Raw genomic sequence first — 72,089 nt, forward strand, 5'->3', positions numbered from 1 at the left:
CTGATAATATTGTATCTGAGATGAATATATTTGCTGATGATACAATGTTTTATAACATGCATGAGGGAAGAACAGATGTACACAAATCTAAGAAAATGGCAGAATCGTTAGAAAATGATGTCCAGACCATAGTAGAATGGAGCTGCAAATCGATCGTAACATTTAATGCTAGTAAGAATAAGCTGCTCTCCTTTAACAATTACAAGGCGCCTCTCCAACCACCGATATCTATGACAAATAACACGCTACCTGAGAATTCTTCCTTCAAATTCCTCTACCCAACATTTGTGGGCAATATGAACAAATGCATTGAGACATTGCGAAAGCTGATGCAAACAAGGTGGGTTCCCTCTATTGAGCTAGAAGACTACTCACACCTGAGAGTATCCTGTACCTTTACAAAGCCATCAATCGTTCATGCATGGAGTATTGTTGCCACATCTGAACAGCTGCATTTAGCACTAGCCTCTCCCTCTTGGATAGGATCTAAAAAAAAAGTTTTCAATCTAAGCTCCAACCCCTGTCCCATTGATGCAATATTGCATCGCTGTGCCTGTTTTACAAATATTCTAATTAGTGTTGTACCGATTAATCGGAATCGGAATCGGAAATCGAAAAGATCGGTAGTTTTTAGGGGTATCGGAATCGGAAAAATTTGTGCCTAATTTCCGATTCCAAAACCGATTCTTTTAATATTTTATTATGTTAATTTTTCATTGCTGATCCCGTTGATAAATATTTATTCCTTTTAAACTATTAGTAAAACTAACCTCTATAGATCATGATAACATTAAAAGAAGATCTAAATTTAAACAAAATAAAACTTGAAACTTTGCGAAAATTCACTAGATAACCTTTAGAAGAATGCAGTTCATTTGCAAGGTATTGAAAAAATTGTTTAAATTTAAAGAAATATTTTGTCAAGAAAAATAATATCAAACATTATTGTTAATTAAATCAAAAGTAGAATATAATAGCGTTGGATTTTGTCCGGTTAGGTTTTTGTCAGCTCCCTTACTCGGCATTGGCAAATATGACAAGGAACGGCGAAATCAAAGTCTGGATAAAATAAATAAAGAGAAAACATTTAGAAATTTTTCAAATTGAAAAAGAAATTATATCTACATTTAAAAGTACCCCCACCCGCATTGAAATTCTACTTTTGAGCGATATTTGTGAACCCACTAAAAACAAAATTATTTTAGAATTTAGGATGGAGAGTTCGTAGCCCATATGAATTAATCTCTAATTAAATATGTATAAATTTTAAAGGAATCGGAATCGGGAATCGGATCGGTATCAGAAATTTTGAAAGGAATTGCTAATTGTATTGGAATTGGGAAAAAGTTTGGAATCGTCCGATCACTAATTTTAATGCAATATGCTCTGATAAACTCGTTGCACTTGTGCTGTTTGAATTTATATATTTCCAACAAACCTGCTTAGCAACAAAATCTCACCCCTTCACTGTTGAGGTTTCCAAAAGTCAGAAAGCTTTCTACTCTAATAGTTTCTTCTCTTGAACAGCTAGGCTTTCAAATTCCCTTCCTGCTACCTTCTTTCCTGGCTGTACTGATATGCAGAAGTTTAAATGTAACATAAACCAACATCTTGTTAATCTTTCCTAGGCATGGTCCCAAATAGTAGCCCCTTATGTGGCAATATGGTGCCGGAAAACTCGTCCCGGGGAAATTCATCTCCGGAAAACCCGTACCCAGAAAACTCGTACCCGGAAAACTCGTACCCAAAAAACTCCCCTCTTTTTACTAGGGAGGAAAACTGATCCCTTATTGAATAAATATCGATTGAAAACACATTTTATTACCGTTCTTGAAGGAGATATTGTTTTTAAAAGAGACTATGCACCCCCATAATATTTTAAAAAAATATTTTTAACTCTTGCTTAAAAAAATAAACGTGATTACGGAGTAAAGATTCGAAAAACGAAACCAAATATTTATTAAAAAAATACTCTAGTTTTAACACTTTTTGTGTCATTACGAAACAAAAATAAACAAAGAAAACACGTATTATCAAAGAAAGCAATGATTTTATTTAGAAGAATTAATTCAGTTTAAATAATTATTGTGTTATTACAAAAAAAAAAAAAAAAAGAAAACACGGTCTTATGTAATTTTGGTACCGCGCTGAAATAATAACGTTATTATTTTGAAAGCCATTCTTAACATCGGGAGGGGAGGGTATCGTTTAAAAGTCATTTCGGGGGCACTTGTGCAGTACTTAAAAATAAACAAATTTATTTTCTTTTGGAGGTGGGGGAGGCTCGTTTTAAAACTATATCTACCTCATTATTTTGTTTAATTTTCGGACATTTTTTGTTAAGAATTATTTACTAAGTAATGTCGAGTCTGACATTACTTGTTATTTCTTTTTAATTAAATAAACTCTTTACAATAAGTTTAAACACCAAAACTTACAAAACTAGGTAGAAAATGAACACTTCGAAAAATCAATTTTTTTTTTTTTAAACAATAAACATGTAAAAATATTTTTAAAAATATTATGGGATGTGCATTATTACCTAAAAATATACAAATTTATTTTCTTTTGGAGGGGGGGGGGGCTCGTTTTAAAACTATATCTACCTTAATATTTTCTTTAATTTTCTATTTTTGAGTAATTATCCTCCTAAGATGTGACCCTCTTATATCGGACATTTTTTGTTCATACTCGACATTACTTTTTTTTTTTTTTTTTTTTTTTAAAACTAAATAAACTCTTTTAAATAAGTTGAAAGACCAAAAACTTTCAAAGCTAGGTAGAAAACTAAAATTAATTTAATTTTTTTAAACAACAGTAAACAAGTAAAAATATTTTTTAAGAATATTATGGGATGTGTATTCTCTTTTAAAGACAATATCTTCTTCAAGAACGGTCATAAAATGTGTTTTCAATCGATATTTATTCAATACGGGACCAGTTTTCCTACCTAGCAAAAGGGGACAAGTTTTCTGGGGTCAAGTTTTCCGAGTACGAGTTTTCTGGAGACGAGTTTTCCGGGGACGAGTTTTCCTAAATTTGTGGCAATGTACCTTGTTAGGAGTAAATGTGAGTCAATAAAAAGAAAAAAAGAGACGGATCGAGCAGACAGAGCAATCATTGACACATGGCATGATGTTGTCAGATTACAATGTCACTGAATTGTTTGTGGAACACGATTTAGGAAAAGATTTGTAGGAGATCACAAAGAGTCTTATTCTGGGTGGCAGCAAAAGCAAATCAAAAAGTTTGTATCACAGAGAAAATGGATTCGAGGAGTTCTCATGGAGGTGACAAGAAAAGGCAAATGGCAGCTAAGATCATAGCAAAATGAAGTAGTTATAAAGTAATGAGAAACAATGATGTGATGACAACCATAGTAAAATTATTGTGCTTGAATAAAAAACAAATGTCCAAAAGAAAAAACAGAGAGACTTGCATCCATTGGTATGTGGTGAGAAAGCTTTTGCTTCCAGAGGCGAAGAGCATCAGGACACAAGCTTGCCCGCGCGCCCTCCGGGGCCCGGGTGACATGATCAAAGTGTAGTATCTGTTCCGGCAGATGCTGCACTTAAGATAATTTGTACCAGTCAATGGAGGGGAAACCCTCTATACTGGGACAATTATTATTTTTGGTAACCAGAGTGCCCCCTTTTTGTCTACTTTTAGGGGAGCTGGTTTTTACCTCACATTAAAAACGGCCTTGTGCCTAATTTGCTCAGTGGGGGAGCAAATAAATACCATCAGGACACAAGCAACTCAAGCACATGGCCAAGAATTTTATTGTAATGAACACAACTTCAGTTAAAATGCTGTAGAAGTCGTTTCTTATTTAAAAACATTTTTATAAACCACAGAATTCTTGCCATGCCATAATTTTGAACATTGATGAAACGCAATTTCAGTCTAATAATGAAGAAGGTCTGATCTGTACTTTTGTTCTTTGAATTACGTTGAATTCTGGATAAGAACCAATTTTTGTAATAAGCATAAAATATCAAGTAAAAATTTTATTTTTAATTGATCATTGAAAGCCAACTAATGATACAAATAAAAAATTGATTTCTTTTATATTTAATTAGTTTAGTGTTTAATCATTTATGCTGTGTTGAAATAAGCTTAAATTATTCTTAAAATGCTATTTATGACCGTTTGGTATATGGCCTGGTTGTTTATAAAAAAGGATTAGAGGTGGTTTAACAAAGGGTTTGAATCTTCGTAAAATGTTTGTAGGTATGTATGAATTGACAAGGAATGAATGTTTGTAAAATGTTTGTAGGTATGTATGAATTGACAAGAAATGAATGTTCGTAAACTGTTTGTAGGTATGTATGAATTGACAAGGAATGAATGTTTGTAAAATGTAACTTATCTTTTGGACGATGGAGAGGGTTAGGGTAGGCCGGTAATCCTTCTGTCGGTGATGCGTGTCCTGGCTTGTAACTGGAAGGCGAGTGACTTTTTTCATCAGCGCTAGCAGCCCGGTGTCTTCGTCTTCTTTCTCCCCATCTCTTCTTTGGTTTGTGTGAATTAGGCATCGTTTAGAATTGAAGGCGTTTGGCCCATAACATGAGAGCGTAGTCGGCTTCAGTTCACTGGTGCCTTATTTCTTTTTCTTCTTCATCTCTTTAGGTCGGGTGGGAGAATCCGTCCGTGCATTCACTGACGCAGCAGGGCAAAATCTTCCGTTGCCTCGTTCCGGTTCCCTCAAATCCCTCGTTTTTATAGTGGCAAACTGGCTCCCAGCGACTGTGATATTTGAGGTGTTAATTTTAGGCACGGAGCTCTGCCATTGGTCGATAATTATTTTGTGGTTATCTTATTTTTTTCTTCCCAAGCGGAAGCAATGCGTGGAGCCATGTGCAAAAGACGATTTTTCATTTTGTCTCTCATGGTGGATGCGTTAACATCCGGTTCGCTGCTAATTCTCATCATGTTCCCACACACATCGCCACCCGAAATAGCGGAGCTATTCCGAGAGTGTCTGTGAGGATTTTGGTCGATAGGGTTTGAAATCAAGTCAGGGGGAAGATTTGAGAGGACATGATAGAATCTTGTGGTCTCGTTGGATATGTTCCTCAGTTCGAATTGAGCCTCGCATATGGCGAACCATCCGTCCACAGCAGCAGGCATAAATCCTAGTATCTTTACAGAGACCACTGACACAGTATCTTCCATTGTGAAATTTGTGGGTTACACGTTTAGTGGTTGACAAAAATGTTTAATATCTTAGCAGATTGCCGTTCGTCCTGTTAATGTCATTAAACTTCTTTTTTTTTTGTGTGAAGGTTGGTGTTTGTATAATTGTTTGCCAATTCTTTTTTTAGTCACGTAAATTATTTGAGCAAAAAAAAAAAAAAAAATGGGTACTCTTAACTTCAGCAATAATATGTCTGTCCTTTTATTATTATTATTTATTTATTTTTGAAATGTGCGATTTCATCGTGGTCGGCGGGTTCACCATTTATAGTGGTCTAGTGTATAGAAGGAAATGCGTTTTCCTCTCGCATTCGGGTGTCACCATTTATGGCCTGAGTGTTTATATACGGGATTTAACAAAGGGTTTGAATCTTCGTAAAATGTTTGTAGGTATGTATGAATTGACAAGGAATGAATGTTTGTAAAATGTTTGTAGGTATGTATGAATTGACAAGGACTGAATGTTCGTAAACTGTTTGTAGGTATGTATGAATTGACAAGAAATGAATGTTCGTAAAATGTAACTTATCTTTTGGACGATGGAGAGGGTTAGGGTAGGCCGGTAATCCTTCTGTCGGTGATGCGTGTCCTGGCTTGTAACTGGAAGGCGAGTGACTTTTTTCATCAGCGCTAGCAGCCCGGCATCTTCGTCTTCTTTCTCCCCCTCTCTTCTTTGGTTTGTGTGAATTAGGCATTGTTTAGAATTGAAGGCATTTGGCCCATAACATGAGAGCGTAGTCGGCTTCAGTTCACTGGTGCCTTATTTCTTTTTCTTCTTCATCTCTTTAGGTCGGGTGGGAGAATCCGTCCGTGCATTCACTGACACAGCAGGGCGAAATCTCCCGTTGCCTCGTTCCGGTTCCCTCAAATCCCTCGTTTTTATAGTGGCAAACTGGCTCCCAGTGACTGTGATATTTGAGGTGTTAATTTTAGGCGCGGAGCTCTGCCATTATTCGATAATTATTTTGTGGTTATCTTATTTTTTTCTTCCCAGGCGGAAGCGATGCGTGGAGCCATGTGCAAAAGACGATTTTTCATTTTGTCTCTCATGGTGAATGCGTTAACATCCGGTTCGCTGCTAATTCTCATCAAGTTCCCACAGGTACAAGAGAAAATCCATTAATGGTGGCCCACGGCCACGAATTCAGAATAACGACATCTAAGTTAGATAATTCAATACTGCTAAAAGAGTCCGTGGAACCTCTATAGATAGTCGAAAATAGCTGACTGTGTTTTAAACCTGACAATTGAAAATTTATTGATGGCACCACGCTCTATAGCAGACATAAGGGGAAAATGAATAAAGATGTATCTGAGGTAATGGTGGAAACCTTAGAGAATTACTTCTAGTCTGTGGTGGAATTAGAAGGTAAATGGATGGTAACATTCAATGCTGCTAAGACTAAGCTTCTTTCCTTTAATAATTACAAAAATCTTTTCAACCACCGATTGCCATGACTAATGATACGCTACTTGAAAGCTCTTCGTTCAAACTCTTTAGCTCAACATTCAGACAATATGAATTGAGGACATTGCCAAGGTTGGCGTGAAGAAGGTGGGACTAAAAGCAATAATAAATGCTACTTTTCTACATATCTGGATGGGTTTTGTTTATGCTTTAAAGTATTTTCAAGCACTTTTATCTATTTTTTAAATCTTTAATTGCGTGTGTGTGGGTGTAAAAAATCTTCAGATTTCCCAGACAAAAAAAAAAAAAAAAAAAAAAAAAACGGTGCTAATGTACTTACTGATCCTCGTTATTTTTAAAATCGTATTTTCAACTTTAATTAAAGTTTTATGATATGTTTTTTTTTTTTATTCAATTGTAAGGTTAAAGTACAGAATAGGTACAAAACACCCTCCCCACCCCATGTTAAGAATACCTTTTTAAATAATAACGTTATTTCAGCACGGATCAATAAGTGCACTGCATGAGTACCAAAAAAACAAAAAAAGAAACAAAAACACACCAAGAGAAAAAACGCTAGCCGCTAAATCGCAAACGAAATCTCTAGATCTAGCGGAAAACCCACTAAATTGGCGACATTGTCTTTAACCGGTGTAAAACTTTTAAAGTTCCTTTTCTTTTGTGTGTGTTTTTTCATTAAGCTGCTTGCTTGTCCAGATGGTATTTAAATCGAACTTGATTAAGACTTAAAATTCGTACACAAAATAAACTGAAAGTGTTCCAACCTAAGCAGAAATAAAACGCAAACATTAAATAATAATAATAATTATATAAAAAAAAGAAGAAGAAAGCTTCAGTTTTCTATTTTGATTTCGTTTCGTTTTCTTCTAGTCCGCATTTTCAGTGTACCAATTTCTCTTTCCAATCCAGCATGGCGACCCCAGGAAAGAAGCGAGATGTTGAACAAATGGAAACACACTCTGATGACGATAGTGAATATGACGATGAAGATTCATCGAGTGGATGCGAAGATGAAGAGGATATTCTTACATCTGGGGTGAGTTCTTATTCGCTACCGCTAATTTTTAAAGTAAAAATGATGGCATTTTACGGAATGTGTCGTGGACTCACGTCGGCTTGTTGCTTCATTTTGTTTTAGGGGCATAGACTTTAAACCGGCAATATATTAAAATTTCAAGTAAAATAGAGTCGACAAATCGATTTTTAAAACATGTTTTAAGCAAAATCAATATTACGTACATAATTGTCCTGTCAAAAATCCCCAAAATTACGAAAATTCACCGAGTAGTTTAAAGTTAAAATTAACTTTTACGGAAAATTGGGTAAAATTGCATTTTTTTTATGCTATAAAGTAGACGATGAGAGTTCACACAAAGAGGATATAACTCGGAATGCGAAATTAATGGGTCCCGTCACTTAAAAAACACAATAGCAGTTGTTTTACTCGATGAATTTTCATATTTTTTGGATATATTACTATTTTCGACATGACAATTAAGTACGTAATATTGTTTTTGCTTAAAACGGCATATTTGAAAAAAAAAAAAAAAATCGATCTGTCGACTATATTATCAAATACCAAGTTCGTTTTATTCATTTATTTATATGCGTACTTACTTCGGTTCTTTATTATTTTTTAAATTAGCGTCAATTTCGAGAAATAGTTTTATTTGATTTAAGAGCCTAGATAAACCGTAGGATTACGGGGTAGTATCTGTTCTGATGCTATACTTAGTCAATTGGGGGCGGGGCGGGACCTTAAGGCAATTTTTATTTTTGCCTACTTCTAGAGTACCCCTTTTTGGAGAGCTGGTTTTCCCCCATATTGTATCACATTTTCCTTACGTGGAGGAAGCAAATAAATACCAATACTCCCCCCCCTTTCGTCTATAAATTTTAATTCTATAAAACTTTAATGTTAACAAAATTACCTTCTATACGCCAGTTTAAAAATTTCAAAATCACGCTCGAGTGTCGAAGACGTAAAACATGTTTTTTTTTTCTTCTAATTTAACTATAATCTCGTGTGTCGGTGTTATGCAGCATTGCAGCAGAGTGCACGTTATAATTTAAAAAGGTATTTTTTTTTTTTTTTTTAGATTAGGCTCACCCCACCTCCATAATTTTCTTTTAAATGACGACTTTTAAAGGTTTTGACTATGCTGAATACGGAAATCGCATTGAAATTTTGCAGAAATAAGTAGTTATCGAGATATAAAAAGTTGTGGTAAATGTTTCGTTTAGGTCCACCTCCGCAATTTTCTTTAAAATGACATTTTTTTTTGTGGGGGGGGGGGGGGGCATTGTCAATATCATAAAAGTGGATCATTCTCGAGGATGGGGGGGGGGGGAGTACTTGTTTTTTTTTCCTTCGTGTAAAATTCTGATTGCTTAGGGCGCGCACGCATGCGCGTAAAAAAATGGCCGCCAAAATTACCGTGCATAATGCATTTTTTTCTATCTTGATAACTACTTATCTCTGCAACATTTCAATGCGATTTTCGTATTCAGCATAGTCGAAAACCTTTAAATGTCGTCATTTTAAAGAAAATTGTGGAGGTGGACCTAAACGAAACATTCACCACGTGGGTACTGTGTACACATAGATTCGAAAAAGTTGTCAAACAAATATATAACAAATAAATGTTATCAAAGGCAAGATAAGTTACTTTTCTGCCAAACTGGATATATTTTTTGTTTTTATTCAATGTAACATATTTATTCAGCTCGAAAAACATACAGTGTTTACCGATGTATTCGAAAATTCAAGATGGCGTCTCACACCCTCTTTAACACCGTAAGTATGGAAAAAGTGTTATAAATAAAAAACCGGATAAAATACTGTTAAAAACTCGCTCAATATATGTTACCGTGACATAGGTTGACATATATTCGGCGGGTTTTTAATAGTATTTTGTATATATTTTTTAATTTATAACACCTTTTTCCTTACTTACGGTGTTAAAGAGGGTGTGAGACGCCATCTTGAATTTTCGAATACATCGGTAAACACTGTTTTTCGAGCTGAATAAATATGTTACATTGAATAAAAACACGAAAAATATATCCAGTTTGGTAGAAAAGTAACTTATCTTGCCTTTGATAGCATTTATTTGTTATATATTTGTTTTTTGACAACTTTTTATGTGTACAGTAATACAAACCCAATAACGTTATTATTTAAAAAGCTATTCTTAACATGGGGAGAGGAGGGTATTTTGTACCTATTCTGTACTTTAACCTTACAATTGAAAAAAAAAAAAAAAAGGTACTGGTCGCGGTAAGAGTTCCCTGCCGAACACCCTCCAAAAACAACGATGTCTCCCGTTTCTCGCGCAGCCGCAAAGGACATGTTTTAGTTGCCATAGTAACAACACTTTTTATCGACATTGTTTTACTGTTTAAAGACGGTACTACACATTTATTAATAATATCTCACTTTTAATCACTTTTATCGACTTTTTAAAACTTTTTTTTTTACTCTTTTTAAATGACAACGTTAATGTTTATGAATATTGAAATAAAACATTATGTTTATGAATATTGAAATAAAACATTACTACACATTTATTAATAATATCTTTTTTTTTTTTTTTTTTTTTTTTTTTTTTTTTTTTTTTACTGTTTTACTGTTTGTGTCACTTTTATCGACTTTTTCTTTTATGAAACTTATCGGCGGTTCTTGAAATTTACTTACCACAAAACTTGTCGGCGGTTCTTGAAATTTACTTACCACAAAATGATGATAGAATAATAAATTTACTTACGTTTAATCAATGTTATTTTCTTTTTTAAATAGCATTTTCTTTTTAAATGACGACGTTTTTACTGTTTATGAATATTAAAAGAAAAATAATTACTAAACATTTATTAATAAGAAAATGGGTGCTAGTGAGTGCACTTATGATCCGCGCTATATTTTAAATCGTATTTCTAAGCTTAAAGTTTAATGTTTTTTTATTCAATTGTAAGGTTAAAGTAGAGAATAGGTACAAAACACCCTCCCCGTGTTAAGAATGGCTTTTTAAATAATAACATTAAACTTTAAGCTTAGAAATACGATTTAAAATATAGCGCGGATCATAAGTGCACTAGCACCCATTTTCTTATTAATAAATGTTTAGTAATTATTTTTCTTTGGTATTATTATACAAACACCGTGACAGCGAATTAGTAAAATCTTTTACGTAGTATTCTGTTACGTTTCGGTGTGCTGAACACGAATCTGAAAACTGGGTTAGGGTTAGGGTACATTTTTTTCTACTAATTCGCTGTCACGGTATTTGTATAAATTTACCTTTTCTTTTAATATTCATAAACAGTAAAAACGTCGTCATTTAAAAAGAAAATGCTATTTAAAAAAGAAAATAACATTGATTAAACGTAAGTAAATTTATTCTATCATCATTTTGTGGTAAGTAAATTTCAAGAACCGTCGACAAGTTTTGTGGTAAGTAAATTTCAAGAACCGCCGATAAGTTTCATAAAAGAAAAAGTCGATAAAAGTGACACAAACAGTAAAACAGTAAAAAAAAAAAAAAGATATTAATAAATGTGTAGTAATGTTTTATTTCAATATTCATAAACATAATGTTTTATTTCAATATTCATAAACATAATGTTTTATTTTAATATTCATAAACATAATGTTTTATTTTAATATTCATAAACATAATGTTTTATTTCAATATTCATAAACATAATGTTTTATTTCAATATTCATAAACATAATGTTTTATTTCAATATTCATAAACATAATGTTTTATTTCAATATTCATAAACATAATGTTTTATTTCAATATTCATAAACATAATGTTTTATTTCAATATTCATAAACATAATGTTTTATTTCAATATTCATAAACATAATGTTTTATTTCAATATTCATAAACATAATGTTTTATTTCAATATTCATAAACATTAACGTTGTCATTTAAAAAGAGTAAAAAAAAAAGTTTTAAAAAGTCGATAAAAGTGATTAAAAGTGAGATATTATTAATAAATGTGTAGTGCTGTCTTTAAACAGTAAAACAATGTCGATAAAAAGTGTTGTTACTATGGCAACTAAAGCATGTCCTTTGCGGCTGCGCGAGAAACGGGAGACATCGTTGTTTTTGGAGGGTGTTCGGCAGGGAACTCTTACCGCGACCAGTACCAAAAAAAAAACCCATAAAACTTTAATTAAACTTGGAAATACGATTTAAAAAATAGCGCGGATCAGTAAGTGCATTAGCACCAAAAATACATTTACACTTTTAGGGGAACTTGGGCCTTGCGTAAACTTTTTTTTTTTTTTTATAATGACAGTTACCTGAAAACGCATGCGCAAAAGGTTTTCATTGGTTCATTTATCCATTGAATTTCTATCCCTTTCGTCTACTTATTTTATTATGTCTGTAATTTATTTCTTTGAAATTATATTAAATCAATTTTATTTTATTTCATTTGATATTAAATTTTTGTTTTATTTTATTTCGTGTTTTATATTTTCTTTTCTTTTATTTATAATTTTATTTTATTTTAAGTTTTCTCATTAGTATGTGTAAAAATTTGGTTCGTTGAGTATTTATGAAAAATTAATAAATATCTTCCTCTCCACCATCGTGGATTATTGTTTTGTTGACAACACCCTCCTCCTCTGAAATCTTATTTATTAAAAATAGGCTTTGTTCAAGTTCTGCATGCTTGTATTTACTTCCGTTTTTGTACTGACTGTTCTGCTGCTTAACTATGAATGTCCTAAAAAAGTCCCCTCTGATTAAGGTTTACCCATTAAAACATTTTCTGTTATTCTGAAAAACAAACTATCAAGACTTGTGGAAATTCCGTGGAATGCGAAATATATTTCATTAACAAATACGTTTTCATGAAGCTGATATTTTTCGGGATATTGCAAAAAATTAGTTTATTGAACAGAAAACCCAATAACAGACAGCAAGTATGAGTTTATTTACATTTCCACGAAAATAGTGTCCATTGTAGTTTAAATATAGAACTGACCCAAATGAGATAAATTAATAAATACTAATAAAAACTCAGAAAGTAATGTTGTGCTACATAGTTCAATGAAATCCTATTGTAAAAGACAATCTTTAATTTACTCATTCCGTCCAGCATCTCTTGGTAGACAATGTTTTTTTTTTTTTTTTTTTTTTTTTTTTTTGCACTATATTTTTTCGAATGGTCCTTTTTATATAACCTTTTACTGACTTTTTTGTCATATAGAACTGCTGCAGCTGCATGTCGAAATTACTACAATTTCCTTTCTCACACTATTACAAATATTCTTATATATTCGAAAACAAGGCTATATCAAAGGGAGATCACTCTCATATTCTCATCTAAGGTTGCCAATTTTTGCTATTTTTGAAGCAGTTTGGCTTCCAAAAATTGTATTTGGCCTTTTTCAAAGTATATCGTAATGACTAATGAAGGAACAAGCAGAATATTATATATATATATATGTTAAAAGTAATTTTTTTAAAGACAATGTGCCGAATTTGGGTATGAGACAAAATTTTGCTAAATATATTACCTAGTGGTAATTATATAGACTGGTTAGTTAAACAAATGGATTACACTAAGCAAGATACTATTTTGCACTGAAGTCAGCATGAAAAAGGGTCATTTAAAAGAGCTTTTTGCTTAAATAAAAAAGACACATTATCCAAGACACTACGCTAGAACAAAAAAAAACAAGATGGCAATTAGTGACCACGTTAGGCCTTCGAAATCACTTCAAAATAAAAAATTAAACAGAAATACAGCTAATAAAGTATACATTGAAGTTGAACATAGAATTTTCATCTGATTGTTGACAGAATTTTTTTTTTTTTTTTTTTTTACATCTTTTTCAATTTTTTGACTTTACTGCAAAATCTCCAAAAAGTTTATCCAGAATGATGCTGAAGAGGTCTTACTCAGTGATGGGGATATGATGAAGTAGCAATACACATGAAAAAATTTAAATGGCTTAAAATATTTCAATATTGGTATATATAGAAAAAGATTGATAAGCTAAGAAAGACTCTTTTTAAATTTTTAAAATCCAATGAAAATCAAGGAAGTTATGACTATTTTTATGCCTTGCATGTTTGGATATTTTTCCCTCTTTAAGACCATATGCGTTTTGTCACATTTTTTGCACTACTTTTTCAGTAAAAATGCTATATCTTTGTTAAAACACAAGACTAAGCAATGAAATTTGCCATATAAGTATTTTTGTGCAAGGAATCTGAATATGCTGCTGAAAATCTCCAGAAATGAAAGGTTTCCAAATAATCTGCAGTAAATTCACATAAATATGCTGCGATTGCTTAAAATTCCATGTATTCATTAAAAGAAAAGAAGTTAGAGAACTCAAAGTTTAGTTGTAATGCATGTGCCAAAAACTGAAATCGAAATCTAGGATTGGTTAAAAATGAATATATTGCAATATTTCTTTGGTATTATTGTAGATTAATACTTTCTGCTACCCCTCCCCATCTGACCACCTCTCCAAAATATGTGATTCTACCTTTATAGACAATTGCATGCGAACAACTTGAAAAACTTTAATAAAAGATAAACAAAAATTATTTTAGAATTTAATGTAAAATCATTTCCCATTTTGAATCATTCGAGCGCTTTAGGGCAGTTACCCCCCTCCCTTTTCCTATGATAGATAAATCCTGGGTGTTCTTTTTTTGTTTGTTTGTTTTCTAAAAGGCGATTATGCATGGTTTTAAGAGGGTCTTTGTGCAATTATGAGAAGGTAGGGAGGTTGCCACTCTGACTTTGGGTTAATGATAGGGCTAAGGAAAATTGTGTGAACATCCTGAAGACTTGATAGAAACAAAACAAAAACAATTTTAGAATTTAGAGTGGGAGGTTGGTTTCACATAAATGTAAAATAATTCACCATTTCAAGACGATCCTAGCATTTTAGGACAGTTGACCAATTTATTTATTTTTTTTTTTTGGGGGGGGGGAGATTAATCGTGCACTTTTTCTTCAAACGTTTTTATGCTTTTTTTTTTACGTTTATATAAGCTCGCAGGGGAAGTTTGTTTAGTGGGGAGCTCTGCCACTTGTACTTAGCGTTATTAAGGCTAAAGGTTTTAGGAGGAGGCTTGCCACTCATACCTAGGATTAGACATAGAATTAAGCATTTTTTTTTTTAAGAGGGTGTTTGATACCCATTGTGAAACTTTACAAGAATTATGACAAAGTGGTGATGCCTATGTAAAAAAAAAAAAAAAAAAAAAAAAAAAATACAATTATCAAACTCTGTTTATCTTTTACACATTTCTTTCTAAACAACTATATATATATATATATATAATGTTATTTGTTTTTGTTTTTGCAATATGTTTTGAATGAATTCAATTATTTACGAAAGTGCATTTTATCCTAAATGCGAGTTAAGAATAATTTTCCCTTTAACCAATTTTGGTACCCCCACATGGGGAGCGACATATATATTATTTTTAAAATATAATTATCCACTGACATGTGTTTCGTCATCTACGACTCATCAGAGTGGCTGAATCTAGCGAGATTTAAAATCGGGACCCCATAGTAATGAGTCTAAACTCTTTATCCACTCGCTCATCTCGCAGGACTGCTTGGATATATCGCGATTTATTTAGATGTTATTTGTTTATTATATATGTGTGTGTGTGTGTGTGTATGTATTTTTTAATTTTAACTACCGGGCATTTCAACAAAATGAAAAAGGGATAAAAAACAGATATACAAATAAATGTTACCAAAAGCAAGGTAAGTTACTCTTCTACCTAACTGGATAATTTTCTTTTGTGTTTTAACTTATTCGACGGTGGTTTTTATGGAAATAAATAGCCGGTGTAAAAAACACCACATTAGAATTAAAGAAAATGCGAAAACCCTACAAATCCCTGTACAACGCTATTAGTTTTGAGCACTATCTTCTGGTCTTGTATTGCCTAATAATGTATGTTCCTGGAACTATCAGATATAATTCTTAGAATAAAGAATTTATTTTGAATGTTCTTATATTTTCAAAAACCATATAACAATGCTTTGCAAACAGATTTTTTATTTTCTTTTTTTTTTTTAAACAGACAGTGGAAGTTGATTTTGAAGCGATGCCTCCGAGTGACAATGATTTTGATGGCATACGATCTTTGCTTTATCAGGTAACAAAGAAAATCTTCCATTTTTCTTTTTTTACTTTTTCACATGCACAACGATTCTCCACTAAATTTCTGACTGGAAATGATTTTTATAAATAAATGATCATAGCATAATTACCGATGTCTCTCAAGTTTTGGATATGCACTTAAACCATATCTGGTGATGAGGCCTCAATTCGGAAACTTTGGGGAGTCACATTTTGGTTGCCAACATATTTGAGGAAGTGACATCATAGACAGAAAGTGATGCATGACTAGTAAGCCAGATACATTCTTTTAAGTATTCAACTTCGACTAGAACAGATGTGTTTTGAAGGTTTGCTCCTTCTCCCTGGTATAGTGTAAGTGGGAGAGAAGACTGATGAATTATGTAACACTTAATGTATAAAAAGCCAAAAGAATTATTAAATCCAAAATGTGAGTTGTTATTGTTTACTGGTAGTTAACATGTACACAACCAATTATACTCACAACATAGTAAATAAACACATAACTAAACTTATATAATTAAACACATAACTAAACTTATATAATTAAACACATAACTAAACTTATATAATTAAACACATAACTAAACTTATATAATTAAACACATAACTAAACTTATATAATTAAACACATAACTAAACTTATATAATTAAACACATAACTAAACAAATAAACATATTAACTAAACACATAATCTATGCAGGATAACCTCCAAAAATGTCACCAGGAAATCATTAATAAAATTCACAATCCTATTAACCATTCCATGTGCCCATCTCTAAGATGATTAGAAAATAACTACTTATAATGTCTACTATTTTTCAAGGTTTATACATTATTGCTCAATAACAAATAGAGATATTTATATTAATAATTACATATACAGACATGTACAGGCTCTGTGTATATATATATATATAATGCTCCCTATCTTGGGTTGAGTATATTGGGAAGTGATATACAAACTGCCATTAGTGTATTAAATGACGCTCTTTGTGTAAACAAATGGACAATGTCAAAACATTGTTAATTCATTACCCACACAGCATCAGCCGTACAGTGTAATGGTGAGAAGCCTTGACTGTCATTTGGGTGGTCGGATTTCGATCCTGGCTTGAGGCAGTTGCCTGTCTAACTGCACTGATGAGCTGTGAAACAGCGAAACAGTACTGTATGTGGATGACTATATATATATATATTTATTTAAAGTTGTAATGCAAATATTAATATTTACAAATTTAATACTATCCTTAAAAAAAAAAAAAAAAAAGCTCAGTATTAGAGATAAAGCATTAACACATGTAAAGATTTGGAATTAAAGGTTGGAAATGCCCCATTAAAACCTTTTAATTTAAAATCTTTACATAACTTAATGAAAATACCTTTTACTTGAAGTATCAAATTTTTTTGTACCGCTATACTATAATAGTGAAAATCAGAAAACAAAAAAATCAATTGAAAGACAAAATAATGTTATCTACTGACCTTTTGTGTCAATTTCAACTAAAAGCAATGATATCTACTAAATTATCATGTCAGAAGTGCTTAAATATTACAATATTATTTAAAAAGAAACACAAGTTATCGATCTTTATTGTAAAAATCCACTGCCATATTTCTTTGGGAAGATGTAACATAACAAGGGAAGTAATTCAGTTATGCTAAAACCAAGGCAAAATGCACAATTTATAAAAAACATGACAATAGTTACACACTATTTACCTCCCTTTGGAATTCTTCTTTTTTTTTTTTTTTTTTTTTTTTTTTAGCCAAACATTTTATTTTCACTAATTTTCATCAAAAAATGTTTTCTTTAATTATTTTTTCTACCTTATTATTTTTCATATTTTTTGGACATACTCATGACTGTAACATGATAATTAAATAGCGATTATTGTTTACCTTAAAATTCAGTATAAAAAATTTTGAATTTCGCTATTATAGTGTATTTGAACCTATCTTTTTTCAAGAGGAAATACATGTTTTTCTTGACTCTATAATTAGTCTTTTATGGGGGAAAAAAATATATCAATAAAATTTTGATATTTTTGTTTTTAGTCTTTTTTTTTTCCTGCTTCATATTTATTTTTTTTCGTTTTAGTGAAGAGTTAAAGTTGGACAATTTTTATGAACTCTTGACACTTAAAAGCAATGAATTTGTTTCAACTTTGACCCTGCAACTTTTCTCATTTTATTATCCTTTAATTATAATTGCTACTAATTTATTTTATTTTTTATTTCAGTTATTCCTGAAAGCCAATATAAATCTTAGTCAATTGACGGAAACCATAATTTCACAGAACTATGTTGGCTGTGTCATTAAGGTAAAATAAAACATTTCTTGTAAAAAAAGTTGTAGTTTACTTGAAGTATACTATGTAACATGTTGACATTTTAAGTGATGCCAAAGTAATTTTAGTTGAAGACAATGTTTGATATGAGGCAAAAGTAAATAGATAAAATGACAATAGTGAAGAAATCAATAATTTTCAATCATTTATTTTTATATATATATATATAAAAGCGAAAATGTATGTATGTATTTATGTACGCTTTTCCTCGATGTTCACAAAAGGCTTCTTTCAGAGAAGCGCTCGCTCGGTTCACAACTTCTTAAAACTTTTTATATCATCTATAAATTGTAATATCTCACAGTTAACCACGGAGCTCGCCTGTCTATTTAATTTTATTGACTTTCAACCGTTAATTATTCGACATTTCCCACATCGGCACGCGTTACATTCGGTTTTCGGTATAAAAAAAAGCGAAACTCAACTCTAATCACTGGCCGAAAGCCAGTGGTCTCTAGAGAGCTAAGTAACGTTTGGTTAATGTCGACTTCGTCATATCAGACGGTAGCTTTCGAGACGAGACGCTCCCCCTAATAAACAGGGAGCGGGTTTTTAAAAACAAACAAACCGATTTGTTGACCTCATTAAAAACTGTCCTGCACAAAATGCTAACTGCTGAATAGCTATCGCCGTCACGTCAATCAAAAACGCGCACCTGTTTTTTTTTTCACACTTTACTATTTTCCAACTGCACGTTGTCAAGGCTTCGTTTTTTTTTCATGGGCACCTGTTTTTTTTTCACATTTCGGGGTTTTGTTCACACACATCTACAAACACCCGGGCAATGCCAGGTACCCCTCGCTAGTATATATATAAATAAAAGTGAGAATGTGTATGTTTTTTAACTATTGCAATATATTTTTGTATTTTAATTTTTGCTTCCTAAGCGGTGAAGAGAGAAATTTCCTCCTTTTTTTTTTTAATGAGACATTTTTATTTTATTATTTTTATTTATTAAATATTTAAATATATTTTAAATATTTGTATGTGCATAAAATTTTATCCATGGATATGTGTTTCTGGGTTTAACCTGTTATGAGCGTGGATCAACCATCAACAAGGATGGAACTCACAACACTATCAGCTGTCTAGAGTCTTACCAATGAGCTACGAAGCCTTGTTAGATTTTATGCATAGTTTTTTATGTTTAAGATACAGTCGACAGATCGATCTTTTTAAAAATATATTGCTCCAAGCAAAAACAATATTACGTACTTAATTTTCATCTCGAAAATAGTAATATATCCAAAAATTACGAAAAATCATCAAGTAGAAATTTATTTCAAGTTAAAAGTAATTTTTACAGAAAATTGAGTAAGATCATATTTTTCTTAGATGTTATAAAGTAGGCTAGAAACAGGGGACATAACTCCGAAAACTATTTTAGATTACTTGCATCATGGCTGCTATATTTGTTGTCTATAGTGATAGACTTTTACTAAAAACACAGTAGCAGTTGTTCTACTCAATGAATTTTCGTAATTTTTAAATATACAGTAGAATCCCGGGATACTGTAGCCCTAGAATGTTTTTCAGGTTATGATGTGGAATACAATGTTTTTCCGGACCCTGCCTTATGGTGTAATTGATAATGTTATTTGATTATACACATGTGTATTACATTCTGTACTGTATTTTTTGACTAATTTTTAATGCTGTATCCCGGGGTTCGATTGTATTCCTATTTTCGACATAATTAAGTACATAATATTGTTTTGGCTTAAAACAGTATATTTAAAAAATTAATTTGTTGACTACAGCTTAACAAGCACTGTTTTTTTTATTCACTTTAAATATATGATCTATTATTTTTTTTGGTGAAATACGAGCAATTCTTTTTTTTTTTAATCATGAAACAGGGGGTGATGCAAAAAATGAAAATAGAAAGGGAGGTAATTTCTCTTACTTATGAAGTGAAAATTTAAATACAAAAAATAACATAGTTAAAAAAAAAAAAGCTTCTTATATTTCGTTTAAAAATAACAGCCAATCTTCTATTTAAATCGCTAAAAAAGTGTGCATAAAATATAACAAATCTTTGTAGCTCATTAGTAATATGCTAGACTGCTGATAGTGTTGTTGTTAGTTTGATTCCTTGTTGACAGTTAATCCATGCTGGTTTAACCCAGAAACACATGTCCATAGATAAATTTTATGCATGTAAATATATATAAAATATATTTAAATAAAATATTTAAATATTTAATAAATAACAATAATAAAATTAAAATTGAAAGGTTTACAAAGAAAACTGACTATACTCATGAAAGTATCTCTGTAATAAAAATAAGTTGGCATCCTTTCTCAACCCTACAATTCCCTAAGCTTTCTCTATGACACAAAATGTCATTTAGTGGTAAGACCCTAATTTGGGAGCTTTGGAAAATGTGTAGTTGTTCCTTACTTGCCGTTACTCCCAATTGTGTTCTGATCTGTGATGGTAGTACTTATCAGGATCCTATGGATAATGCCTATTTAACAAATTAATAAACCATTTGAATAAAAACACATTCACAAGCTCTCCTTTATGGTCAGGGTCCAAGTCTCAAGCCTAACACGATCAACCAAACTTCAACCCCTGTCATATCATCGCAATGTTGCATCCCTGTGTCTGTTTTCCAAGTACTTAAATGGAATGTGCTCAAATGAACTTGTAGCTTTTGTGTTCCCTCAATGTAAATGTCCGACAGACCTAACAACCTATAGAATGCTACCCCTTGGTTGTAGATATCCCTAGATGTTGAAAAGACTTCCATTCTAATAGTTTTTTTTTTTTTAAATTTGAACTGCTAGGTTTTGGAATTCCCTTTCTGTTTCCTGCTTCCTTCATTTGCCTTGTTAATGGTGAAGAGCAAAAAAAAAAAAAAAAAAGATACAATGATAAATGTGAGGAAATTAAGAACTTGAAACATAAAATTTTTTACCAAAATAACCTGATTCAACCTGAAAAAAATTGATATATTGTAAGCCAACTATAAAGTTAACTAATAAACTTGATTTTAAATGTTGCTGAATGCAACATGTTGCATATTTTTTTTATATCATGCACATGAAACGTATTGAAAATGGTGTATTACCCCTCCCCCCCTGAAACTCTAACATGGCACACTGAGTTTACAGGTCGTTCCCTCTCCCCTCTCGTCAAGTTCAGCTGTTCCTGTTAGAAGTGGTGACAACATGGTAGTATCAGAGGTAACCACCTAACAGGGTTCAGATGAAAATCCAAGAGGAGTCAGCATCAAGATCCGTCATTTCTGCATATAGCAAGAAAAGACATGTTGGGTGTAAAACCACCAAAAAGCTTTGTATTAATGAGTCGCCCCTTATCAAGGCTAAAAGGCCACTCAAGGATAAGGGTTAATAAGATTGTCAGTTGAACAGAGAGACAACATCTTGGAGTTGTAACAATGGTTGAATCTGAGCAGAATACTGTTTGAAAAAACATGAATAAATACAAAAATTATAAATTTCAAACAAGTAAAATATTTGTTTATTTTCTTAAAATTGCGTTGTAATTTGGCTTTCAAGTGCACTTGATGCATATTTTATACAAAAAATATTTTGATTTTTGAATATTTACCTGGGATCTGTATTTAATTTGTTTCTATTAGCAATGTGAAGTTCCTGAAGAAGATGAGAGTGATGACGACATAGAAGAAGATCCTGTGTTTGGTGTCATGTCTGTTATTAACATAATGGAAAAAAAGGTGAGCCATCCCCCCACATTTTTTTCTATTGTATTTTTTTGTAATTTATACAAATCTATTTTATAATTCTGCGTCTGTCCCTTAGCATACCCTTAACACCGTCATTATCAGCATCCTTATTCAAAGTCATGAAACTCGTCCAAACTTGATGCAGTATTAATGCTTTTTTTTTATACGTCTAACAAGAAGCAGATGACAACTGATTTTGTTTTACCCAATTTATTTCACTTACAAACTTTTATCTAAGAAAGTTATTGATCAGATTTTGTAGAGCAAAAATATTTAAAAACAACAAAACGCAAAACTAAAGTAATGTGAAAATGTTTATGGATTATGGTTGGTATTTATCTCCCTCTCACGACAGGAAGATGTGACACAAGGGTTGGGAAAGTGGGATTGAAGAGCCAACACCCTAGAAAAAGAACACTCTGGCCTGCAAAAAATGCCTGGGCAGTCTTTTCTACATTCCCTAATAGAGATACCTAAGGCAATTAACAATAAACTAACCTCTTTCCAAAGAGAAAAGGTAATGCCTGGAAAGGATAACCTCCTAGAACTGCACAAGACCAGCAACAGTCAACATTTCAATAATCGCTCAGATTCTATTGACTTTGGGGCTGAGTGGGGGAAAAGTTCCTTGATATGGATGTCAGATAAAAATGTGGGTTATCATTACGGTTACTGACAAATTATTGGTATTTCGACAAATGGGGGGATTGGACCTAGTAATTCACTCTCGTTCATTTGTTTGCACTTTTCTCAATGACCACTCCTTGAATTTTTTTTACAATTTTGCACAAACATTAGTCATGGTAAAAGTAAATTTTTACCAGAACGGATTTTCTGGGATAACGCTGGTTGTCCTCCTAAGGGGCATTATAAGGGTTAAATTGCCCAGATCATCCGTTTCTTTGTTCACACTTATTTTTATGATTTTGTACAAACATTAGTCATGGTGAAAGTAAATTTTTGCCAGAACTGATTTTCCGGGATAACGCTGGTTGCGCCCCTAAGGGGCATTATAGGGGTTAAATTGCCCCCCAGATCATTCATCTGTTCATTTGCTTGCATGTTTTTCAATAAGCATGCCTTGAATTTGTTTTGAAATTTTGCACAAACATTAGTCATGGTGGAAGTAAATTTTTCATTTGTGGAGGGGGCCTCCACATGCTGAGCTTGTTTTAAAGGAAATACTGTTAGAAAATTAGTTAAAACCAATTTATTTTGATTTACCTGCTTATTTGTGATGTGTGTTAAAAAACTTTTTAATGAGATATAAGCGTTTTGAATTGGCATAAATATTGGTTCTGTGCAAAGTAGTCATTTTCTTTGACCTTTTGTTTACATTATGAATCTTCCTGTGACTGAAGAAAATGGCTACTTTGCTCAGAACCCAGATTATAAATGTATTTCAACATAAGTACGCTGTAAATAAGTAGAGTAAAGCAAAATAAATTGACAAATTTCGCAACAGTATTTTCTTTAAAATAATTTATGTTGGTAATTATGATGATGGTCAAACATGTTGCATATTTTTTTTTTTTATATCATGCACATGAAACGTATTGAAAATGGTGTATTACCCCCCCCCCCCCTCTGCCCTGAAACTCTAACATGGCACACTGAGTTTACAGGTCGTTCCCCCTCCCCTCTCGTCAAGTTCAGCTGTTACTGTTAGAAGTGGTGACAACATGGTAGTATCAGAGGTAACCACCTAACAGGGTTCAGATGAAAATCCAAGAGGAGTCAGCATCAAGATCTGTCATTTCTGCATATAGCAAGAAAAGACATGTCGGGTGTAAAACCGCAAAAAAGCTCTGTATTAGTGAGTCGCCCCTTATCAAGGCTAAAAGGCCACTCAAGGATAAGGGTTAATAAGATTGTCAGTTGAACAGAGAGAAACATCTTGGAGTTGTAACAATGGTTGAATCTGCGCAGAATATTATTTGAAAAAAAGACGTTTCAACAAAAATTTAACGTTGGATTTGAAAACAACCATGTTGTAATCAGCTTGAAAGTAGCACTGTGGTATCGTGTTCTATTTTCTGGAAAGAAACTTTTCTAATAGAAAATTTCATCTAGTATTAGGTATGCAGAGGGAAAAAGTAAAATGTAGATGAATTTTTGTTAATGTTTTGCAGGGGAAAACCATAGATTGGAGCTCAGTCGAGCACTACCATGAAAATAACCATAGAGTAGAGAAAGACTGGCAACTATTTTCCTGTGAGAAAGACTGTAGGGGAGAGAAGACGACATCCCTCACTAGATTTCGAAGTCAGATTTTATGTTCTGTCAAGGCAAGAAAATATGCTCCTCCTCAGATGTGGCAACAAAAATATTTTATTTTATTTTTTTTTTTTAACTCGCCTTCACCCCAAACAAGGCATATTACCACTTGAATGTAAAGGGCTACTATTAATAATTGGAATAATGCCTAAGAAAGATTAAGATGTTGATTTATATTGCATTTAATCTTCTGCATATCATTTTGGGAAGCAGGTGGTCGGAAAGCTGTTCTAAGGAAGAAGCTATTAGAATAGAAAACTTTCTAACATTTAGGGACCTCAACAGTGAAGGGGTGTGATTTTGTTGCTAAGCGAGTTTGTCAGGTATATGTACGTCGAGAGGGCACAAGGGCAATGAGTTCATCAGAGCACATTCCATTAAAATACTTGTAAAACAGGCACAAGGATGCAACATTGCGGTGATGGGACAGGGGTTGGAGCCTAGTTAGGATGTATTTGACTTTTATACTGGTAAAGGATGGCATTAGCAAAGAGATACTTTTTGAAACGGTAGAATGATCCAAGTATTTTTCCAGTAACCTTAGCAATAGATTTGATGCAAGTCTTCCAGTTCAGGTCTGAAGTGAAGGTCAGTCCTCTTGAGGGAGGATCTGATCATTGGTGGTGAAAGGAGAGAAGTTTTTTTTAAGATGTATTAAAAGTAACCAGCCATCATTTTTTTTTTTTTTTTTTTTCCCATTTCACAATGTGCTTCAGGTCAGAAGAGATAAAATCAAAAATATTGATTATTAATGCTCTTAGAAGTGTTGCTATAGGTGCAAGAATGTGAAACCTTTGCTTTTTCTTTGAATTCAGAATAAACGCTTTTATTTTTATTTAACTGAGTTTGCACAGATTTGGAAAGGCCTTGAATTTTGAGTTTTGTCTTGAAAAGGCCTTATTTTTATCATCTTGAAGAGGCACTGAAAAAATGGAAAATGTCTTGAAAATCATATTCTTGATGTCCAATAAAAATTTGTGTTGGAATATTTAAAATAAATTCGAAATAAATACTACTAAAATAATTTTTAAATTCTAATTAAAATATTATGGAAATATTTTAAAAATAAAATCCAAATAAATATATTCTGAAATTGCATTATATTATTTCCAGTGTTGTCAGTATAATAGTTATGTCCCTTTATCACGAAACTACCCAATGTTCCTATTTACTTGCCTTCCTATGAGGGCAGAATTAGACACAAGGTCGATTTTTAATGTGGGGAAAACCAACTACTCAAAAAGGGGCACGCTGGATAGAAACAAAAATAAAAATTGTTTCAGTCATGAGGGATTTCTCCTTCACTGATCGAGGACAGAAAAGGTGAATTGTAGTATCAGAACAGATGCTACACTTTGTTCCTAGCCAAAAGGCCAAGTGTAAGATCCATATACTTTATGGATGTAGCTGAAATGAAATTTAAAATCGAAATAAATACTGTTAAAATATTTTTTACATATTAATTAAAATATTAATTTTGTGGTTTATTATATAATTTTTTATATATCAAATTTTGTTTTCTAAATTTGAAACATTGAAAATCTGTATGGACCCTGTTTGACTAAAAATTAATTTTTACCAAATCGCTAGATCTTCATATCCTATATTTTATTTTTTTGAGGCTGTATAATTTAGAGGGGCGGGGGGGGGGTAAAAAGTAGGCATAATCCCTTTCCTATTTCCCCCTCCTGTTGGGAAATGTACCTCGATTTCATTTTATTTTTTTTTATATTGGCTGCTCACATATTTGATAGGTAGTTGTGTCATCTGATCTGCATAAATGTCAATAAGTGATCTGATTTAGGGAATAATTGATCAGGAATAGAGTTGAGCCAAGAATGGATACTTGAAACACACTGTCATTGATATGGGTCTCAGATCTTCCCATTAACAACTAAACCTATCAGAGCAAGGATCTGATGCTAAGACATTGTGAGATATATATTATTCCTTAATTGGAATTCATTTTTGAGATGAGCATTATATATATTAATTTATTTTTATTTCGGACTATTATTCTCATTTTTATTAGTTGTTAATATTAGTTGTTACCACCTTACGAAGGCCAGAGGAATAGTTGGCCGAAACGTTGTGAATAAACAAACCAATAAAAGATGAAAAACAGCAACTAATAAAGATGAGAATAATAGTCCGAAATAAAAATAAATTAATACATTGCGAGATATTCAATAGCTAGCAAGCTTGTGAAGCAAACAATTGTGCAAAACCCAATCAAAGGTTTACTTTTGTATGCCATCTATAAGAAAATTCTGCATATCTTTTCACAAATCTAAATTGAAAAATAGATGCGAAAGATGTATGAACCCATTTTCCCTTTTTAAAAATAATGAATTTCTCTTCACCATTGTGTACTATTAAGTGCTCGATACTTTGCATAATGCACATCGTTTTATTTTTCAGTTCATGTTGGGTTGTTTTGATATCTTCTTTATTTTGCTAATCTTTCCCTCTGTTTCTTTTTTTCCTTTGACCGATCCAGAATCTAGAATGTGTGAAAGAAATCAAGGATTTAATCCTTACAAATTGTGAGAAATATGCTGCTGATAAACTGCCTGAATTCCAGCAACTTTTAGACTGCAATTCTTCAAAACAAATTGGCTTACTTATTCACGAACGTTTCATAAACATCCCTTCAACCATTGCTGTGCCAATGTATGAATCTCTCAAGTAAGAAACATTTTTTATTTTTATTTTTGAAAAAAAAAAAAAACAACAATCTTCGGTTTCTGTTTTTTTTTTTTTTTTTTCTCAAGTTTTAATACAGTTTTCCGTAAATCTAAAAGGGATTTATCAAATGGAACCGTGAAATTTTCAAGTTTAAACCTGACTGCATAGCAATTTCAATTAAAAAAAATTGTAGTTTTTATCTGTACAAATTGTTCATGTTTGTTTTTATTTCCTGCTTTGCCACAAAGGCAAAGTTCCATGCAAACTCTGTTTTAATGAAGAATGGAGGATGAAATCCTGAGCATGTAACGTTTTAATCTAGTTGGTTTTATAGCATCACTTTTATATATGGATGTTGGCAACCTTCATGTGGTTTCTCCTGCGAATACATGAATCCGTAAAGAATCATAGAAACCAATACCAATAATGGAATCAATATTTTTACTCTGCTGATTTATATGAATCTACTTTCATATGAAGAATGTCCGACTCCACAAGAAGGGACACAGGATTTAGTACAAAAATAAAAATTCCGCGAGTCTAGAAAAACTTCTTCCATGATGGAGAGCAGCTCGAGAGACATTTAGCCATCTATAAAATAAACGTTTGATATGATATCAAGTCGTCTATAAGATAAATGGTGGATGTGACTTGAGCATCCACACTAAATAGAGATTAAAAAAAAAAAAAATCTTTCAGTTATATGCATCTAAATTCTCCTTTTCACTCTGCTACAACTGATTTAAGAATGTTTGACATTTAACAATGAAAACCTTTTGGATTGTGTTAGAAATAAGTTATTCCAATTAGTCATAGACAAAAAGGTTTAGATATGCTGAATTCCAATCCTATTGGATCTGTTGTGTTCAATTGTGCACTAATAACGTTGAGAAATGTGTGAACCTGTAATTTGCTCTCTGCTATGGGCTAAATAGCAACTTGTGTTCATTTAAGTGTATATGATATGTCTGTTACAATAAGTATTATGTTTTGACATTAAATAACAAGGAAAAGGTTGATACGCTGTAAAGCAGGCACACCAATCTAAAGTGTAAAATAGTTGTAAAGAATAAATAAATGTTCTGTGTTATTTTTGTACTCATTTGTTTTTGTATTTGTTTTATTCTTCAAGAGTTTGAAGATTCTGCTGTTGAATTATGGTAAAACATCCTTGTTCACAAAGTTTGACATTGTTTTGTTCAATGTCTCTTCACATGGCAGAAACTTTGTCTATCGGGTAATTCCATCTCGAATCATCCAGAAAAAAACATCTTTGACACCCTTACCTCTCAGATTTTTTTCCAAATTTTCACCATATGTTGGTATCATAAAAAAACTAGGGAATCCTGAAAATTTGAGCTTTTAACTCCGGAATTATCGCAATTTTGATATTTTACTTATATTGCATCAAGCAGCAAATTCGCGAAATTATGAAATTACGTTTTAGGGGCATAAATCAATTTCTAGACTAGGTAGAACCTTGAAAATTTGCATGGACAAGGTTTTCCACATGACGAATCCAAAAATCACATTTAAAACCTATGAAAATGAACTGTTTCTGAGTTATTGAACTTTTAAGCCGAGATTTACATATTGGTCTAAGGTGACCCAAAAAAACATGTGACACTATTGGGAATTGAATTTTTTTTGTTCCTAGACATTCTTGATTGTCTGAACTTGAATTCCTCCAAAAAAGGTGTTTGGTTCTTTCCTCATTAGCTCACAATCGAACCTCAAAGATGGGCAGTTTTACGGGCCTCACTTTCAGACAGCAGTGTACAAGGAGTCACTTGACTTCACCATAAACAGGAAATCCTGAATTTTATTTTGACTTCCTGTTCATTTAAGAAGTGGTATTGCTGCTTTCTAGTGTTTCTTTAAGTTGGCTGAAACTATTTTGTTTTTTTGTTTGATGCAAGTAGCAGGTAAAGCCAAGTATCCCGATTGCTCACAATCGAACCTCAAAAATTGGCCAATCACAGTGGACAATCCCAAATAATAAACTGCATGTGGTGAGGATACAATGTGTTTGTAGCATTTATGAACCCCTAAAAATTCTCATGGCCTCCTGTGGTTAACCCATTTTTTAGGTTTAATTGTGAACTAGTGAAGAAAGAACAAAAGTCCATTTTTCTGGTAATCAATACGGTGGGTACGGATACTAAGAAATGGTACCTATGCTGGGTGGGTACATGGTTTGGATTTTTTGGAACGATAGTACATTAAAGTAAAAAACCATCAACCCAACACAACATCTTATGAGTGTAAGACAACATACGCTTGTCACAGTGGACAATCCCAAATAATAAACTGCATGTGGTGAGGATACAATGTGTTTGTAGCATTTATGAACCCCTAAAAATTCTCATGGCCTCCTGTGGTTAACCCATTTTTTAGGTTTAATTGTGAACTAGTGAAGAAAGAACAAAAGTCCATTTTTCTGGTAATCAATACGGTGGGTACGGATACTAAGAAATGGTACCTATGCTGGGTGGGTACATGGTTTGGATTTTTTGGAACGATAGTACATTAAAGTAAAAAACCATCAACCCAACACAACATCTTATGAGTGTAAGACAACATACGCTGTCACGGTTTTATCGTAATCCTCGTTAGAAATAGTAAAACTCCTTCCACTTAAGTTTGTTTTTGGTACGTAGATGCTACAAATGATGTTTTTGAAAGGAACAGGACACAGGTCAGCACTGCGAGGCCAATTGAAAGTTTTACGTTGACCATGGGGGTGCATGAACTGAACATCAACATCACCTTCATTGAGGTTTACTTTCTGCACCAATCCGACCCACCAGAATGAGTTGTACACACACGTTATGTACGTCGAAGGAGCAACATTCCCAATGTCAACATGAATGGGGATTTTAAAGTCGTGAATGTCAACAAATGAACTGTCCTCACCACAGAGTTTGTGTCCGATCTTGCATCTTGATTGTGGAACAAAATGATGACTACTTTTCGTCCCGGGTACTGTTTTCCTATCCTCAAACATCTTCTCCATTCTATCTCTCACTTCAACCACGTCTTCCTTGTCGATTCCAAAGAACACAATGGATTTCATTTCGGCTTGGCACACTTCCAGTATTGCTTTGTAAGTTAGAATCTGGTTGTTCAAGGGTCTCTGCAAGCTTCGCTTTGCTGCATGCCATTTAACGGCATCACCAATTCCATTACTGTTTGCAAAAAATATCCACTCAGCGTCGATAGCATAATCATCTTTGTAGAAGCACAGATTAAGAAAGTTTTTAAAGTTCTTATATTGGCCACCGCAACCATCTGAAACATAGATTTTGTTGATACCAGTGAGATGTTGTTTAATGAAATCTGTCACCATGCTCTGTATTTTGTGAACAAAGCAAATGTTGTGTGTATTGTTGTCAGAGATAAAACATAGCGAGTGATGCTGTAAAACTCCCACTTCGTCTTTGTAGTATATTACAAGGGAGTGAAGTGTGCAGTATTCTTTGTTCCAATGAAAACTTTGTATCTCATCCTGAATGAGAAACCGATAGTTTTCAGCGAAATCCCCCAATATCATGACCTCAGTTTTTCCCAAATTTTCTTTTTTTGCCTTTACATAATGTGCTTGGGCTTTGGTGAGGTATGAGTGTCGCGTCATTTCATTAATCTTCTCTACAAGAAGCTCCTTGTAATCCCCATATGTTGTTGTAAGTGTCAACAGGGCAGCGATCAGTTGTCTGCCATTGGCAGTAGTGGAATTCGGATTCCATATCCATGTGTGATGTCCAGGAATTGTTCCAGAGCTGCACTCCCAGGACATGATTCGGTTATCTGTGTCACAAACCAGTTTCTCAATCAAATCTTTGTACGTGCATTTCCAGTCAATTGCATCAACAAGCAACACTGCATTTTGATGGGTGCTGCACACACAAACTGAATGGGTCCCTGATGAACTAGCGAGGACACACCACTTTGGCCTAAGAGAGCAGAACTTGGAGAAGCCAATTTTCACATTTGGATATTTTTCTTTGAATGCAACAAACATGACAGGTTACAAAGAACCAGACACTTTTGTTCGTGCACATTTTGTTTGATACTTACATAATCCTTCTTATCTGGCAACTGTATTCGTCATCTTCATAAAAACTATGTACCGGGTCAAGAGTTTTCTGAGGAAAGGATTTTCGTTTCTTTGGATCTGGTGTTGCTATAATGCCACAAACCTTTTTCAGATCCCGGACTGTCCGAATCAGGTACTCACTTACTCCAAATTGTTGAGCAGCAAAGTCACGTGACCACTTGTCCGGTACCAGTCAATATTTGGATCTTCTGAGGGTACGTAGCCGTTTTCAGTTTTTCTCGCATCAAATCATGCAGTCGATCCAACTCTGCAGCCTTCCACTGGACATCATTTTTCTCAAAATCAGAATCAGATGTATCGAGCATATCCCCTACAACATTGCAGGCTTCTGCCAGGGCGGATTTGTATGTGTTCATCACTTTCTTGAATTTCTGTTTGGCGCTGCTCACATGACTATGTTGGGCAACACTATGAAGGTTCACTGGAGAGACTCCAACCATTTCTAGACTAGTGTTGAGCTGTTTTCTTGGTTTTTCGTACATTTCAAATGGTTTATCAGCTGGAACGTCTTCATCAAAATCGTTTTGAAACTGAACTACAACATCACCTGAGGAGCTTGTGTCAGAGGAACTTTCATTGATGAGATATTGGTAGGATTTGTCACATTGTCGGCAAAGCATAAACCCTGGCATAACTGTGTAGTCTTTGGCTTCTAAATATTGCGGCTTCTCAAGTGTAATTAAACCTAAAAAATGGGTTAACCACAGGTGGTCGTGAGAATTTTTAGGGGTTCATAAATGTTACAAACACATTGTATCCTCACCACATGCAGTTTATTATTTGGGATTGTCCACTGTGATTGGGGTCCTGGATATGACCTTAAAATGTATCCAGTGGTGAGGCCCCAGTTTGCGGGCTTTGGGGAGTGTGGAGCCACCCTTTAATTGCCATTGCTCCCAGGTCCACTCTGACCCGGAGTGGTAGTACCTGTTAGGGTCCCAACTAGTGTTGGGATGATTCCTAATTTTTATACGATTCCGATTCCGATTCCAGGAAAATATTGATTAACGATTCCGATACCAAGTACGATTCCGATTCCGATTCCTAGGGAATTATTGTTTTGAAATATACCAGGTAGTTTTATACTTATGGTCGGTAGTTCCCAAATATGTTCCCTAACTTTGGAAGAGATATTTTATGTCTACACCGTCGTGTTTTGGTTTAAATAAAATTATTATATAGTAAATAAACTAAACGGAAAAATTAGCAAAATTTATTTTAGAGAAAATTTATTTTACTTAATTGGAATACAGAAAAAAAAAACTCAAAGAAAATAGAATTTATCCTTCAGAGAAAAAACAAATAAAATAGAATTTATATAACAGAACAAAAACAAGAAAATTAGAGAATAAATACACACGATTCATTATTTTGGTCCTCATAATTAACAGATTTAATGAATTAAATAAAAAAAAATATAGCGGAAGAAAGAAAATATATACTAATCTATATAATACTAAAAGTCTATGGATCTTGTATGTTTGCAATCAGATTTCCGGTTTTCAACATCCGGTTGCGCATGCGTAAATAGCAACGTCTTCAATCCGTTATTCCAATTCCGGAATTTTTATATCGCTTTTAATACAAACAATTTCATTTAATTTGATCAAATAGTTATTTATATATACAAATAATACATAGATTCATAGATAATTATAATATATATTATAAAATCTATTTATCTATGAATCTATTAATAATATGAAATATTACCCTATACAATTTATGGAAAGAAAACACCTCTCACTTTCCCTCTAATAGATTTCAACACTCCTACTCCCTCTGTTTTCGTTACGTACGCGAGAAATAGTTACGTGTATGTGTAAGAGCAAGAAAAAGAGAGCGATGTAAAACTGGATAGAGTTATCCCCCTTAACTAATGCAGACCTTTTTACTAGAGGGCGTTATTACAAAAAAATTTCTTTTTCTTCTTCCCATGTTTTTTAAAGTCGTCTGCTTACATTTCCAAGCTGAATCGGTAAATGCACACATTTCTATTACATTAAATAGTGTTTTCCTTTACACAATGGGTACTGAATGTTTGCTTAAATTAAATGAAAAAAGTTACATTTTATTTTCATTTTCTATTTAAAAAGCCATTAACATGTGGAGAGTGTTTTTTTTATTATTCTGTACTTTCAACTAACAATTTCATTTAAAAGATGATATATCAAAATTTGAATTTAACTATAATAAGGATTATGATACCTGTTCAGTGCATATTTACCTATAAGTATGACCAACCACTTATAATTCAGTAACTGTAATTTAAAAAAAAATAACAATTATAATAAACAGAACGACTCATAGAAATCTATCTATATTCTTTTTTCATTTTAATATACTTTCATAGAAATGCTTCTGTTATGTAAAAAAAAACTATTTTCTTTATGCCACAAGTGTCACGCTCATACATGAATTCCATAGCTAATATAACGTACTGACCCAACGGGTCACGGGTGGTCTAGTTAAATATAAAAAAGATAAATATTTAATTTAATGATTTATAAATGAACGTGCATAATGAAAAAAAAACAATATACCACGTGACATGGCGCCGTAGATACAAAATAACCTTTCCAAAGTTAACGACCATATATGAGAAATACCATTAATCGAAAGTTTTTGTTTTGTACCAAAAGGTAGGTATAGCGAAAAGTTACAATTAAAGGAATTTCAAAAACGATTTTTTGTTTGGCTATTGATAGTTGTATTTGTGACGGCAGTTCTTCAGACCTCCATAATTCACAAGGAGTAGTTAACACCTATTATTTTTTCTTACTTTTTCATTGCTTTTACACGTTGTTTCTAACGTGAAGAATAAGTTTAGCCAAACTAATTTTGAAATAGGGTATATCAAAGGAATACATATAAAAATGATACCACTATAAAAAACAAATGAAATACTAGATAAAATTGAGCAAACATAATTACCAAAATTACAGAAAAAGATATAAAAAAAAAAAAAATGGTGAAGTTTGTTGAGTGAAATGAATTATTGAAAGAAAATTAATTGAACTAATAGAAATGTTAAATAAAAAAATGTCACATTTCAATATTTTTTTAATAATTAAATTCTCAGGGTTGTCGAAATTAAAAATTAAGTGATTTTTTTTTTTATTAGACTTCTTTCGAAGCTCGTTACCTTGAAAAATACATTTAAAACCCTGTTTTTTTTTTAAATAAATTGAAAAATAAATGTAATTAAAAAAATTTAATTGATAATTGAAACTTTAAAAACATATTAAACATTGAAAAATTACTTATCTCACAAATTAACATCCAATAAAGTAGATCCAGTCTTCATACAGGAATTCTGTTATAATAAATATATCTTTCCCAAACTTAAAAATTAAATTTTTTTTTTTTTTTTTTTTTTTTTGATAGAGAGAGTGCTTTAAAATCACCGGGGAGTGCCGCCTAAAATTTTAAAGAAGTAAATTTTAGGAGTTTAGTGCCTTTCAAAGATGGTTATCATAATTTATTATCATCATTTAATTTCCTTTCCCCCCCCCCCCACACCTTTCCACGTGGTTCAGTAGTTAACCAGTGCTCCTGTTGCTGTCAGTCAGCTAACTTTACCTAAGTTTTAATTTCTAGTTAAAAGAATTTTTCATGAATAGAATCAGCATTTTTAAAAATTATTTTTTTAGTTGTATATATTGTATTTACTCTTTGAAGTTAAAGAGGGTTAAAAAAATTGGTGACACCTAGATGGTGACGTAGGCAAAAAAAAAAAAAAAAAAAAACACTGCGATTTCGACCCTCACTAATAAAACTGCTCTGAGTGACTAGTTGGTAATTTTTTGTTCCTTTTCTTTTTTATTTTGCTCCTCCAATTTATTTGGATGCTTCATAGTTAAATGTTTTAACATGTTGGTTGTGGTCATGTTAGATGGTTTTATTCCTCGCGATATTTTAATTTGACAGACTTTGCAAATGGCTTTCAACTCTTCATCTTCATCAACTTCAAAAAGTTTCCATGCAAGACTTTTTGGACTTTGGGCCATATTAGAAAGTTCAGTTTATCTGTAAACAAATACTTTACTATTAAATTTTGTTTTAAAGCTAGTCACTTATTTGGATAATTAATTGAAAATAATCCGCTAAAAAAGACAAAAAAAAAAAATATAACGGGATGGGGCGGTAAATTGTACCAACCGGTAGTTAACAAAAAAAACTTATAGAATTTAATTTTTGAAACCAATGTATAAAAGTTTACATAATGAAATGCAAATATGCATTTTCTTTTGAATTTTTTTTTGGTTGACTGTGTTCAATTCACACATGGTTGATGCGGTTCAATATTGCTAAACTATAAATCTTAAGTAAAATTCTATTTATAAATACTTTTTAAAATGAAATTATTTAATTAATCGTAAATATTATTTAGACATAAAAATTAATTGATTACAAAACCTTTTAAAAATATATATATTAATTTCTTTTTCGTTCGGCAAAAAACTGCGCAAAACACTTAATTTTCAATTTAAAATTCTAGAAAAACGATTATATTATTCTGCTTTTAATATAATCAAATTCAGGGTTTTATCTTTCTGGAGAAAAAAAAAAAAAAATAATGGATTTTATTTCAATGAAATTAAAAAAAAAAAAAAAAAAAACTTGACTGAATTGAATTAATTACCCTTAAATTAACGAAGGGGTTATTTAATAACTTTAGGTTTGGAAGAGATAGGTATGGGGTCGATTTTTTTGAAACTTCAAAAGAAGCCGACTACTGTCAAAACTTCGAAATAATACGTGATCAATTTCATTTTAGAGATATTTCTTTCAAAAGCCTTCTTTTAAAAAAAGAAAAAAAGTATATTGTTCTATTAAACCTTTTACTGTTTAAATAATTTGACTTTGCTCGTTTTATTTTAAGAAAATATAAGTTGAAAAAGCATTTTCATTCAGTATTAGAAGATTTGTCAGTAAAAAAAAAGTCGCCAAAAAGATAAGCGTATTTTTATTTTTACTCGCAATGTAGAGCCCTGCATACTTCTTTTCAAGTTAATTCTTTTGTAGTTTTGATTACAATAGATCTGAATGAATGAACCTTGTAAGGGAGGGGGCACTAAGCATTGCCTTGTTGATAATGAATTTCTTTGGTTTCTTTTTATAACATGCTACATTTCTCTCTTGCGGTTAGGAATATCAGGAAAGTTTTTTCTTTTTTTCAACATCAGACTAAAAGAATCGTAATGAAGGAATCGGAAAATTAAGGTATTTTTTAACAATGCGATTCCGATTCCGATACCTCCCAAAATACACGATTCTTACGATTAACGATTCCGATTAATCGTCCCACCACTAGTCCCAACTATGGGTTAAATAGAAACGGACTTGAAAACAACAAATATATTCTATTAAAAAATTTTCTACAAAATCTTTGGATTCGGTATTAAATAACCTGAAAAGGGCTGATTTGCTGTAAAACAAAAAAAACAACCAACCACTGTGATTCCTCAATTTTTGAGGTTCGATTGTGAGCTATCCGGTTACTTGGCTTTACCTGCTACTTGCATCCTTGCATCAAACAAAAAACAAACAAAATAGTTTCAGCCAACTTAAAGAAACACTAGAAAGCGGCAATACCACTTCTTAAATGAACAGGAAGTCAAAATAAAATTCAGGATTTCCTGTTTATGGTGAAGTCAAGTGACTCCTTGTACACTGCTGTCTGAAAGTGAGGCCTGTAAAACTGCCCATCTTTGAGGTTCGATTGTGAGCTAATGAGGAAAGAACCAAACACCTTTTTTGGAAGAATTTAAGTTCAGACTATCAAGAATGTCTTGGACAAAAAAAAAAAAAAAATTCCCAATAGTGCCACATGTGTTTTGGGGTCACCTTAGACCAATACCCAAATCTTGGCTTAAAAGTTCAATAACTCAAAAAAAGTTATTTTCCGAGGTTTTAAACATGATTTTTGGATTCCTCATGTGGAAAACCTTGTCCATGCAAAATTTCAAGGTTCTACCTAGTCTAGAAATTGATTTATGCTCCAAAACGTAATTTCATAATTTTGTGAATTTGTGCCTCAACGCAATATAGATAAAATACCAAAATTACAATATTTCCGGAACCGCTTAAAGTTAAAAGCTCAAATTTTCAGGATTCCCTAGTTTTTTATGATACCCACATATGGTGAAAATTTGGAAAAAATCTGAGAGGTAAGGGTGTCATAGTTTGGATGATTTGAGATGGAATTACCCTATCATGAGTTATAAATAAGATTTACTTCTTTATGGGTTCAGATTGGATTAGTGGAATTTAAGAATACCTATTTTTCTTTAATAAATTAAATAATAATAAAAATGGTTTAAAACTGAAAATTCCCATATTAAAAAAAATATTCCAGTAAAATGTTGAAAACAATTTACATTGGCATTTGGTTTTGTTAAAAATCTGAGTTACAAGTCCATCACTCTCTCCTCCGATAAGAAAAATGAAAAATCTTTATGATGTAGAAAATATTGTACAACAAAAATCACCTAAATTTATCAAGTAGTTTTATTTTTAAAAAGAAAATCATTTTAAGTGAATTTGAATTTTTTTTAATGCCCTTCTCTTCATGTTAAGAATGACTTTTTAAAATCTTTCAAAACTTTGAATCATTTGGAAATATCCCTCTTGTCCTACAAAATGGCATTGAGAGATCATCAATTGTTGTTAGCCATAGAATTTGATTTTCTTTTCTTTTTTTTTATTTAAATTGATTAATTTATGTGATTTTTGGTGTATGATATTTTCTTTCTGCCACAGGTATGTATATCATAAAATTTTTTCTAATTTTGGTATTTTTGTTTGTTTTCTATTTTGCACCAAATTTGATTTTCAACTGTTGAAAATTTTTTAATTTTTATTTTTTTATTTTCAGAAAAGATCTTGAAAGTGACAAAGCAAAAAATATGAAATACACATTTGATCAATACATATTCATTTGTAAAACATGTCGACCACAACCAGAAGAAGAATCTAAAGATTCTGTCATTGATATCAAAGATGTGGTTTTTTTAAATGCAGAAGAGGAATTTTTGATGCAGGTCAGTTGAAATTATTATTTTTTAATTCAATAAAAATTATATTGTGAAACCAACCATTGAACAATAATTGATCAACACTTCTAATAACTATTTTACCATTTTGTCGCACCCAGTGTCATGAGCTTTTTGCAATTTTACACTCCCTCTCATGAATCTTGTGATACACAAATTGACCGAGGTAACCGACCAAATGAACAGTCTTTAGTCAATTTAACCTATTTCTAAAACTTGAACAGCACGAGAATTACTAAGCAAATTGAGCAAACTATATTTAATTCACGAAAAATATAACTTGTCATTGTGAGTTGAAAGCTTTTTTTAAAGTTTTGCTAATGGATCTTTTACTGAGTTATTTCCCTTGACACATATCAGCCACTTTTAAAACTCTTGGCTAATGACAGTTACAAAATGGAATCTCATCTTAATATTTAATCAAGCTGGAATGCTAAATATGAGGATAAGTACAGGATCAAAAAATAAAAAGTAATGGGGGAAAAATATGAAAGAGAGAAAGAAAAATAAACACAAGAAGAAAAATGTTTTTTCTCCCTGTATTTAATTGTTTTTCCTTTTTTCTTTCATATGAGATATGTATATTAGTGTTGGGACTGTTAATCAGAATCGGGAGCCAGAAAAATTAGAACTTTTTTTGAGGTATCGGAATTAAAAAATTTTAGCCTCATTTCTGATTCCAAAATTGATTCTTGTAATATTTTTAAAACTTAATTTTCCATTGCTAGTACTTATGATAAATATTTTTTAAACTTAATTTTCCATGATAAATATTTTGAAAACTATCACTAAAACTAAAATCTATCGATGACCATTAGCATCAAAATACAATGTAAAAAAAAATTGAAACTTTGCTTAAATTAGTTAGATTAGTTAGGTTAGTTAAATTAGTTAGGTTAGTTAAATTAGTTAGGTTAGTTAAATTAGTTAGGTTAGTTAAATTAGTTAGGTTAGTTAAATTAGTTAGGTTAGTTAAATTAGTTAGGTTAGTTAAATTAGTTAGGTTAGTTAAATTAGTTAGGTTAGTTAAATTAGTTAGGTTAGTTAAATTAGGTTAGTTAAATTAGTTAGTTAAGCTTTAAAAGAATGCACTTGATTTACAAACTACTGAAAAATTTTTGTCAAAAAAAAAAAAAATCTGTAAAATATGATTAATAATGAAATTTCAAGTAAATCTAAAAAATGTTCTTCGTTTATTTCTCACTTTAAATTATAAAATAATCGTTTTTTTTTTTCTTTTCGTTAAGTTTTTCAAGGTGTTCACACATACTAACCAAAAAAAAAGTAGAATCTTTTTTCTGGGTGTTTTAGTTGAAGGTATTAATCTACAAATTTGCTGTTACTATTATTAGTCGTAACACTGTACCTTGTTTTTTCTTTTTACAATAAAACAAACCAATCTATTACATATATCTTCTATTATATATTATATCTATTATAACTGATGAAATCTTTACAATTAAGGTAAAAACATGAACATTCTTTGATAGAGGAAACATACAGAATAGTTAACTATGCATGCCTTCTCTGTTTTTATGCTAAGAATGGTTTTCTAAATAGTAACTATATTGTTTAAAAACTCATTGTTAAAATGGGGAGGGGGCTTTGTAAACTATTCTGTTCCTACCTCATCTTATTTTGTATATCAATCGTCAATTATTGTATTTTGTTAATTAACGACAAACTAATGCAAATTGTTATATGAATAAATCTTTAGTTGTTTCACTATTTTCAATCGGTTACAAGGAAAAGATTGGAGAAAAATATTTAGAAAGATCTATTTGTGTAATATATGTTAACCCTAAGTGTATTTTTTTATGTTTGTAAAAATATATGCACACGTTACAAAGGTTTTACAGCTATTTAGAAAATTAAAAGAAAGCAATGTATATTTATTTTGAAATTAAAAAAAATTGGAATTGGGAATTCAGAAGAGAATCCGTAATTATATTGGAGTCAGGAAAAATTTTGGAATTTCCCCATCACTAATATAATGTTGCAAATCGTTTCTAAGATAGTACATTTCTAGACAAAACTTAAAATATTTTACATTTTACTCCAATTTTATTCTTGCTAAAATTATATATTCTTGAGTAGATCTTAAAATTCTAGTTTTTTTCTATTCTGATTTTGTATTTATGATTTAGTAATTTCAAGAATTACTTCCCTTTAGTTGTGAGTATAGATGAGTTATTCAATTGACACCATGATCCATTTTAATATAATTGTGCTGACAAAAACAATGACAGTATGTTGGTCTTGATTGCTTACCTATTATTTTTTAAAATTAAAGCCTCTAAGGTAATGATATGTCGTCCTCAGGATTGGTGATCTTTGTATGCTCACTTACATAACAATCACTTATCTTTTTTTTTATGTTCTCCCATACAACAAAAATGAAAGTTACTACTGAAGCTTGGCGACAAAATTCTACTTTTGTATGAAACTTAAAATGTAACTTGCATGCGAAACAGTATTTAAAAATTGATTTCCAAACTAACCTATATATGGCCAGGACGTTATTTAAACTACATAACTTGAAATGCAACAAGATTTTTATCAGCCAAATGCACTTCCTAACACCAACTCTGTGAGGTGATGAGGACCAGTGCTTTTATTGGGTCACCATAACTAAATGATTGCTTACCATGATTAAAGAGTGCTTCACACCAAAATGTTCAATCTCTAGTCCCAAAAATGTGGTGGAATTTTGTTTTCAAGCATGTGATGAAGCTCTGCTAAGTATACACATAACTCAACCATCTTAATGCATGCCATCTTAGCTTATTCTGTTGTTTTATCAAATTTGTCAAGTTCTTGCTAATCCATTGTGATCATTTATGCATTACTACTTAGAGGGAAAGGTATGAACCCCAAAATTACCATCATAGGTAGAAAAAGTAACTTGTATTAGTTGCATCAATAAATAACCAAAAAAAAGTGTTAATATTTTATGACAAACAAATCGCATTTGGTTTTCATAAATAGGTGCTTTGTAAGTTATTCAATTTGATGTCTATAAATTCTGAAATGTTTTTCTTTATTGAAATTTGTCTGTTCTAATCCAGAATTCCCCTCATATTAAAAACAAAAATAAACAAAAATCTGTATAGTATATGTACCTGTGACAAAATGAAAATATCATATTCCTAAAATCATGTGAATTCATCAAGTATTTTTACTTGTATAAAGAAAATCATTTTGAGGTGATTAATGGGAATTTGTAGGCATTACAACATGAATCTCGCAAGTTTGACTTAAGTTATATCCCTTTGTTTTAGATTATTTTCAAAATTGGCAGACACAAGTGTCACTTATGAAATTTGATTTTCTTATTTAAAAATAAAACTACTTAAACAATTTATGTGATTTTTGGAATATGATATTTTTGTTTTGTTACAGGCATGTATATTATAGAGACTTTTGCTTTATGAGGGAAATTTTGGTCAAGAACCTAAATATCTGTTCCTCCAAATATTGGTTTAAATTTTTTTTTTTTTTTTTTTTTTTTTTTGTGAATAAGAGAAAGTTTTGCTAAGAAATAAAATTTTTAATAAAAAGAAACTTTCACATTTTTTTCTTTCTCTTTTTCAGTTTGCCAAAAACCATTTCACAATTTCTGTTGCAAACCAGCGAGATTCCATTGGGGATGGAGAATGGGAAGATGAATTGGAATGCTTGCGAACAATCATTGTAATTGACGGCAATAAAATTGATAGTGCTGTGGCAGCGATGAAGGCAGCCATTGAGAAAGCTTGACCCCCACCTCATGTCCCTCATTTTATCATTAATAAATGAAAGAAATCTCTTGTTTTTCTGTGGAATTTTGTATTATTGTTCACTTTATAAACTTTTTTTATTTGTCATCACTTTTAGAAATGTGGCCGACTCATTTGGTGATATCGTTCCAATTTGCAAGGTTTAGAAAATGAGGAGTCGACCCTTACTTGCCATTTCTTCCAAGTTTGTGACCTGTAATGGTAGTGTTTTAAAAATGTTACTGCTAAGTTAATGAGTGGAGTTTAAAAACAAACAGTAAATCCGAGATTTGAGTGGTTAGGGTTAGGTGCCGGGGACATATTTTTAAAATGCTATGTGTCCAAATAAATTTGATTGTTGCAAAAAAGGAGAACCACACGCTACAAGAATATGGCTTTTTCTTTTTTGTTTAATTTTACTTCAGTCTAAGTTCTCTAAAAATCAAGGAGCCACCTTTCTGACGCTAATACTTGGTTTCTATATAAGATGCATAAATATTTGAATATTTTATTAAATATCTCTTTAACATCTCAAATGTTGAGTTAGTAAAGAAGTTAAGAACATTAATCTTCCTCTTCCTAATCGACCAGTTAACAATTTTATAGTATGTCTTTTAATTGGTCTCTGGGTCTTAATGGATTTCAAGTCAAGGATTCATCTAGTCTGGTGGAGTATCCAGGTTTTGTGCTGTTACTTGAGGCAACATCACTTGGAGAAGGTGCACCATTCTTCGTAAAAGCCAGCGTGGGTTAGTCATATTGAGGAATCTTATTTGGCTTTGAAAACTGTTAGTTTCAATATTTAGCCAGGGTTTACTTGTAGGGAGAGTATTCCATGTGAGGTTATCCTCACAAACTCTTATGCATAGATTGATCTTAGACACTCGTGCACAGTGTCTAGGAGGCATTCAAATTTCCTCTGTATGTTCGCATATGAACGTCTAGTTTCTATTCGACTAAAAGAAGAGCCACACAAATATAGCTTTTGTTTATTTTTCATTCCATTTGGTAAATTTCAGAAATTAAGGAACCTCTTCCTGCGGCTAATATATGATTTATTTATAAGGTACATAAATACCTGAATGCTTATTTGAAGTTATTCTCTACGTCTGAAAGCATGAGTAACTAAAATAATGGAGAACAATAATGTTCCACTTTTAAATCAATTATTTTATACGCCATTTCCTTGTGCTTTTTTTCTTGCTTTTGCGATTCAACTAGTCTGGTGGAATATCCAACTTAGTGTTGTTAATTGTAGTAACATCACTAAGAGAAGGTGCACCATTGCAAGGACTTCAAATATTATCATATTTTGAATATTTGGTTTAGGTTTATAGAGCAAAGTATCTTCATACCAGGCTGTCCTGACAAACTCCTTTGTAGAGAAACCAAATAACCTGGAGGATAATGTCTAGTATGCATTCAAACTTTCTCACTTTTTCTCTCTCTTTGATTTTGTTTAGCTGGGGATGAGACGTCCTACTGGATACCAGACATACAGATGCTATTTCATTGTCTCCAACTGAAAGATCTTTTTAAAATTCTAATCATTTCTTTAAGCGCAATTGTTTGGATCTCTTGCACTTGATTCACGGGGTTTATTTGCCAGGTAGTTTTTAAAATTTTTTCCGCGAATCCTTTAGCTCCTTATAATTACTGAACAGATGGAGATCTTAATATTCCAGCTTCTATTCATGATGTCCATAAGACCCTGGTATTTAGTTATCTTAAACCAGCGTTAAAACGATATTGACAACAACTAAGGTTGTTACTCTCTCTCCTTTGTCAGTGTCAAGTTTCACAGCTCTGTTTTCTGATTATGTAGCTTTGGGAATTGCGCAGTCGTAATGGATCAGTGTGCGATTGTACATGTACATTTGATGTTGCCTAAAAGAGGCAGACACCTTGCAAGAATCAAGATCTCATCTACCGTTTACAGACTACTTACAAAATATACATCAACAATTTAATTGGATACAAATCATATTTACACCATGTATAACATAGTAAAAAAAAAAATTATCAAATCACTCCAGACAAGGCATGAAGCTAGTTGATCTAAATATGATTATGGTAGCTTCCTTCACTCTTGACAAACTATGCATACCCACTGTAAGGGTGCCTGTATATGAAATTTTTGTGGCAAGAGTTGCACAATCTCAACCATACCTTTCCTGAGTTGGTTTTGTTAAATACCAATGGCAAGTGCAGATTCAGGATGATTGGAAACAAATGCCAAAACAGGCAAAGAGCACATACAACCAACGTGTCAACATGATTATGCTGTATAAAGATGATTATAGCAAAGTCTGGAGATGCCCATTGATCTTAGTCTTGAAGAAAACAAAACTGAGTAGAAGGAAAGCAGCCACCATGAAAAGTTCTGTAAGCATGTAGTTCTTGGAAAGAAGCTACTGAAACAGAAAGCTTTATTACAATAAGATCAAAACTGAGAATTTGTGCAGACCACTAGACCAATTAGTAAAAGGAGCTGGAACAAATGAAGCAGCGAATAGATCAGCCAAATCTGAAAAACATGCCATAATAGTATTTATAAAAAAGACTGAAACTAGCAATATAAGGACTGAGAGAGAGAGAGAGATTACTGAGAAGAAGAAAGAATGGTACCAATAAAATTATTGACGAGTTTCTGCACCTTATCAAGAACCCTCAAATGCGACAGGTTCACCATCTCAAATACGATAACTATTCTGTACATGGTATGATAGAGTTGTAGAGATAGATAATAGCTTCAGGCATGAGAAAGTGCTTAGAGTGATAGAAAACTGACTTTATGAGAAGTAGAAAGAGCAGTGGATCAAATATATGAACTCCAAAAAGATTGGATATGAAAGGAAGACACAAGTTTCAGAGTTTATTCTTCTACAAACATAGAACCATCCATGAGAATCTTCGGGATAAAAAGAGATGCACCTATGATTGAAAGACATGAGTTGAGTCTTAACAGGATTAAACAAAACAAGCCATTTTATATTTTAACGTCCTTCCATTAAAGAACACTGTTCAACAAGCGGCACCGTAGATCAACTTCTAGATTAACTATATTTCAGTGCATCCAAGGTAGATGGGCAAGAAGAGAATAGTAGCATCAACATAGATCTTAATTTTCTAAATAATATTCTTTGGAAGATCATTCCTATAGATAAGTAACTGCGTTGGGCTTAGAATAAAGCCCAACACTGGCATTAATAGGAAAAGAAAATAAGGAGACAGCTCCTTAACAGTTGAAAGATCAGCTGTTGAAGAAAACCACAAAGCCATATTGAACATCAATAAAGAGGACCAGACTTTCCAGAAAATTATGAAGCCTGCCTTTTACCAATCTTTCAAAAACTTTGCGAATGACAAGAGACAAAAATAAAAAGAATGATAGTTGGACCAGACTATCTGAATCGTACTCGTTTGATGTTATAAAAATATTTTTTTGTTTTGAAAATTTTAAAATATATTTTAAAGTAATATTTTTGTAATTACTTTTAATTAAATCTAATTTTTATTCATTCTCGTAATTTTGTAAATTATCTATAACATGAATCTCACCTGTCTGTTTAAATGTGTGTATGTATGTATGTCTCGTGAAAAATTTCGACAGAGGCGACGGATCCTGACAAAATTAGTATCCTTTTGAAGCTCGACGTCTCAGATGACAAATATAAAAAATTGGACTAAAACATTAATTCATTCACCCTAAACTCGGCCGTTTTGTACAAGGACGGATTGATTTTTTTCTGCAGACATTTTAGCAAGTCATCGTCACCGTTGGATTGACTTCGGTTAATTTGAATGCTTTTGACTTCCGGTCACGTCATGGAGACATTAGCTAAGATGTTAGATTTTCTTTCACTTTCTTTTCCATGTCACGGGTTTGAGCCTGCCTGCCTACTGCCACTTAAAATTTTTTTGTTAACACCTCTCTTCACCCTGGCTTCCTACTGTGATTTTGATTCCCTCCCCATGCTACTACCATTTTTTTTTTTTAACACCTCTCTCCTCATTCACAGGTTCGAGCCTGCCTGCCTACTACCACTTTTTTTTTTTTTTTTTTTTTTTTGCTCAACACACACCTCCAAACACCTGGGCCATGCTGGGCACCCAAGCTAGTCTATTATAAAATATGATTAACATTTTTTACTTCTTTTTTTTTTAGATTTTTTGTATCTACAATTGAAATTGTTTCACTTTTTTTCTCTGTATATAAATATTTGATAAAAACTTGAAAAAAAAAAAAGATTAAGCATAATTTTCTAAAATCATTGAAAGTCTTTTCTGTTATAGAATGGGAAGTTTTTTTTCTATCACTAAACCTGTGTAATAAATCGATTTTAACGGTAATAAAATTTGGAGCAGATCGATCAACTCTTTGTAATAAGACAGTTAGTTAGGCCATATTTTATGGGGATCTGAAGGCATCTTTTTTCATTGGCTACTTAACATTGATTGATCCATTTGGCATAACGATTAGAGTGTTCACTAATGAGCCAGGAGACCGAGGATTGAACCTCGGTCGATTCATACCAAAGACTTAAAAAATTATGCTCGATAACAACTTGCTGAAAATTCAACATTACAAGGTGAAGGATAAGCAAAGTAATCATGACGTTTTTCTTAACATTTCGATGAAGTAACCAATGAAAAACTATCGTCACTTTTATATTTTACTTCAGTTTCTTAGCTTATGACATTTCCTGCTATCAGTAAGATCGATGTGAATAATAATAATAATAATAATAATAATAATATCCTGCATTCAAAAGATACTGAACAAAAAGTTAGTTTTCAACTTTTTGTCCAGCATCTTTTGGACGTTTACATAAACAGCTAGGAAATACTGAAGCACTTAGCCAATCAGAACACTTGAGAAACAGACGACAAATTTACCCATAAACTGAGTAACTCATAACATCCATGTCATGCAGGCGATAACTGACTAAAAATGACTAAACCTAAATTGAATTTCATAACTGTAGTCCTAACCTTAATCTAACCCTAACCTAGTTGGTTTTTGTCTGTTTCAAAAACTGCATCAAATCCCAAAAATATAATGCAAAATACAGCTGTAAAACTCATTGTTTTTATTTTGTTATAAAAAACAAAATTTATTGAAAAAAAAAGTTTAACTTTTAACTTTCCAGTAAAATATATAAAAAATTCATTGATTACTTCATCAGACAAAAAGTAAATTATGTTTCTGAATTTTTGAGATGAGGATTAGTTATTCATATCATTTGGATTCTTTGAACTACTGTTCTCATCTTGAATGTCATTTTCATAATGTTTTAGTTGATGTAACCAATTCTTTAGTTGCATTTTGTCTTGTCTTGGTTGTTAATGTATTTCGGTCACAGCAAAAGTTGGTATTTTTTGCTTTAAAAGCTGTACTTAAAATTAGTATTAAATGGTAGGTGAGAGACAATTAGTTGAAAAGACAGGAAGACTCCAACTTGGTTGTAAAACAACAGACGCTGCACTAAAATTTTGATAGCCTTAATTAACGTACAGATGCTTGTGAGGGTTTTCTGAATTCTGAATCTATTTCTTTGGTATCCGTGACAGATCGAAGCAACTGAGTTTTCCTCCTTAGAATCTTCAAATATTAGCTCCATGATGAGTGTATGTGTATGTGATGACGGGGAGGGGGGGGGGGCATGATTAATTGAAGTGAAACGAAATCAACCATTCCAACATTAACACTGAAATAAAGGAAATTCCATTTCCAAAACTATCATTGCTTTTCATAGAAAAAAGGGTATTTATGTAGTTTACAGACCGTGCTGAAATAATGTTTTTATTTAGAAAACCATTCTTAGCATAGGGAAAAAGTTTTTTATAACTAATCTGTAACTTTATCTAACAATTTGATGAAGAAACTATATAGTAAATAAATTAAACTTAAATTGAAAATTCTACCTAAGAATAGTACGGTCTGTAAACTGCATAAGTACCACAAAAAGAAAAGTTATATCTCACAACGTGATACAAAAAATGGAACAATACAGAATTTGAATATTCGTGAAAATAGAAAAGAAAATGGCTTTCTTGCATACTATTTGCATAATATTCAGCCGAAAACATATTCCCATTAAAGCTACAACTAACATATAGTGATGTATAGCTAGCTAAATTTTAGTAAAAACGTTTTTCAAAGTTTTAAAAGAAAGGCGCATGCACAAAGGTCATGTGGTTGTTTATAGCTGTTTCAAAGCAGTGTTTATTTTTTTAGCCATTCGATGAATCATAAAAATTATAAATGTAGAACCAACACGTTGTAGACTCCCTCGCAATAACTTGACACATTTTTTCTGTCGAAACATCAGACATTTAATGTGATCTTTCTTTCTGACCTCTGTCCTCTCGAATGTGATCTTCTCTTTAACGTGATCCCCCGTCTGTGCACATGTTCTTTTTATAATCTTTTCCCTTCCTTGCTGTGACGTCATCTCGCACACGGCTCGGTCATTTGTGTATAGCTGTCATACACATATCTGTGCTCTGTTACATAAACGCTGACTCTCATAACTTTTCAAATTAAAATTTTTATGTCTTATAAAAACACTATACATTTCACCCCAAAGTTTCAAATTCTGCCCCAAACAGAACAAAATCTCAAGAAAAGTTTTCACAACAGATATCCCGAAAATAGCTCAAAATATTCAACTCAGACCATGATCTATACATTTCATATATAAAAGGTGCAGAGTGAGAGTCGAACAATGTGTTGCATGTGAATCAAGATGCTAGATACACTGTTGAAATATAGGCAGCATCATTAAAACAGATGCACTGGGGCACCTGACTCATGTAGCAAATTTAGTTAAATGAATGTGACTAGGAATGTAAATGAGCCAACTCGCACGGAAACCATCCCTTTCTCTAGGATGTGTGAAATATGATCGTGTTGGGAATACACACACATGTACACACATACAAAGGCTTATTCCCAGGGACGAAGAGCATTAGACAAAGGCCCATGAAAAACTAACACCGGCAAAGCTTCCATCAATGTTACTAATTTAGCTGGTTTTCCGCTAAATCCGGAGATTTCTTTTCAAATCTAGCTAGGAATGTTGATATAACAACCCGCATTTTTTCTTTAACATCTGGAGATTTCGTTTGCCTCTCACATAAATACAATTCAGATTTCAGTTAACTTATTTACCGTATTCATTTCCTCTCTAGTCATCATATGAGACTATTTCTTAAGCTATCTTTCATAGATTATATATGCAGAGCAGTAGTTGAGTAGGGCCATAAGCCGGTCGACCCAGCGTTTGTGTGCTGTAGTTTTCTTTTCCTTCATCTTCTGTTTTGATCGTGGCGTCTCTCGCACTGACGATCACTGGTTTACAAGTTGTGTTCAAAACAAAACAGGACGCACACAATAAAATACAAACTCAGATGTATACACTGTGATTGGCGCGCGCGCGTGTGTGTTGCTGTTGGGACACTCGCTGCAAGCATACAAATCTTAGTTAATGTATTGTCTTTCAAATACAGATTTCACCTTAAGACTAACTCCGTCATATGCCCCCTTCAAACAGGCTTGCTTGTCTACTTTGTCTCCAGCCCCTTACCTCACTCGAGTGTATCACAATAAGCCGAACTCTGACTCCAAATCTGATCTCGTATTCTTAGTTTTCTCATTCATTTTAAACCAGAATTCCAGATATCTGGCCGCTCTATTAATCACTCTCCACTGTTACCGAAAATGACCCCATCCACTCGTCCTATCAGAAACTTGTAGCTGATTACCTAGAAACTAACAAACAAATTGTTAAGCAACATCTTGTCTAATCCACTCCAATATCGCTTACTTACCTTATTTCAGTTTAACTTTTTGTGAATTATTTTCTTAGAATTCTCTGGGGTTTTATTTGTGAGTATCGCAATTATATACTTCAATCTAAAAATATACCTGGGGTCTTCGACCCTCCAAATTTTAATCCACCATAAGTGTATACATGTGTTGTTAAACTTTATATTTCTCGATTAGTTAGACACATAACTCGTTCGTGAATTATGGCCCTTGCTTTTTTTACATTTAAATGAAATAAAATTAGATTAAAGTGAGAAATAACTAAAATAACATTAAAATAAAAAATATGTGTAGAGAACAGGAAATATTATGCACATTCGTAATATTTTATTATTAAATGCCTAAAAAAAAATTAACACAAACCTGTTCTCTCAGCACCCCGTAGATAGGTGCAGACAAAAAGAATGAAGAAAAAAAAATGGTTGCTGCTTCTCTTTATATACTGGCGATCTTGTCACCTCATATGCAAATGAGATGATTCCGGTTAAAAAAATAAAATGTCTGAGTTTTCAGAGATGGGTTCATTTTGGAGTTGTGTTTTGAAAAAAAAAAAAAAAAAACAACCTTGAAAGCAGTGAGTGGCCTGGAAATTGTTCCATTGAATTGTGGCATAGTTAACACTGAATCATTCAACCTCAACAATATGAACTGAAATCGGTAACAAATAAATATAAAAAAAAAACAACAACGGTATAATTAAACATTGGCGGTTCAAATCAAAGTCTATTATCTCTAACCATATATGCCCTTCCCGCGTCTCTTCAGTCAGATTCAACATTAGATGGAGAGATGCTGAATAAACAAAGGTATTTTTCAAAACAGATTTTGCCATTACAAATTACACATACATATTTAAATAAAGAATTTAATCTATTTATATAAAAATGTTTTCGTAAACGTTCAGAAGCCAAAGCAAACTTCCGTTTCTTCTACAAATTTTACATGAAGACTTTAAAAATTTATAATTAAATTCATTGCGTCTGCTGTCTTGTTTACATTACAAACTATAATAAATACTATTACTTCTGTGATACTATGGTCTACCTGCGGCCGTTAAGGAATGAAGTAGAAAAACAAATAAGGTAGGAAATAGATTTATTAATAGACAAAGGACAAAAATTTGCTCTTAACATAGATAAAGACAGGTAAGGGAGCGTTTAAATTCGGGTGTAACGAATGGCGATAACAAAAAGACAGAATAGTGGATAGAGATATTTAATTTTATGATGCTAAGGAGTTATATGGGGTGTGACAGCCGATGAAATTTTAACAACAATAAAAACGATTTACGGACAACAAAAATCAGTTTGCGATCAACCGACGACAGTGTGACTCAAACGATTTACAACAGTCAGAGTTGAGAGTTCAGTTGGACTTTGACTACAGTTGGCGACAGATCCTGGCTTGGTCCAGGTCGGAAAAGCTTTGGGAGATCAAAATGAACCGACGGCAACAGACGAACCCAGCCTCGACAGAACGTAGATGTGAACTTAGAAGACACACACACACACACACACACACACACACACACACACACACACACACACCGAGTCCAACCGACATATATGTGCAGCATCAGAATCTGTTTTTTTTTCTTGTTTCCCCGTGTTTATTTTATTTTTATAGTTGTGGGCCAGTGCGCTCTCCATCGACGGTCGCCATTGTGAACAAGATAACACGACCAGAACTAGAACGATGAAAGGCGAAGAAGAAAGCTACGGCACACAGCGTTTGGGGTCGTCGGGCTGTCGAGCGGGGTAGCTACTACTTTGCTACTTATCATTATATTCACTTAAATTTGTACTGAATTACTCCATTTCGTGCTTTATGCAAAAGGAAAGCTGTGTAAACACACACATAAACAGAGAGAGAGAGAGAGAGAGAGAGAGAGAGAGAGAGAGAGAGAGAGAGAGAGAAAGATAGAGAGAGAGAGAGAGAGAGAGAGAGAGGCAAACATACATGTTAGGTATGTTTATATATTTGTATGTACAGGTTTCACGCCTAAACTAATTAACCGATCATTATGATTTTATGTATTTGTATGTTTATATATTTGTATGCACAGGATTAACTCTCAAACTAATTAACTGATTTTTATACATTTTGGAACAGAGCTGCTATGCGCAAGAATTCCAAATATGATCTATATTTAGTTTAATTTAGTATTTATTCATATACACCTGCTTGGCTTCACATGTGCATACATAATTCAGATACGACTTTATTCCAAATGTAGCTTCCTCAGATCACAATGAAGATACTGCAAAGAAGGAGTCGAAACCCTTCATGAAAATTCAGCTATCTCCGATATTTTTCAACAATACGTATTAGACTTCAATTAATAAATATTTGCCAAACCTTAATTTCTTAATTTAATATTTTAAAGGAATTTTAGGAGGCATAAATAACAGCGGCATTTACCTTAGGTGGGTTGAACCGGTTTCCTCTGAAGGAGGAAGTTTCTAAAGAATATCAAATTCACAAACTGTCACCAGTCGCATGTGTATCTCAGTCAGATGAGATAACGAAGTTAGGCTTTTGTAGTTATTGCAGGGATGTGTCGACGTTTTCCTACATACAGCGCCTGGTATTTCCAAATGGTCACCTGTCAGGTAATGGCCAGAATCAGCGTTGCTTAACTTCGGTGATCTTAGGGGCATACTATGGACACAACCTCCAATTTGAAAATTCAAATATATCATTTTTACATTGAATTTCATCCATAATCCTTAAACACTAAATTAAGCAAAATTCACTGAATTTCAGCTCCTTCTTAAGAATCCTTAAGCTTATGTCTTAAATTTTAAACATTTTCTAGAATCAAAATCATGTAATGGATTTTTATCAATATAAGAATAAGTAATATAGGCACGATGTTTAGTTTATTGATTTGAGTCTTTGTAAGGAGATTTAAAAATGGTGCAAAACTGTCCGGTTTAGAGAATTTAACCGTAATGGAGCGGGTATTCTTCATATGTTTAAACAGAGCCACAACACATACTATAATCTTAGAGATATTTTCACTTGAATGTATATTGAATTCTCTCCCTTAGTGTTACGCACATATTCCTAAAAATATCGATATTGAAACAAACACACAATGCGCATATTATCAGTAATTTTCGCTTGAATATATATCGAATGGCGCATTTAGTGTTACTTGTCCTCTAGTTCTGTTAATTTTTCTAGTTCTGTTAATTTTTCTAGTTCTGTTAATTTTTCTAGTTCTGTTAATTTGTGTGGTAGAGGTAACAAAACTCTAAAAACACCCTGCATGTAATAAAAAATATAGCAGAAAAATAGAAAGAGATCTTTACAAAATCCCGAAAGGAAGAAGTAATATTATCCTAACTTCGCACAGGTCATATAAGGATCACTGGTTTTTATTTATTGAAAGAGAACGAACGACAATCGTAGTGATAGATATGCCAAACTTTGGAAGCAATAAAGCATGTTTTCTCACCGAATGAGTTGAGCTGACAATCGCGAAGTAAAGTTATTGGGTTTTTTTCCTAACACTGAAAATACGAATCAATTCTTTGAAAATACCAAAGTGGATAGGATGTAATAACGTTACTGAAATCAGCCATATGTGTACATGTAAATATCAGATTGATATTACAAAGAAAGTTTTGACGAAATCTCAATATATATAGAGAACATTAATAACATAAAAGAAATATATATATATGAAATAATATTAGACGCTTCTTTATGAAAAAGAAAGAAAAAAAAATAACGACAATGAATAACATCTAATATCATAAGATATGAAGAACGGAACCGAACTCACTGGACTCTAATAAAGGATTGCTTTGAAGAAGACTAAAGGGTAAAATGGCTGAGACGTTGTGCTAACAAAAACGAAAATGGAGGAAACCAGTCGAAAAACTTCAGATCATAATCGATATTGTCTAGTTTACCAGATCGCCACTCTCATGTTTGTCAACAAAAACACAGCTGAAATACGCCACAACCACGCGTGCTATAAATAGCAATAGCCTTTTCTTCAATAACAAAAAAAAAAAAAAAAAAAACAAACCAAAAACAACATTCAATTTTTCGCAAGGAAACAAAATACCATGTTTTTATTTTGGGGCGAAGAATAAAATATACACATGCAATAAACGCCAAAGATATTATTGCATGTAAGAAAACCCGTCTAAAATTTATTACAGCACCCTGTTTTTCGGTGCTACTAGACTGTAGCATGAACAGCTTTCTCAGCAAATGATCATAACGTAAGGGGATAAACGAGCCTCCCTAAAAGAACGCGCCGTTCTGACCATTCAGCATAAAATATTAATCAATGCGAAATATAAAAATTAATTAAAAAAAATGAAATATCAAAATTAATTTAATAATAGGAAATATCAAAATTAATTAACCAATGCGAAATATCCAAATTAATTTAATAATAAGGAAGTAGGAGGACGATTTGGAAGAAGGCATGCTACGTACATAGTCGTATGCAAGTCAACTTGAAAGAGTATCGAATTTTAGAGTTGGAAGTTTTGACAGCAGTGTGTCAAATTTACCCAAGAAAAACAACCCGCCTTCAAAAAAGAAAACGAGTATAGTCAACTTACGTTAGGGCAAGGTCAATGTTTTTTCTTCGATTTTGATTCCTTAGCTGCAATGTTTACTGGTTAAAAATCAAATCGAAAGTGTGCTACAGGTCCAAATACCCTATATATCAAAGTCTCGAGTTTATGCTAATAATCCTCACAATCTAGACCAACTAAAGAAGAACATTACTAACGTTATCAGAAGAATCACCAGAGAATATCTTCAGGCAGTATCTGCAAACATTGTTAAACGCGCCTAGAAATGCATAGATGTAAACGGGGAGCACTTTCAGCATCTGTTAGTTATAACACTACAGGTAATTCAAACAATAAAAGAAGGTTCCTCCTCTCTGCTATATTTTCCGGGCTTCTTTTAAGTAGGCCACATTGTAGACATATTAGTGAAAACACTGAATTGTGTCTCCATTTGATTCTTAGTAAACTAGTCCTTTCTTTGATTATTACCATTGGAATACCATAGCTTTAATAGTTCTGTTTTTAAGTTTCTCCTCTTCTGTTACGTGATAAACAGCCGATGATCCCGTTTTCTCATGTTTGCAAATTGGATTGTTATGATGAATGAACCTGAAAGTTTCATCTCTTAATTGCAGATATTGACTGTAGGAATCACCAAGAAAACAACCTTTGTCATGGACGTTCGTCGTAAGCAGACGTACGTCATAAAATTCCTGGAAAAAGTGCATTAAGAATGGTGGTGACTATGAAGAAAAATAAATTCTGAAGCACACACGGTCGCTCGTTTTAATGGTACCACTTCCGTCTTCGTAACTCTTCAACTTTTTAAGTTAAAAATATGAAAGTCTTTACTTTTTGAAAGACCCTCGTTTATATATATATATATATATATATATATATATATATATATATATATATATATATATATATAAATGACAAAAGGTCTATATTCCAAATTTCAAGATGTTGTTCAGAAATAAACGGTAAGATGAACAACATCTTGAAATTTGGAATATAGACTTTTTGTAATATATTTGTGTATGCTCTGTAATTACATTGAGCTTCATAAATTAAAGGATGGGTATGAATAAAAGGTGAAATATAATTGAAATAAGCATATATATATATATATATATATATATATATATATTTATATATATACATATATAATGTTTGTGTGTGTATTGTGTATTTTGTTGGCTTTGAATCAGATTGCGCTGAGTTAGATATCTATCTCACCGACCCATCCTAATGGAGTGAGGCACACACGAGTGCTCATCGTATCTTTGGCCGAAAAAAAAAAAAGTAGGTTTTCTCATTTCCATCAGGGCTACTTTTGTTCTCAAGTGCATAGGTTCCGTAATGAGTTTTAAAGGGAGGCAATTAACCAAAATCATCGGCCCGTTGTTACGTTGTTGTAAGGGAGGGGATCAGCAGGGATTTAAAACGTTCAGTGTCGGATAATTATTATCTGGATCATGGGTAGGGGCGAGCAAAGTTACATGGGGGCCCGTCCATGACGTCGTCGGGCCTGCCAAGTTAGCCCATTGGAAGGGCGTGGGACGTTTTCCAGGTGTTTAAATGAAGAGATATACGTTTGGGGGAATTTCGGAAGCGCACACAGTTATACGCAAGAAGCAGCTGGTATTTAAGAAATAAAAAAGAATGACCTACAAAAAACAAACAAACAAACAAACAAACAAATAAAAAAGCTACATTTAATATATATCTACCTATGTACCTACCTACGTATTTACCTATGTACTTATTTACCTTATGTACCTATTTTAGCTACTTCAGTCTTCGCATATCTCTGTCTCTCCTCCTCTCTCTCAATATATATATATATATATATATATATATATATATATATATATATATATATATATAGATAGATAGATAGATACATAGATAGAGAAGAGAGAGAGAGAGAGAGAGAGAGAATAAATGACAAAAAGTTATATTTCAAAATTCATGATGTTGACCATCTTATAATTTATTCCTTTAATTCAGTTGACTTATATTCCAAAATTGTCAAGAATTGTATAACTTTTTGTCATTTTTTCTCTATATTGGTCTGTAATTACATTGAACTTCTTGAATAAGGATTGATATATATTATAAGAAAATATATTTCTACAGATAGATTTATATATATATATATATATATATATATATATATATATATATATATATATATATATATACAAAGGAAACAAACCGAGTTATGTGTTCATCAACGTTTCGTCTTTATTTCGAGACTTCCGCTGGATGAATGAACTTAAGAAAATATATATATACAGTGCCGCCCAAAAGAAAGTCCGCAGTTGTCATTTTTTTTTCCAAAACCGCCAATTTAAGGTAAATTGAATGTATCTGAAGGATTCGCTTTTCTGGTCCTGGGTTAACGCTTCTCAAACATGGACGCTGGGCAGCGAAACGCTTCAAACGAACTTTCTTCTTGAATCTTACTCAAACTATTATACATTGAGATTTATATATAAGAAAGTTGCAATTTTGTGACTTGTACATGTATCTTCATTCTCATAACAAATCTATCTATCTATTATATCTATAAAAGTGAAAGTGTGTGTCTGTGTGTCTGTGTGTCTACGCAATAACTCTGTCAATTTTTAGTCTAAAGACTCGAAATTTGATATACAGGGTACTGAGATTTTGGAAAATCGATGTGATCGGTTTTTGGCCAGAAATTCGGCGATTAAGGGGTCAAAGTTCAACGATTTGGCCTTTGAGAACTCTACCAAACTCCTCCGACAATTTTGGGTCTAAACACTTGAAATTTGAGATATAGGTTCGTTGGACATGGATCTAACTTAATAACTTGATTTGAGCCCAAAACAATACATTTAAGTGATCATAATAGGGGTAAAAGTTAAAAAAATTGACCACTTTTTTTTGTTGCTCAACATACATCTCCAAATACCCGGGCAAAGCCGGGCACCCATGCTAGTACGTATATATTTTTGTTTAATCTATCTATCTATCTATCTATCTATCTATCTATCTATCTATCTATCTATCTATCTGTATGTGTACATTTACCTACGCAATAACTCTGCCAATTTTTAGTCTAAAGACTCGAAATTTGATATGCAGGGTACTGAGATTTGGGAAAATCGATGTGATCAGTTTTCAGCCAGAAATGTGGCTGTTAAGGGGTCAAAGTTCAATGATTTTACCTTTGAGAACTCTACCAAACTCCTCCGACAATTTTGGATCTAAACACTTGAAATTTTAGATATAGGTTTCTGGGACATGCATCTAACTTAATAACTGGATTTGAGCCCAAAACAATAAATATTAAGGGGTCATAATAGGGGTCAAAGTTAAAAAATTGACCGTTTTTTTTTGCTGAGCATACACCTCTAAACACCCGGGCAACGCCGAGCACCCATGCTAGTTTTTCATATTTTAGATTAAACGAGGATCACTGTCAGAATTCATGTTATTTCTGTGTTTTATTTTATTGTTCATGTATTCATGTATGCTCTTGTCATCTTTAACATGCTTTTTTGCGTCCAGCTTTTCATAAATAGTCGATATATTTGTTAACACATGTTCCAGTTCTTGTTACTTCTCCGAACAACAACTGACTGCGATGAAATATATTGTTGTCATGCGTGAGAGAATAAGATATCCTCAACACCTGTGCGACTATTTATAAGATGGACATCAAATACTCCAGTTTATATATCTATTTATTACAGACATACTATTCATACTATTTTAGTATGCTTATTATATCTAATCGTTTTCGTCATATTTGTATATATACATATTCAGGGTGAAACAACAAAAGCGTTGCCCTAAAGAAAACAACACTACAACTTGTTTTTTAAAAACTTTTATTGAACAAATCAGTTCAGATAACTTAATTATGTAGTAGAGCTGACATCTATTCAATATAACCCCATTCAGTCTCAATCACCACCTCGATATGGGTCCGGAACTGGAAGCATCACTTTTCCACAAACGTCGGCGAGAGATCGACGAATACTCGGCGGATGACTTTGGTGTTGTGGGAGGTGATTGATGTACTCGATATATGATCAAACGAAGTAGTCCAGCGGGCACAGGTCGGGGAAGGAGGCGGTCAGTGAGAGAAGGGTACAAAGTCGTAGCACTCCTTCTAAAGCAATCCTGGGTTTCTGTTCGGTTTTAATCAAACGGAAATGGAATCATGTCGTCTTTTCCAGGGTGATAATTTTATCGTTCCAGCGTGTATATTTATGAGAAAAACAAATACAGGAATAAATCATAAAAAATGAGAGCTTTACCAGTTTCATTTTGATCAATTAGCGTCTTCAGAGAAAGGTTTTATCATCTAATCTCAAGTAATATATACCAAAAATATAGTTCCATTTCATTGCAATAGAATAGATTCATGAAGTCATTTTTTAATGAGACCGTTCATCGATCCGAACGAAACCGGTAAAGCTCTCGTTTTTGAAGATTTATTCCTGTATTCAATTTGTTTGTCCTTTTGTCTTTTTTTTTCACAAATCCTTTCCCGATTTCCCATTGCCAAGTGCATCAATGGCTTTGCTGAGCTCATAAAGCATGGATCCAGAGTCAAGGACGAGAAAGTTGTCTGTGTTATCCAGGGCCTCATGGGAAACAGAGTGCACGCTGGAGTAGATATCCATGTAATGCTCAACCAATCTCCTCATTTGCTTATCCTATTCAGTCATTACCTTGCCAGATTTCAGTGGCATAGATTAGTCGGCTTACCTGTTGTCTGCTTGATGCTTTCATACATGCCCCTGATGTTTCCAGACTAGAAGATTACCTGGATTTTGTCTGACAGGCGTAGCCAATAGTCGTTGGCACAGCAGCGTGCGGTTTGCTAAGCCTTGTTGTGCACTTCTCTCAGGGATTGTAGGTTCTCCTGGCTGGGGTCACTCTTGCACACTTGACTAGTGTATCCTGCTTCGCTTTGATGACTGGCTCAAGAGTGGGACACTAGCCTCGAACCAGTCCATGCTCTTTCGTTCTTTTTTCCCTGTAAGTGGTGACCGCAATACTGTAGATGGTGGTGTCAATGGATTTCCGTCTGTCAGCTGCACTTTGCACTGGGTTGTTAGTGAGAGCCTACTGAAAGAGATGGGTAAATTTAGAATTTTTTTCTAAGTGACTGATTTGAATAGTGTTAATTCTTCTTTGGCAGTTTGTATTGGAGTAGTGAAGTCTTTGCGGGGTTAGTTTCACCCGTGACACAACAAGGAAATGGCCAGTGTCACAATTAGTGCTATGATAAACTTTGGTGTTGCAGACATTGTTGATAGTGCCCTCTCTGGTAACGATCAGGTCCAGCTAGTGCCAGCGTTTGGATCGTGGATGTCTCCATGATGCCTTGTGACATACTTTGGTCTGGAAGTAGGTGTTGGTCACACACAGTTTATGGAAGCAGCAAAACTCGAGAAGTCTTTCACCATTCCATGGTGACCATTAGTTAATAATAATAATAATAATAATAATAATAATAATAATAATAATAATAATAATGATGATGATAATGATGAGGATGATGATGATAATAATAATAATAATAATAATAATAATAATAATAATAATAATAATAATAGAACTGGAAAAGCTGATAAACACAACCAGTTTATTCAGCTAGGAAATTGGAATGAAATTTGGAATGAAAAAGTATGCACTACTAGGAACGAAAAGGCGAAAACTAAAGAAGGTATGGAACTGCCCAATCAAAAGGAGATGAGGGTGTTTGATGAACACTGCACGTACAAATATTTGGGTGTTCTGGAAACAAACGCCATCAAACCTATAGAACTGAAATAAAATATTGGAAAAGAGTTCCCGAAAAGAACAAGGAAACCTTTCGAAATCAGACTATACAGTAGAAATCTAATTAACGGATTAAACCCCGGACTGTATCGTTAATAAGGTACTCTGAACCATTCATAGACCGGATCAAAGAATAACTTGGACATCTTAATCAAAAGATAAAGCAACTAATGACAATGCACAATGCATTGCAACCATCAGATGATACTGATCGATTCTACGTAAAAAGGGACGAGGGGGAAGAGTACTGATAAATGTAGAAAACTGTATAGAATGCAGAAAATATTTTGAAAAATGCATACCAAAGCACAATAAAAATTGATCACCGCAGCGAGAGATACCAACAAGAAGAACTCTGGACCAAGATCAAAGTGTAGTATCTGTTCTTCAGATGCCGTACTCCAGTTTCTTGTGCTCTGCCAGTGGAGGAGAAATCCTTCACGACTGAGACAATTTTTATTTTGTTTCTTTTCTCCACGTTAAAAAACGACCCTGGTGTCTAACTCTGTCCCGTGGGGAGGCATTGTAAATAGGAACAAGAAGAACAATATATGAAAACAATGAAACTAAAACAAAAAGACAAGAAAAGTGTGTAAAGAAAGCACTACATGGACTATTTGTATGAATGACAAGGGAAGGGACTCATGAAAATACCTGGACATGAATAAGAAAAAATCACATGAATAAAGAAAATGAATATCTAGTGACAGCTGCACAGAAAAACGCGATGAGAACAAACTACATTAAGTCTGTAATAAATAAAACAAAGGAAAACAGTAAATATAGATTCTGTGAACAAAGAGACGAGACGATAAACTACATAATAATTGAATAGAGCAAACTAGCCCAAAAGAAATATGAGGACAGGCGCGACTGCATGAGAAAAGCAATGTAAGGTTCTACAAACGACTGCACCTCAAGCATGCAAACAGACGTAACAATGACAACCATGAGACAGTACTGAAAAACAAAAGCACACAATCCTTTGGGACATGAAGGTAAAAATAGATAAACTTATTTAGACAAGAAGACCGGATGCCATAATGATTAGCAAGAAGGAAAAACTGCCAAATCGTAGATTTTGCCACTCCAGCAGACAACAGAGTGAAGATCAAAGAAACAGAAAAAGAAAACAAAGATGCACAACTTGCCAGAGAACTGAAAGGAATTAAGCATTAAGAAAATCAACATAATACTAATAATAGTAGGAGCACAACTAATAGTCCTAAAGAACTTGGGAAAAGACTAGGAGAAATCGGAATCAAGGGGAAGACTGAGATTATACAACGAATAGCAATGCTGAAAAAGCCGAAATTGTAAGGAAAACCCTCGAATGCGGAAACTAATCTACATGAGCCACAAGCGCTAACATGCCACATAGAAACTACAACAGAAGAAAAAGATGATAGATGAACACCACGTAAAACCAAGAAAATTGAAACTGAAAAATTGTAAATTAACTTCCCCTCCAAAAAAGTGTAGTAGTGGAATCGACTGGCACCACACCAAATAATCGAGAAGAGTCAAGGAGGATGGAAAGACATAGAAGAGAAAGCATTAACCAGGCCTCCACAGGATAGGCATGAATAGGACAGGAACCTTGAGGAGGCTTACTATTACCCAAATCACAGTGAAAGCCGATGGCCATTGCCAGTAAAAAGCCGATAGTAAATGGCTGTTGTGATCACACAAATTTATTTGCAAATGGTGGAGAGTACTAGAAATCTGGAGAGTATTGTTGTCATCCATACTTCAGGGGATATCATCGATTATTGAGTAACTAGCATTTCAGCCCGGCGTTTCCCGGGTGTTTGGATGTGTATGTTGAGCAAAACAATAAATAAATAAGTGATAGTAGGAAGGCAGGCTTGAACCCGTACCGCAAAGGAGGAAAAGAACGGGGTAAAACCTAACGTTTATGCTGTTACGACCACCGCCAAACCGGAAGCGACATTTTTTAAAAAAATGTGACCCCCCCTGTAGAAAAGTGTCTAGTTGAAGGGGAAGATATTAATGTTTTTACCCAATTTTTCGATATTTGTAGCATGAAAGGTCGAAATTTAAAACGATACTGATCTTGGTAAAATCTGTCGCCTCTATTGAAAGTTTAAGGCAGACATGCAAACAGACATACATACATACATACATACATTTATTTATTGGTAACTAAATATTTTCGACCCAAATTGATATAAAAGCTTGCCCTATCTCTGAATACCCTTTATGTAAAATTTCAAATATTTAGACCAGAAATTGTCTGAGCAGAGGTCATTTTTTAAAAACTTTGATCCTATTATGACCCCTTAAAATTTATTGTTTTGGGAACAAATCAAGTTATTAAGTTAGATCCATGTCCAAGAAATCTATATCTAAAATTTCAAAATTGTCGGAGGAGTTTGGTAGAGTTCTCAAAGGCCAAATAGTTGAACTTTGACCCCTTAATCGCCGAATTTCTGGCCAAAACCCGATCACATCGATTTTCCCAAATCTCAGTACCCTGTATATCAAATTTTGAGTATGTAGACTAAAAATTGACAGAGTTATTGCGTAGGGAAATGAACACAGACACACACAAACAGACACACACACAGAGACACGTTCACTTTTATAGATATGTAGATTTATGATGATGTGCAAGAACTTGATATAATAATAATAATAAACAGAAGTGGACAAACTAATAAAAGAAACTAAAGTAGTGAATAAAGTAGAAGAGATCAGAAAACAGTAAAGGAGGAAATCCGATTGACAAATAAAGCTGAAGAAACACTAAACAATAAAATGATCTAAAACAAAAGATATCAAAAGAAAGGAATATCTGAGGAAACAGAACAAATCTAAATAGTAAAAACACAATAGGAAATCTGAAAACAATGAAAGCATATTTCTATGCAGCAACCAAAAAATCCGGAATGGAAATAAGAAAGCAAGAAAAAGAACATTACATGGATTCGCTACAAGAAAGCCTACGACTCAATATCTGAAGCATGGATGATTGAAACGAAAAGAATGGAAACGTGAATGCTGCAACTGACAACTGGTGGACAACATTAGAATCGAGCGTTCGCAGTGAATTTATGTACAAAATAAATTCTTTACCACATAGCATATTAATCTACAAATGATTTCGTATACATGCGCACAAAAAGAGTATGTTTATAGGTTATCTCCTTTGTCTGCGAAAACAGATTATCTAACTTCGTCGATTGTGTTAATGAATTACTTCGCTTGTCTAAATAACTTATTTGATTGGTTCAGACATTGCCACGTTGAGTAATCATAGGCATTCTATTAAGCTGTAAAAGTAATGGAAAGCTCCACCCATGTTCTCCTTGGAATTACTTTTCATTCGGACAACACATAATCAACTCCATTTTATTTCAGTATTTAATTTGTGTATTTCTGTTTTATTAAATGCTAGCTTTTTTTCTAGTCCAATACCGGCTTCCATCTTATCTCGAAATTACTTATAACGGCACCAACTTACTTTCGGAAGAACCCCCCCCATCAGCCTTTTCTTTTATATCGTAAGCTTCTTAAAACGTTACTAGCTTAAGTTCAGAATAAAATCACGATTTTCTTTTAACGGCTAATTTAAAAAAAAATGTTTTGAACGCTACTAACTGAATTTCTTTCAATACAGTTTGCAATTTGGAGACGGAATTGTTTTTGTTGAGATAAGTGATTTCAATCATGCTTTTTATTTTAGATTTAAAATATTAACAACTCCATTTTATTTCAGTATTTAATTTGTGTATTTCTGTTTTATTAAATGCTAGCTTTTTTCTAGTCCAATACCGGCTTCCATCTTATCTCGAAATTACTTATAACGGCACCAACTTACTTTCGGAAGAACCCCCCCCCCATCAGCCTTTTCTTTTATATCGTAAGCTTCTTAAAACGTTACTAGCTTAAGTTCAGAATAAAATCACGATTTTCTTTTAACGGCTAATTTAAAAAAAAAAATGTTTTGAATGCTACTAACTGAATTTCTTTCAATACAGTTTGCAATTTGGAGACGGAATTGTTTTTGTTGAGATAAGTGATTTCAATCATGCTTTTTATTTTAGATTTAAAATATTATCAACTCCATTTTATTTCAGTATTTAATTTGTGTATTTCTGTTTTATTAAATGCTAGCTTTTTTCTAGTCCAATACCGGCTTCCATCTTATCTCGAAATTACTTATAACGGCACCAACTTACTTTCGGAAGAACCCCCCCCCCCATCAGCCTTTTCTTTTATATCGTAAGCTTCTTAAAACGTTACTAGCTTAAGTTCAGAATAAAATCACGATTTTCTTTTAACGGCTAATTTAAAAAAAAATGTTTTGAACGCTACTAACTGAATTTCTTTCAATACAGTTTGCAATTTGGAGACGGAATTGTTTTTGTTGAGATAAGTGATTTCAATCATGCTTTTTATTTTAGATTTAAAATATTAACAACTCCATTTTATTTCAGTATTTAATTTGTGTATTTCTGTTTTATTAAATGCTAGCTTTTTTCTAGTCCAATACCGGCTTCCATCTTATCTCGAAATTACTTATAACGGCACCAACTTACTTTCGGAAGAACCCCCCCCCATCAGCCTTTTCTTTTATATCGTAAGCTTCTTAAAACGTTACTAGCTTAAGTTCAGAATAAAATCACGATTTTCTTTTAACGGCTAATTTAAAAAAAAATGTTTTGAACGCTACTAACTGAATTTCTTTCAATACAGTTTGCAATTTGGAGACGGAATTGTTTTTGTTGAGATAAGTGATTTCAATCATGCTTTTTATTTTAGATTTAAAATATTATCAACTCCATTTTATTTCAGTATTTAATTTGTGTATTTCTGTTTTATTAAATGCTAGCTTTTTTCTAGTCCAATACCGGCTTCCATCTTATCTCGAAATTACTTATAACGGCACCAACTTACTTTCGGAAGAATCCCCCCCCCCATCAGCCTTTTCTTTTATATCGTAAGCTTCTTAAAACGTTACTAGCTTAAGTTCAGAATAAAATCACGATTTTCTTTTAACGGCTAATTTAAAAAAAAATGTTTTGAACGCTACTAACTGAATTTCTTTCAATACAGTTTGCAATTTGGAGACGGAATTGTTTTTGTTGAGATAAGTGATTTCAATCATGCTTTTTATTTTAGATTTAAAATATTAACAACTCCATTTTATTTCAGTATTTAATTTGTGTATTTCTGTTTTATTAAATGCTAGCTTCTTTTTTTCCTCGTACATATGTTTATTTATCTACCGAGTTGATAGCAAAAATTACGAATTATACTCATTTTTAGTTCGTGTGAGGGGAATCTATCACCATACTTTCCCTTAAACACGTCAGTTGGACTTTTATTAAGTACAATACTTAATAGTTTTTTTTTTGTTTTTTTTTTTTAATGGAGAGTAGAAAACGCATTGTGGATGCGTTATCGGCAGCTCCTGTTACTCTCGCTTCTTCTTATTTGTCCCTCAGTCCTCATTTTTTAAATGAGTGATTTTTCGGACAAAGGGAGAAGAAAAAGCTGTTTTCTAGGTTGGCAGTATTTTTGCGAACAGTTGGCTGAGATGGCGGAAATTTTCTGTTTCTATGTCTATCCTTGTAGCCATGTCACTAGTAAGGGTGCTGGAGGTAAACGTTTTGTCTGGGCTGACGTTATCCGCCTGATAGTCAGGGACCCGAACCTTGGATTAACCACTAAGGAGGCTGTCCTATCAGCAGGTGCAAAGTACTGGGGCTGCTGTATTGCCATTTGGTGAATGGATTCTGGACCATTCAGTAGCTTCTGATGGGGCCTCTCGATGCCATACTAGTGGGTAATTGTTACGGCTTTACCTTATCATTAGCTACAAATAAAAAAAAAATTCTTCGTTTCTTTTTCTCTCTTAATTTCCCCTCTCTGTCCTGCTCTAAGTAAATCTGTCGACCTAGTCCACAAATTCCAAAATTTCATCATGACAAGTTTCAAGAAAAAATACACGATTAAACCCGGTTCTCCAACTTCCAACGTAGACCCCTACTACCATGTCTCCTTCTCCAACATCAGGGGTCTTCGTTCTAACCTTCCAGAGGTTGAAACCCAATTACAGGAGACTAAACCAGACCTTTTATTTTTAAGTGAAACTGGCATTGGACAGGCTATTTCCCTAGATGAGTTTGCAATTTCAGGATACTCTAACTTAACTTCTAAATCTGACCCCCAAGATCGCCATGGGCATGGAATATGTGCCTATATTAAAGATAGCTTTCCATGTGGGAGGGACATCTCCAGGGAAGATCCTAACTTACTCTATATGTGCTTCCGGGTTGCTTTAGCTCACACTACTGCATTTATATTTACTCTCTATCGCCCCCACAACAGCGGAGTTACTATCTTTCAAAGCATATCTGAGAAAATTGACCAAGTCCTTTCTACTTATCCTTCAGCTAACATTCACGTATGTGGAGACTTCAATGTTCACAACGTCGAATGGTTGACCCACTCAAACAAGACCGATGATGAGGGGAGGTTCTGTCATGATTTCTTCATTGCCTATGACCTCACTCAGATTGTTCAGGAACCTACCCGTGTGCCCGATAATGACGGCCAGTATGCGAGCCTACTAGACCTTTTTCTCACAACTTGCCCTGAACTATGTTCAGTTTCTGTTCTGTCGCCTCTTGGATCTTCCGACCACTCTGTTGTATCAATTAAGATAAAAATGAAATGCAATAAGTCCCCAGACGTACCTCTTCATCGTACAGTATATCGATACACTAAGGCTGACTGGGATAGCTTCCGTACATTTATATCTGATCTACCTCTGCATTCCATGTTTAAAAAGGATGTGTCCTCTATAGTATTAGACCTAACTGAATGGTTAATTGTAGGTATTGACCATTTCATACCCTCTAAAAAGTTTCAGCAAAAACCTAACAGCCAGCCATGGTTCTCTCCAGAATGTGCTTCTGCCATTGCGCACAGAAATCACTTTTTCCACTGCTTCAAACGTAATAGATGTATGGAAACTAAAGCCGTTTTCAGGACTGCCAGCAACCATTGTAAGAAAGTAATAAGGAACGCAAGAGTGTTGTATGCTCAATCTGTTAAGTCCAAAGTAGCTGAGCAGCGGCTTGGTTCCCACCAGTTTTGGCAAATAGCAAACAGAATCCTGAACAGAAGCGTGTGCTCCATCCCAACTATTATCAATGGACCTGAGGTAATCTCGTCAGCATCAGACAAAGCCAAACTCTTTGTCAAGAACTTTGCAGCTAATTCTACCCTTTGCGACCAAGACCGCCAACCCCCAATATTTCCTCCTGTATCAGAAAACACGCTATGTGATGTACGTATATCTGTACGTGATGTTGCGAAGCTAATCAAAAACCTTGATTCGAGTAAAGCAACTGGCCCTGATGGTATTCCAATTATAGTACTCAAAAAACTTCAACCTGAATTAGCGCCCATACTTACAAAACTGTTTAAACGTTGTCTTAAGGAGAATAGTTTCCCATCTCCCTGGAAAATCTCATCAGTATGCCCTGTATTTAAGAATTCAGGTGATCGCTCATCCCCCTCTCAGTACAGGCCAATAAGTCTCCTGTGCGTCATGAGTAAGTTGCTAGAATCTGTGTTAAATACAGAAGTAATCAAACATCTCAACAAAAATAACCTTCTTAGTGACACTCAATATGGTTTCCGTTCTGCTAGATCTACAGCAGATGTCCTTACAGTTATATCGCATAGGATTAGCAAATCTCTCGACGGTGGCAATCTTTCTAGGGCAATTGCTCTTGACATATCTACAGCCTTTGATAGGGTATGGCATAAAGGTTTACTTCATAAGATCGCTAGCTATGGTATAGCTGGAAAAGTCTTCTCAATTATTAAATCATTTCTTTCTGATAGGTTCATAAGAGTAGTAGTTGAGGGGCAAAAATCAGAAGCTCACAGTATTAATGCCGGTGTCCCTCAGGGATCCATCCTGGGCCCAACTCTTTTCCTGATCTACATTAATGATCTTCCAAATCATATCCTTACATCATCTGTAGACATTTATGCTGACGACACTACCATTTATGGTACCACATCTAAGACAGTAAACGACCAAGTTCTCTCCAATTCTCTCTCCTCTGATCTTGAGTACGTAGTACAATGGGGAAAGGAGTGGCTGGTTACTTTTAATGCATCTAAAACCAAGCTTCTCTCTTTACATCATCAACATTCTAATCCACATTTGTCATCAATTGAAATGAATGGCTCTCGTCTTCAGGAGGCCTCAAGTTTTGACAAGCTTCTGGGCTTGACCATTACTCCTGATCTTAAATGGAACACGTATATCAAATCTGTTGCCAAGGCCGCTGGAAAAATGGTGGGATCTTTCTATCGATCCAGTAGATATCTCACTGCTGATGCTATTCTCTACCTATATAAGAGCCAGGTACGTCCAAGGATGGAATACTGTTGCCACATCTGGGCAGGAGCTGCTAGAAAGGACTTGTCCTGCCTTGATAGAGTTCAAAATAGATTTCGTAGCCTCGTAGGAGATGTCCTTTTCTCCTCCTTGCAACCTCTATCTCACAGAAGAGATGTTGCGAGTTTGTCTCTGATGTATCGTTATTTTCATGGAAAGTGTTCATCTGAGCTTCAATCTATGGTCCCCCCTCGCCAAACTTTCACAAGAAACACTCGTCTAGCTGTAAACACTATCAATAATTTCCCCCACTCTTTATCTGTGCCTAAACCTAAACGTAGATTCCATGAACAAAGCTTCTTTCTTAGAACTGCACGCCTGTGAAATTGTCTTCCGTTTTCCTGCTTTCCGGCTGACTACAATATGGTTGTGTTCAAGTCTAAAGTAAATAAGTTCTTGATGAACCGTTCCATATAAGTTATCAAATTTACCAAATTTTCATTACTAATGATTACTATATTGACCAATTTCTACTGTACACTCTTTAACCCTTATCCTTGAGTGGCCTCTGGGCCTTGATAATGTGGTGATGCCTTTGTAAAAAAAAAAAAAAAAAAAAAAAATCAGTGCCGTCTTTGTCACGTCCTTGTGACGTCAAAACAAACCTTCATAATTCAGATACTTTCACAAATGCTACCATGCTTAAACGTACAGTATTAAATGCGTGTTTTACTACATTACAGACAAAACATTTTTAAAAATAATTTCGAAAAATATGTCATTAATTTCGGTGTCCTGTGAATCATTTTCATTACATTTTCGTTACAGTTTATTTTCCACAACATGCGGTTTTAGCATAAAATGCCGTGACAAGTGTTGATATACCATAAAACTCAACAAATAACAAACTAACTTTTTCATGCCTGTGATATCATAAAAAACCTAGACACCCCAAATCGTATGGCGTATGAGCCTGATCTCGTCCCTGCCATTCTGATTAAGAAATACTTCGCTATGTTAGCCTCTGTCCTCTCTAAGCTTTTCAACAAATGCCTAACCGAGTTCTGCTTCCTTGATAGCCAGAAAATTGATTCTGTGACACCAGAATTTAAGAATTTTGGGAAAGACTTGTTTCCTTCTCTTGAAAGTCATTAATCAATCAAGCGCTAGTCCACCATCTCTACTACGTATATTTTAATCATCTTATTTGAACGCATATACCGCGCACTGAATATGTATTGTTCTTGGCCTCCGGGCCGGGATCAAATGCTGCACTTAAGATAATTTGTACCAGTCAATGGAGGGGAAACCCTCTATACTGGGACAATTATTATTTTTGGTAACCAGTGCCCCCTTTTTACCTACTTTTAGGGGAGCTGGTTTTTACCCCACATTAAAAACGTCCTTGTGCCTAATTTGCATTCGTCGGGAAGCAAATAAATACAATAAAGTAGGTTAAGCTAGAGATGTAAACCTTGACACATTCAAAGACTTCAACAAGGTCTGAGAGGAAGGGCTTCTCATGAAAATTAAATCATATTATATTTCTGGACCAATACTGAACATAATCAGATGATTTCTAGACAAGAGAAAAACCCAGGTGGTCCTGGATGACCGTCTGTCCAACACGATATTAATGCAATGGTCGATTCTTAGACTTTTATTATTCCTGATATTCATAAACGACATCGCTAATAAAATTTCGTCCGACATTGGTATATTTGCTGATGCCATTATGCTTTATAATAAGCATGAGTGAAGAAGGAATGTAAACATATCCAAGGTCATAAGATAAAACCTCGAAGACAACCTCAGTCTGTAGTGGAATGGAGTCATAAATGAATGGTAACATTTAATACGGCAGATTAAGTTTTTTCCTTTAACAACTACAAAAAACCTTCTCAACCACTGTCATGATCAATAACACCCTAACTGAGAGCTCATCGTTCACACTCCTCAGTCTACCATTCACAGGCAATAAGAATTCGAACAAATAAATTTAGGACATTGTCAAGGCTGCTGCAAAGAAAGTGAGCTAGACATTACATTACACCACAGAGCATTATATATCTGGTTGGTAGATCTAACATATTTCTCACTCAGAGTCCCCCCTCCTCCCAAAAAGAATCTCAAATCTAATATATCGAGCACTATCGGCCAAGCTCCAACCTCTGTCACATCGCCGTAATGTTGCATCCAAGTGATTTTTTGCAAGTACTTTAATGGAATGTGCACTGATAAACTCATCGTAATTGTACTCCCCTCGACGCACAGACTAACCCGACAAGCAGCAAATTCCCGCCCTTCACTGTTGACGTCCTTAGATACCGGAAAACCTTCTATTCTAATAGCTTGTCCCCTCGGACTGATAGACTTTGGAATTCCCTTTTTGTTTCCTGCTTCCTTGACCGTACTAACATATAGAAGTTTCAATGCAATGTAAACAGGCATCTCGCTGCTCAACTCCCATCAGTCCTCTGTAAGACACAATCTTAAATAGTAGCCTTTACGCTCAAAATGGCAATACACTTTGCTGGGGGGGGGGGGTAAAAAAGTAAAAATGTAAATGGCTAGACAGTGCAAGCATCTTTTGTACTTTTGTTTTTGTTATTTTGTGGTTTTGTTTGTTTTCTAAACGAAACTTGTTCATATTTTATGTGCTCATTGATACCTGTTTTAATGGCTTCAAGAGAAGAAGCCATTCTTTCTTCTCTTTCTATTTGTCCGTGATGATTGCCATTAATTAAAACAGGCGAACTGCTGCTGCTGCCGCCCGTTCTGTGTGTAAAAGAAAAGGAAGACGAGGATTTAAAGCAATTTCGGCTTCATTTCGTTTCGCATCAGATTCCTCTATTTTATAAGGTTTCGTCATCAAAATCCATCAAGTTTTGAAATTCAACCACGCCAGGAAAAACGAAAACAATTTTCATAAATGAATTAAAACGCGGTTTCCGTTCCAAGAGCGAAGAAGGAGGACAAACGCAAATCAATTTTTCTTCTTCTTCTTCTTCTTCTTCTTCTTCTTCTTCTTCTTCTTCTTCTTCTTCTTCTTCTTCTTCTTCTTCTATATGATTGTAGAAATTCGATTCAGAATTATTTTATCTAATTAATGATTATTACCTAAATTAAATTGATTAAAAAATTGGCTGACTAAACAGATCACATACGCATATATATATATATATATATATATATATATATATATATATATATATGCGCGCGCACGCGCGTGTGTGTGTGGATTAATGTGTGTGTGTGTGTGCGAATTAATTTGTAAAACAGTGTTCCTTTTGTACATATTAATTGAACCATGAAGAAAAAACAGGAATACGATTATATTATAATATATATATTATAGTAAATTTATATTATGATATATATATTATATTATACATTTATTACAATATATATATATATATATATATATATATATATATATATATATATATATATATATATTCAGATTCTTGTCTGTGTGTTAACAATTTAATATATACAAAAGATACACTGTTTCACAAATAAATTTTGTGCTGGAACCGACATATACACTTTATTGCAACATAATTTCTCTCTATATCTATTCAGAAGAAATATATATTTAATGAGTAACCTGATTTACACATTACATTAAAGAAAATCTATTTTAATAATTATCTTCATATGAATTGTTTGTTGTAATAGAATAGGTGTAGTTATTCAATTTAGGAATATTATTTAAAGTTGATTTATTTAATTTATGTTAAATTT

General features: G+C 33.2%; 1 protein-coding gene across 1 annotated transcript; it reads left to right on the forward strand.

Annotated features, from left to right (window-relative positions):
- The first annotated feature begins 7,305 nt into the window (after nt 1-7,305).
- Nucleotides 7,306-41,806, forward strand: LOC145283666 (protein BCCIP homolog). Its single transcript, XM_080132673.1, has 7 exons — nt 7,306-7,664; nt 15,716-15,790; nt 18,019-18,099; nt 21,738-21,833; nt 26,620-26,807; nt 37,805-37,970; nt 41,577-41,806. Exons 1-7 carry the CDS (start codon nt 7,539-7,541, stop codon nt 41,739-41,741), a joined length of 897 nt encoding a protein of 298 aa, XP_079988799.1. The 5' UTR covers nt 7,306-7,538; the 3' UTR covers nt 41,742-41,806.
- The last annotated feature ends 30,283 nt before the right edge of the window (nt 41,807-72,089 follow it).

Source organism: Euprymna scolopes, chromosome 8 (genome assembly GCF_053919585.1).
Source record: "Euprymna scolopes isolate OS-2025 chromosome 8, ASM5391958v1, whole genome shotgun sequence".
Classification (NCBI taxonomy): Eukaryota; Metazoa; Mollusca; class Cephalopoda; order Sepiida; family Sepiolidae; genus Euprymna; species Euprymna scolopes.

What these genes read in the sequence shown, in the direction of transcription:
- LOC145283666 (XM_080132673.1), top strand. Translation starts at nt 7,539, where the DNA reads ATGGCGACCCCAGGAAAGAAGCGAGATGTTGAACAAATGGAAACACAC. An exon ending in AGGATATTCTTACATCTGGG is followed by an intron (nt 7,665 to 15,715) that starts GTGAGTTCTTAT and finishes TTTTTTAAACAG; the next exon opens with ACAGTGGAAGTTGATTTTGA. An exon ending in ATGTTGGCTGTGTCATTAAG is followed by an intron (nt 18,100 to 21,737) that starts GTAAAATAAAAC and finishes TGTTTCTATTAG; the next exon opens with CAATGTGAAGTTCCTGAAGA.